The 66,781-nt window shown below is 42.0% G+C and overlaps 11 protein-coding genes, 1 long non-coding RNA gene and 2 other non-coding genes across 17 annotated transcripts in view; 9 read left to right on the forward strand and 5 right to left on the reverse strand.

Moving 5' to 3' along the window:
- Window positions 1-2,482: 2,482 nt before the first annotated feature.
- LOC102716137 (transcription factor LATE FLOWERING-like) lies at window positions 2,483-4,180 on the forward strand. Its single transcript, XM_040524563.1, has 2 exons — window positions 2,483-2,530; window positions 2,739-4,180. The coding sequence occupies exon 2, from the start codon at window positions 2,820-2,822 to the stop codon at window positions 3,987-3,989; it is 1,170 nt and encodes a 389-aa protein (XP_040380497.1). The 5' UTR covers window positions 2,483-2,530; window positions 2,739-2,819; the 3' UTR covers window positions 3,990-4,180.
- Window positions 4,181-10,160: 5,980 nt separating this feature from the next.
- On the forward strand, window positions 10,161-15,764 carry LOC102703492. The gene is made up of 5 exons (XM_006654660.3): window positions 10,161-10,377; window positions 11,739-12,025; window positions 13,789-14,098; window positions 14,948-15,025; window positions 15,133-15,764. The coding sequence occupies exons 2-5, from the start codon at window positions 11,757-11,759 to the stop codon at window positions 15,181-15,183; spliced, it is 708 nt and encodes a 235-aa protein (XP_006654723.2). The 5' UTR covers window positions 10,161-10,377; window positions 11,739-11,756; the 3' UTR covers window positions 15,184-15,764.
- Window positions 15,765-20,007: 4,243 nt separating this feature from the next.
- On the forward strand, window positions 20,008-20,976 carry LOC102703778 (jacalin-related lectin 19-like). 2 transcript variants are annotated; one of them, XM_015837527.2, is made up of 3 exons: window positions 20,008-20,074; window positions 20,233-20,463; window positions 20,530-20,976. In XM_015837527.2, exons 1-3 carry the CDS (start codon window positions 20,072-20,074, stop codon window positions 20,923-20,925), a joined length of 630 nt encoding a protein of 209 aa, XP_015693013.1. In that variant the 5' UTR covers window positions 20,008-20,071; the 3' UTR covers window positions 20,926-20,976. The 2 variants fall into 2 exon arrangements, with proteins under 2 accessions (XP_015693013.1, XP_006654724.2); XM_006654661.3 differs by having other exon boundaries at window positions 20,011-20,074; window positions 20,236-20,463.
- A 123-nt stretch (window positions 20,977-21,099) lies between these two features.
- On the reverse strand, window positions 21,100-28,162 carry LOC102704059 (60S ribosomal protein L28-1-like). The gene is made up of 6 exons (XM_006654662.3): window positions 27,971-28,162; window positions 27,338-27,340; window positions 23,243-23,297; window positions 22,603-22,760; window positions 22,121-22,287; window positions 21,100-21,457 (listed from the first exon to the last, which is right to left on the reverse strand). Exons 1-6 carry the CDS (start codon window positions 28,047-28,049, stop codon window positions 21,329-21,331), a joined length of 591 nt encoding a protein of 196 aa, XP_006654725.2. The 5' UTR covers window positions 28,050-28,162; the 3' UTR covers window positions 21,100-21,328.
- LOC121054601 lies at window positions 21,568-21,659 on the reverse strand. Its single transcript, XR_005811989.1, has one exon. It is a non-coding gene; the product is annotated as a small nucleolar RNA R24 (small nucleolar RNA).
- LOC121054574 lies at window positions 21,908-21,995 on the reverse strand. Its single transcript, XR_005811962.1, has one exon. It is a non-coding gene; the product is annotated as a small nucleolar RNA R24 (small nucleolar RNA).
- Window positions 28,163-28,565: 403 nt separating the features above from the next.
- LOC107304275 lies at window positions 28,566-35,339 on the forward strand. Its single transcript, XR_001550300.1, has 4 exons — window positions 28,566-28,684; window positions 28,790-29,392; window positions 34,486-34,632; window positions 34,926-35,339. It is a non-coding gene; the product is annotated as an uncharacterized LOC107304275 (long non-coding RNA).
- Window positions 30,150-34,023, reverse strand: LOC102704337 (putative aminoacrylate hydrolase RutD). 2 transcript variants are annotated; one of them, XM_006654663.3, is made up of 10 exons: window positions 33,595-34,023; window positions 33,189-33,414; window positions 32,721-32,803; window positions 32,520-32,620; window positions 32,323-32,418; window positions 32,169-32,222; window positions 31,617-31,765; window positions 31,405-31,522; window positions 30,444-30,531; window positions 30,150-30,359 (listed from the first exon to the last, which is right to left on the reverse strand). In XM_006654663.3, exons 1-10 carry the CDS (start codon window positions 33,701-33,703, stop codon window positions 30,151-30,153), a joined length of 1,233 nt encoding a protein of 410 aa, XP_006654726.2. In that variant the 5' UTR covers window positions 33,704-34,023; the 3' UTR covers window position 30,150. The 2 variants fall into 2 exon arrangements, with proteins under 2 accessions (XP_006654726.2, XP_006654727.2); XM_006654664.3 differs by having other exon boundaries at window positions 30,150-30,233; window positions 33,595-33,896.
- Window positions 35,340-40,702: 5,363 nt separating the features above from the next.
- Window positions 40,703-42,023, reverse strand: LOC107304243. Its single transcript, XM_015837465.2, has 3 exons — window positions 41,846-42,023; window positions 41,637-41,689; window positions 40,703-41,127 (listed from the first exon to the last, which is right to left on the reverse strand). The coding sequence occupies exons 1-3, from the start codon at window positions 41,910-41,912 to the stop codon at window positions 41,014-41,016; spliced, it is 234 nt and encodes a 77-aa protein (XP_015692951.1). The 5' UTR covers window positions 41,913-42,023; the 3' UTR covers window positions 40,703-41,013.
- A 3,802-nt stretch (window positions 42,024-45,825) lies between these two features.
- Window positions 45,826-46,997, forward strand: LOC102704807 (late embryogenesis abundant protein 19). The gene is made up of 3 exons (XM_006654665.2): window positions 45,826-45,973; window positions 46,073-46,459; window positions 46,543-46,997. Exons 1-3 carry the CDS (start codon window positions 45,914-45,916, stop codon window positions 46,696-46,698), a joined length of 603 nt encoding a protein of 200 aa, XP_006654728.1. The 5' UTR covers window positions 45,826-45,913; the 3' UTR covers window positions 46,699-46,997.
- Window positions 46,998-48,217: 1,220 nt separating this feature from the next.
- LOC102705076 (lys-63-specific deubiquitinase BRCC36-like) lies at window positions 48,218-55,327 on the forward strand. The gene is made up of 10 exons (XM_040524498.1): window positions 48,218-48,488; window positions 48,611-48,736; window positions 48,870-48,957; window positions 49,464-49,549; window positions 49,660-49,845; window positions 52,003-52,196; window positions 53,897-54,055; window positions 54,144-54,224; window positions 54,320-54,374; window positions 54,457-55,327. Exons 1-10 carry the CDS (start codon window positions 48,378-48,380, stop codon window positions 54,646-54,648), a joined length of 1,278 nt encoding a protein of 425 aa, XP_040380432.1. The 5' UTR covers window positions 48,218-48,377; the 3' UTR covers window positions 54,649-55,327.
- Window positions 55,328-57,251: 1,924 nt separating this feature from the next.
- Window positions 57,252-58,253, forward strand: LOC121054501 (MAPK kinase substrate protein At1g80180-like). The gene has a single exon (XM_040524426.1). The coding sequence runs from the start codon at window positions 57,609-57,611 to the stop codon at window positions 57,912-57,914; it is 306 nt and encodes a 101-aa protein (XP_040380360.1). The 5' UTR covers window positions 57,252-57,608; the 3' UTR covers window positions 57,915-58,253.
- Window positions 58,254-60,367: 2,114 nt separating this feature from the next.
- Window positions 60,368-63,653, forward strand: LOC102716418 (probable polygalacturonase At1g80170). Of its 2 annotated transcripts, XM_006655480.3 has the most exons (9): window positions 60,368-60,923; window positions 61,014-61,145; window positions 61,280-61,450; window positions 61,521-61,547; window positions 61,670-61,877; window positions 62,240-62,321; window positions 62,469-62,577; window positions 62,798-62,914; window positions 63,040-63,653. In XM_006655480.3, the coding sequence occupies exons 1-9, from the start codon at window positions 60,801-60,803 to the stop codon at window positions 63,313-63,315; spliced, it is 1,245 nt and encodes a 414-aa protein (XP_006655543.1). In that variant the 5' UTR covers window positions 60,368-60,800; the 3' UTR covers window positions 63,316-63,653. The 2 variants fall into 2 exon arrangements, with proteins under 2 accessions (XP_006655543.1, XP_015693248.1); XM_015837762.2 differs by lacking the exon at window positions 61,521-61,547 and having other exon boundaries at window positions 60,369-60,923.
- Window positions 63,654-66,372: 2,719 nt separating this feature from the next.
- LOC102705347 (probable polygalacturonase At1g80170) overlaps window positions 66,373-66,781 on the forward strand; it is a 2,667-nt gene continuing 2,258 nt past the window's right edge. The window contains exons 1-2 of the mRNA XM_006654667.3: window positions 66,373-66,636; window positions 66,720-66,781. The exon at window positions 66,720-66,781 is cut by the window's right edge and continues 70 nt beyond it. Of these exons, the coding sequence (XP_006654730.1) occupies window positions 66,469-66,636; window positions 66,720-66,781 (230 nt within the window). The 5' untranslated portion in view covers window positions 66,373-66,468. The remainder of the gene's footprint in view (window positions 66,637-66,719) is intronic.

A 66,781-nucleotide genomic window follows, 5' to 3' on the forward strand; every position in this document is an offset into this window, starting at 1 on the left:
ATTTTTCACCTTTGAGTTAACACAGGTACGGAATATGGCAAACCGGAGCTTTGGTTAAAAAAAAAGGCCTAGGCAGAAAATCACAAGCCCTAAAAAGGACAAAATCATAATTGCAATCCAGAAAAGTAAAAACAATTGCCGGCTAATTATCTACATCTCAACCAATTACAATAATCTCTTATTTATTTTCTTTGCCTTTTTTTCATCGCAACTACCCACAATTGAACTCGGTCTTAATTTCTCCAGTAAACTCTAAACGTCCTTGTATTTTTGGACGGAGGAAGTGCTTAATAATGGGCTATATATGCAAGTGTGATGCTGCTAATTAAGCTCGTGTGATTCGTGTGAATGCACGCCAAACATATGCATCTCAAGCAAAAGAGATAATAACAATTACTAGTAGTGGTATACTTCACATAAGGACACCCAATAGATATTCAATTGACAACAGCGTCATGCCGTCATTGGACTATCTCTGTCTGATCCAGATATAGAGAGACTTTTATCACCTCCAAAGACAATCAAGTCATCTTGCAAAAAAAAAATTCTGAATAATAATAATTCTTTGTCAGTTTTCTTCTTTGGATCCAATATGTGGCAGATTGGTGGTGGATGTATGCAGTAGTTTTATACAGAAGTAGTTTTATACAGAACTCCCTTATAGGATGCAAGATCCATGCAATTTGTCTGCTCCTTTTGTACTGGGTTTTTTTTCCTATGGACAATTACAAATTTGCCGCTGGTTTAAAATATTATTACAAAACTATCACTAAAAAATTACAAAAATGTCACTATAACTATCATTCGAGTGGCATCATGTAATTTAGAAAAAAAAAAACGAGTTGCAAATGCCCCCTTTTTCATAACTGAATACATAAGAGCACATTACAATGAAAAAAGCAGAGCTCTTCGAGAAAAAAAATTAATATAAGATGGCCACTTGCCTTTTACAGTTTACCATTCAAATTTGTAGTACAATATTACTATGCAAGTGCACTAATCTGAAGCTTGACTGCTTCAGTTGTACTGGCCAACCTTTTCTTTTTTCTGAAAGATGCACGCATGCATGACGAAAAAACCGACATCTTGTTTACAAACAAATGCTCCATAGTAGCAAACTACTGTATCATCTATCATGGATTGGATTTAAAAAATAGGTGTAAGTAGACTTTGTGCTCTTATCTTGTCCTTTGTTTATTATTTCTTTCTGAAGAAATAGCAGGGATTCTTATCTTGCAATCGATCGTTGTATATCCTCATCAGTATGTGGTCCTCTCATCTTGTCATGGATGCATGAACATATGTATCCTTGTATTATGCATTGGTTCCTTCCCTTTTGAATCAAGAAAATAATATAAAATTATTAAGTATCAAATAAGGGACCTTGGTCTGCATTACCGTTGCTTGTGTCACGGATTTGTCTTGTTTCATCCGTTTCAGAGATATGCCTGTCCTGCATTTCTTGCCATCTTGTTCTTTTCAGAAAACGGACAGGAAAGCTTGATGTCTTACTGGACCAGCTGCTAGCTAGATTCAGCTTGTTGTAGTTAAAAAAAAACTAATTACTGCAACTACTTGATGCTAAGAAATCCTTCAGAAACTATGAAAGTAATCATACTTAATTATTTGCCCTGTCACATGAAGAAACTCCAAAGTCTCATGTGATTTAGTACGTCCCAACAAAAACCACCAGATACGTACAACGCAACCCAGAGAGAAGTTACCTCAGCCCCTCAAGCAGACAAACACAAGAGGGCACTGGCAATGGCATTCATTAAAGCAATTAACTGCAACCATTTGTACAGAAAGTTATATTTCAAAAGACTTAGTGGATTGACTTCACCAAGGACCAAAGGCAGAGGTACAATCTCTTGGTTTAATCTTGCATAAGCATATAACTAATCAAGAAAAGAAAGGTTACTTATATACTTCCTCCGTATTTTAATAAATAATGCCATTGACTTTTTATCGTACGTTTGATTATTTATCTTATTTAAAAATTTATACGAATATATAAAAAATTAGGGTATAATTAAATAAATTTGATAATAATTTAAATAAATAATTTACATAAGTTTTCTAAATAAGATAAATGGTTAAACATGTGCCAACAAGTTAACGACGTCATCTATTAAAATATAGATGTAGTACTTCACAAGTTGACAGTAATTAGGAGCAGTCAAATGTAAATGTCAATTAGTATGTGTGTGTGCTAGTACTCTGCTGCTGCCCCCAACTGATTGCGCCCCACATAATGCAAGAAAGAGACTTATCTTGCTTTTTTCTAAGGAAAAAGAACCAAATTTGGCCAGCTATGGATTAGATTTAGCCCACTGCTAGTGCTAGCCCAGAGCCGCCTATAAAAGACGCCCATATGCCCGGCCATCCCACAGGCAGAGGACCATCCTAGCTACGCTGCACTTGCGCTCAATTCGTCCCCAAGCAGCTGCACAAATCTTCTCCAGAATCCATCACAGATCGGCTCATACTTGCAGCCTGAATGATCAGATATATATCCTCTCAAATTCAGGTACTCCAAGATGCAGATGAAAAACTCTGTCTCACCTGTTGTTCTTGTGTTCATGTTAATCTTGGTGATAGATTCTCTAGAGCTACGTTGCACATCTATGTTGATCAGCATTTTTTTTTGGTTGGAAGTTAGATGCTGAATTTATTGCTAATCATGCAGTTGCGAACTTGCATGTGTTTCTGCTGACAAGAGCTCATTTAATTTGCAGTAAGTGCAGTGGTAGCACCAGATAGCTACTGGCAAGTTTAGCTACCAGTTGGAGGCCTCGCCGGCGGCGGGCAACCGCGTCATGTACATGGACGCCTTCGGGTGGAGCGGCGCGCAGTCTCCGGCCGCCGCGCCGTGCCAGCCGAGTTGCCCCGGCGACGTCGTTGACGACGTCCTCCTCGCCGCCGTCCTGGGCGCGAGCTTCGAGCTCCACGCCGTCGTCGACGGCGGCGCCGCCGCTGTGGGCTCGGATGATGCCTACGGCTTCGACGACGTCCTGCCGTGCCAGCAGATGAGCCTCCTGCGCTGCCAAGATGGGCTGGGTAGTCTTCCCGGTGGCGCTTCCCCGACGACGGCGACGTTTCTTGACTCGGTTGATGCGCTACCGGCCATCGCCGGTGCGCACGACGGCGGGCTCCTCGATAGGTTCTCGTTCCCGAACGTCCCAGAGACGACCGTGCAAGCCGCCGCGTCGAACACCGCCTTCTCCGGATACAGCAGCACCACCGGCGGCGGGAACATCTCCTCCGGCGAGTCGAACACCTACAACGGCCACGACACGGAGGTGGCGTCGACGCAGGTGACGACGACTCTGCCCCCCTCCAAGAGGAAGCTACCAGAGAAGTACCCCGTAGTCGTAGCCGGGGCATCAACGACGACAACGACGTCGGAGACCGCCGCCGCAGAACGCCGGAGCATCAAGAGAGCAGCGGCGAGCAGCATCACGTTCGGGCGCCACCGCCACGGCGCCGGGTGGCCGTCGTCTCTCGGCCGCGGGTACGAGCCGGACACGGAGGCGATAGCGCAGGTGAAGGAGATGATCTACCGCGCGGCGGCGATGCGGCCGGTGACCCTCGGCGGCGGCGGCGCCGCCGCCGCCGAGCCCCGGAAGCCGCGGCGCAAGAACGTGCGCATCTCCAGCGACCCGCAGACGGTGGCGGCGCGGCTGCGGCGGGAGAGGGTGAGCGAGCGCCTGCGCGTGCTGCAGCGTCTCGTCCCCGGCGGCAGCAAGATGGACACGGCGACCATGCTCGACGAGGCGGCCAGCTACCTCAAGTTCCTCAAGTCGCAGCTCGAGGCGCTGGAAACCCTAGGCAATGGCGGCCACCGCAACAACCCGTTGCACCACCATTACTACACCGGATCAAGAAATGCTTCTTCTGCTGGTTCCAGCAACAGCACTGTACTTGCATTTGGGCGAGATGGAATTTCTGCTGGATATGTGAAATCCAATAGGAACTTGCAATTGTAGCAAGCACTGTGGCAGTAATATTAGTACCATGCATGATGCATGCATGCAGGTATATTCGTGTGAGTGGCATGTAGTATATATATTTTTACACATGCATGAGACAAATCATATCTCTCTTGCTGTTCAAGCTGGGAAAAATGTGTTTTTATTAACCTTGTGATTGTGATGGAGAGGAATATATATACATACTTAATTAGCAGTGTGTGATTAATCTGCTCACTGAAAAATTGTTGTGAGGTACTCCCTCTGTTTTTTACCACAAATGTTTGACCATTTATTCTATTCAATTTTTTGTGTGTAAATATGTAAATAATGAAGTTCTCTTAATGCAAAATAAATTATAACAAATAAATGATAGTTATATATATTTCAAGTAGGTCCAAAATCAACAATGGAGTTAAACTTTTTTTAAAAAACGGTGGGAGTGATTATTAACTAGCTGATTTGGTAACACATCGTGCTCCATGCGTAAATCACAATGTACATGATAATTTGATACGAGTAATTAATCACTGATCTCTTTTGTCCTTGTGAACGATGTTGTCCTACTATAGTTCATTCAAGGGTACGTAAAAATGAGAGAGAAAAAAAGGTTCATGCACTTTCTGTCTGCCTGACATGGCTGAGCTTTTTCCATGTTGACGACGAAAGCATCGATCAATCGATTAAACCATCAGAAAGACCTGCTCCTTTTGTTGCCCAAAATTTAACAGCCTTTTGCAATGCACATGGATGCATGCAATGCAAGCAGATAGGGATAGAACACACACTATAAATTCTACTAGTAGTATTATTCTACCACCACATCATGATAGGTCTGATGATAAACATTTCTGAATTGGAATGATGCCACGTATGATCTGAAAAACTGGACAGGAATTCAGAATTCAGACACATGCATGCATCCATTGCTTTGTGTCCCTTTTGAACATGATCTCTTCAGAGAGTTGTTGCTGTCGACCATCCGGGCTTGAAATGTGCCATTGGAACGGAATCAAAATCTTTGATCTTTTGCCTGCCTGCTGCAGGGCACTGTAGCATCTTGCAATGAACGCCCTTTTTTCTCTTCTTTCTTTTGTGTGGGGTAGTAGTTGTGATCATCTACTAGCTAATTGAGCTACTATAGCAAGGGGAATAACAATTAGTGATGCATTGTTGTTGGTGTGTATCGGTACCACCACGCTTTGGGTTGCCCAATGCCAAAAGACATTCCCTTTGGGCCTGACCCCCCATGTGTGGCAGTGTACCCCTGTCCCCCCCTCCATTCTCCACCTCGTTTGCCGCCAAAGCTTGTCACCTTGAGAAGACCACCACTCTGGCTGACTGACCAAAGCTGCTGCATTCTCCAATTCAGTTCTTATACTACATTGGTTTCAAATTACAAGTATTTTTTAGTTTATTTAGCATAGATTAAGAATATGTTAAAAGACTCTTTTAGTTACTTAAGTGTATAAGTTTTGAATTTTGAATTAAATAAATTCTCTTTCTAAACATCTGATTGGCTCCGTAATCATTAGAACGATTGAAATCATAAGAGTCAGCGTAGAAATGTTTATATTATGATACAAAATTTGAATCCTATATATACTTATATTTTTCGAACAAAGAAAGTACGTGCTAATTGCACTTAAGGTGTCTATGATAAGTTGACATGACAAGGAACCTTGTACTTCATATTGGATCTGAGCTACCAACTTAGAGCATCCCGACTCAAGCAACATTAACTAGTGGTCTCAGCCCAATAAAACCACTAAAGACCACATATCTTTTAAGCCAGTATGGTCTCAGCCGGAAGAAATAAGTTCACATTATCATTTCATCTAATGGAAACCATAGGCACATTTGATCTACTGGAACTATTCGCAAAACTCTACAGAGCCTCACAAGATAACAAACTTCCACAACCATGTCATGTTTGACAAGCTATGATCACTAGCCATGTCATTGGGTTAGGCATGACCTTAGCCACAAGAGTAGTCTCATACAGTGCGCGTGTCATGACAAATGCACCAAAGTCTTAAGTAAAAGAGTAGCACAGTATATGAAGCCACCGTCTGGTAAGTCGTACTGTATGAACAGTGCACGTGCGGCGTGTCGTAATTTATTTTTTCCCATATTCATGCAACTATGTATTGATAAGGAGATAGGGGCGGATCTACCACCGGGGCTAGGAGGGCTTCAGCCCCTCCTACTCGATCTGCGCTATTAAACCCCCCTTAGCCCCCGCAACAAAATTTCTGGTATTTCTAAAGAGAAGGAAGGGCTGGAAGCGGTTATCTTTTATTCGGTCCCTTCTAATATTTTTTCTGGATCCGTCGCTGTAAGGAGATGTTATCGATGATAGTTTTAGTCTACCGGGTGCAATCGCTGATCACACCATGAAACATTTAACTTAAATTAGCATTCTAAATGCCATGAACCCATGAGCCTCTCTATCTCTCTATGCCTGAAATAAGCCTGAACTTAATTTCACCTAGAATATTGCACATGCAAGTTTCCATGGCTTTAATAAGCCTCTCTATCTCTCTGTGTTAGTCTCTGAAGAAGTCTGAACTCTCACCTCACCTGCAATATTGCACATGCAAGTTTCCATGGCGAGATGAGAATCATGAGACCAAAGTTTGATACATACAAGTTTCCATGGCTTTAATTCGCATGTGCATGCATGGTCGGCACCGCGTTTGTTTTTCCGTGCGTAACAAACCCGTGGCGTCAGGCGAAAGGCCGGCGAAGAAATTGAAGGAAAAGAGGGCGTTTTTGACTGAATAACCGATCAAATCACAGCTGAATTCAGGGTGTGCGTGTGTGTATGTCGTCGTGTGACGGGAGGATGCCGCTGTGTGTGTGTGTGGCTGGCTGGGCAGTTTGATGATGCGTGCAAACGGCTTGGCTATAAATTTCAGAAACAGACCGGCTTACGTTGGTGGGTTACTTATTTATTTCTGTCCGTTGGAGACAACGCACACTGCTGATCCACACCAGTATCAGAGGGATAAAATCATAGAGCAACTGTTAATTAATCCATTTGTATAGATTTGACTTTTAGCTATGGTTGATAAGACGTGAAAAATTAAGTAGAATAACAGTGGGTAAATAGTAAGTATAACTTCTATGGCAGCGTTTGGATGTGTCCCTTTTTAATCCAGATTCCCTCATTTTTTGCATATGTTTTCCTAACTATTAGACTATGTGTTTTTTACAAAAAAATATATAAAATTTGCTTTAAAAAATCATTAATCTATTTTTCAGTTTTTTAATAATTAGTATGTTTTTCGCGCGGGTTAATAAGCCAAGTGCCGAACATGGCCTATATCTATGTTACTGGCAGTTTACAAATAACCCAATCTTGAAGATAAAATAACTCCAAACTCAACTTTGAAATTAATCTTAAAATTAAATAAAGACTAAATTACACTTTAGATCATAATTTATTACTTGAGTTTCACTTTGGACCAATCTTAAACCCATCTTTTCATTTTGGATTGGTTAATTGTTGCTCTTTAAACTACCATGAGCATTTTTTTAAAACATTTCAGATTTAGTACACCAACGGACTCATTTATGTGCAATCCATATATTTGCTAAAAGAGAGGTTAGACATAGCTTGAAAAGATATTTAGGATAGTTCGAACCGTAACAATTGTAATGTTTATAGGTGGTCCAAAATAAAACTTATGTAATAAAAGATGGTTAAAAGTGCAATTTAATCAAAATAAAATTTTGGTCGTCGCAGATTAATATAAATGTGTACTCTGAATGCTCTATTATATTGTTCTGTGGAGTGTTTGTTATGCTACATTTGAAAATAGAATATCTTAGAGTATCAGTAGGACTGTGTTCTTGTCAAACATGCTAACCAATCTGAAAACTTCGTCTAAGTTATACCTGATGGCCTGATGTATACAAATATTCTTTTTGAACGAAAATCTTCCATTTCTTATTCAGCAATCATATATATTCAACAAGTTGTTCACGTTTCCTACTGTTGAACACAACTATTTTAGACTGTTGACTAAGACTTTAATTCGGGTAGACTGTTCAAAGGTCACAGTACGTTTAATAATTATAATGTTTGCATAAATTTATATACGTTTTCTATGAGTAGAGCTACTTGGGAGGACTAGATGCTGCTTAATTTTCTGGGTACATATTTTGTTTCATGAAGAATATGTAATCTACACAAAGAAAGAAAAACCTTGGCAGCTGGGAGAATTAATGAATGTATATGGAGATAAATTTATGTAGTAGCAATTTAAGTATTTTAACTAAGAAATAAATTAAACTCCAAGTCTATTCACTCTCCCCCATCCATTCATTCCAGTGCAGGGCAATTCACAGTACGAACGAAGAATAGAACATTTTACACGAACAATTTATAAGCGCACACTAGTCACAATAAAACAGTGAGCATATGTATGCAATTTCTCATTTGTTTATTATATCAAAGTTCTTAACCATTTAATATAATTCATTTAATCGTTTAAAAGTTATCGAAAATCAAAATTTAATCACAAAGTGACACACCAGCGTTTGCAATAATTTCTTGTCCACTTGTATCTTTGCCCTTCAATCTCTCTAGATGATGACATAGTTTGGGCTCCTTGGAGCGAGCGACGAGTTGTGGGTAGCCCACAATATCCGGCCCATCCACGGATATGGCCCACAATATTCGGCCCAACTACTGAGATGGCCCACAATATCCGGCCCATATACTGAGATGGCCCACAATATTCGGCCCATCTATTGAAATGGCCCATAATATCAATGGGCCGCATAATGTGGGCTATCGGATCGTAGTGTTGGGCTAAATCCGAGTTTGGTAGGCCCTGGGCTGGGCCGAACACAAATGGTGTAAATGGATCGCGTAACCTTTTATGGGCCAAATTTTAACGGGCTAATTGGATCTCATGATCCGACCCAACTTCGAAAAGCTCTCGTGTCTGAAACTAGTGATTCGAAAAGCTCTTGACATGAACCTGACGTTTCCCAGTTGGTCAGTGCGAGATTTCTGTGGTCAGTAGCCTGCTGCTACAGTGTTTGTTCTGAATAATTTTCCTCACTAATTGAATTGGATCTCATGATGAGTGTGAGCACTCAAGAACTAATTGAATTGGAGTTTTTGAGAGAGAAAATGCTCTCACCTCATGCTCATGCTGATGCCCATAGCGTAAGTTCAGGTTCAAGGGTGTGACGGCGTGGAGCCACGATGAAACCCGCTTTGGAAGAGCGTGCAGGTCGATCAGGCTGCAGCGATCCATGACAAGGGGGTTATTGTTGTCTTTTTAAAGAAAAAAAGGCAAACAACGTGTTTTTAAATAAAAATTAATTTGTAAATAAAACTTTTATATACATGTTCTTAGCATTTTAAAATTAAAGACCAAAGACTAGAGTAACGAGAGTCAAGCTTGTCAGGGTGTGAGTTGTGGGGATCATTGCGGATGCCATGCCGCCATGGCAAGAGAGAATATATTTATGTTTAAAAAGATCATAACTAGACCGCTGTTGGTCGATATATATATAAAACACCCACCGGATGGGTGATATATCCGACATAATAAACATCGTAGCCCGTTAATGCCTACTCATCGGACGATTTAACCGGAGTATACGGCCATCTGCAAAATGTCCCCTTCAAGTGGATAAAATGTCTAAGAGGAGCGTTGAGAGGGTTGTCCTCCTCAAGTAAGTGTTAATGACTTGTCATCAATCATTACCGTTAACATGTGCTTTTCACGTCGGATATATTGCTCAGCTAGTGGGCAATATAAAACACCCATTCACTGGGTATTTTAGGGTATTCAAAATTTTCAGACAAAAATATTTTTTTGTTATTTTTTATTTTAAAATATAAATAAGAAAGTTCGGCCAGGTAAGGTAAGAAAGTGCGCGGCAGTGGCCCACGTCATGACGGCCCATCTAGCGGCCCAGCCCATCATCGGTGCGAGTCGCTCGCGGGGGAGGCAATGGCAGCAACCAGCACGTTCGTTTTACCGCGGCGGGGGAGGGGAGCGGGGCAGGGACGATCTGGGTGGTCGATCCGACGATCGGACGGCCGAGAGCGCGCCAGCGCGGCACCGGTAGGATCCGGTTTTGGTGTGCCCTGCCCGAGACGGGTCCAGAAGTGGGGGGGAGAGAGAGGAGGAGATGGGCATATAAAATGGCCATCATCTTCTTCTTCCTCCAGCTCTGCCTCTTCTAGAGAGGGGAACAGGGAAGAACACGGCCACAAAGGCGCCCCGATTTTCTCTCGGGGTTCCCGTTCCCTGCTCACCCCCAGCCTCAGGAATCCATTGCTGCTGTTCTTCTCTTGATCTCTCGGTGTTTGGAGGAGGAGAGGAGTGAGGAATCTTTGGCTTGTGGAGTGAATTTGGAGCGAGGTGCTCGCAAGGTGCGTACGGTTCTGTTTGTCTGTTTTGCTGTTTTTTTGAAGGGGGTAAAATTTTGGTGTGGATTTGAGTTGAAAGGCTCTAGCTTTTTGGGGTGGGTGGAGATTTTCTCTCTGAATTTTGTTGCGAGTTGTAGCGCGTGGTTTGTTTGAATTCTGGATTCTGCAGTTCTTGGGGATTGGTATTGGTTGTTTGATCTGGAAGATTCAGTTCCCTCTTTATTCCCTTGGGATTGAATTCCTTTTGCGCTGCTTTTGCTGTGCTGAATTTCTTTTTTTTTTTCCTGCCGTTCTGCGGTTGCGTGCGTCTTCGATTGCGAATGGAGTGAGAGATGATCCCGAATGGCTGATTTGAATCCAATTTCGCGGAGACGCATTAGTTGGACAAGTGTGTTTCAATCTGAGCTTCTTCAACTTTGGATTTGCGCGGTTTGGAGTTCTGATTGGGATCGACTGATTCCGCCACAAATTTTTTTGCTGAAACTTTCTGTTTAATTTGGAAAGAGCGAGCTGTAATCTATGTGTGTTTAGGTGGGATGCTGGTACTGATTTGGATCATCTCCCCCGTTTTGCTTTTTCCTCCTCCTGTTCATCACCAAGTTAGCACATTTTAATCTTGTTTTTCTGCTCCCAATTGGTCTGTTCCTCTACTTATTTTTGCTGTTTTCTTGTTCTCATCTCAACTTTGTCCGATTTGTTGTCCCTATCTTTCTCTCTGAGTTTCACTGTTTGTTTCTGTATTGAATTTGCAATTTTGGCCCTGTACTGTACTGTAGGATTACCCAAACTTTACAATAGTGTCGATCTGTTTTTTTTTTCCTCTTTATCCAGTTTGATTTATTCCGAATGGATGAGTTAAATTGTGCTGAATTTCTACAATTTCTCTTAAAGTTGATCTGTTAACTCTGTCAGATTTTTGCTGGACTTAATTTGCCCGATTTTAGGTTGGTTGTCTGAATTCTGAGAGTTCGTTTTTTTTCCTGTACAAAACTCCCAAAGTTTGCAACTTTATCTGCCTGTTGCATTTCAGTGGTCGTCTCATCTTGTTCTGTGATTTGATCGGTCAGTTGAGAGTATTTATTTTCGTCGGATGGGTGAAATTGATGTTCTCCCAGTTTGTAACGGAGAATTGAAGCGGAAGATTTGTAATAACTAATAAAATCTTGAGATTTTTGAATCTAATTGATCTCAGCTGATCCTTTCCTCGAGCAACTTTGTTTGAACTTCTTTACTGTTCCAATCTGATTGAAATCCCAGCTCCGCCTTTTAATCCGTCACGCTGATGTTTCAACCATGAATCTTTCTTCCTTCCCCTTCTGCTGCTGAATTTTTTGGGGTTTTTTTTTTGGCTGTGACACGTGCAGCGCTGCGCTCGTCCGGCGATGGAGAAGGATGCGAGGAACCACTACCACACGCGTGGCTCCACCCGCGGCGGCGGCGGCGGCACGGCGGCGGAGCGCGACCTGCTTCTGCAGTGGGGCAACCGGAAGCGCCTGCGCTGCGTCAAGGTGCACCGCCGCGACGTCGACGCCGCGGCCACCGTGGCCGCCGAGAAGGCCGCGGCCAACCAGCGCCGCGCCGCAGCCGCAGCCGCAGCCGCCGCACAGCGCCACCACCCCGCCGCCGGCCTTGCGCACCACCGCGCTGTCAGGTAGCCATTCTCTCTCCAAAAAAAAAAAAATTGTGTTTGCGATGTCTCCGCGCCCGTTGCGTGTGCTCTCTGACTGCTTTGTTGTTAAGCCTCGGTTAAACTATTGCGATTAAGATTTGGAATAACTATCGCGTTGAAAGAACAACTGGCCATCACGTGATGGCTGTCCGTGGCACGTGACATCGAGCAGCATTGCTGTTCTTGATCTGATTTGGTTTCACTTTGGGTGTCATTGCCATTGTGACTGTATGATGCAAGGGATTACTAAGTACACGTCCATCTTTTTCTATGAATAATCCAGATTAGCATAATTAGTGGTTCATATAATGACGGAGGCGCCCATTGTAAGCATGGTTTGATGGTTTAGGTCTGTAACGCTACATGATTAAGGTGTTTGATGATTCGATCGTTTAGCCACCCTTGATCTCTTCCTCTGGAAATGGTACTATAAGTTTTGTCCAACAGCGCTGGATTTGTCTATGGGATATGAAGATTATGATGTTCTTGTGGTCTTGGACTCTTGGCACTGATTTTTTTTCGTTTAATTCTGGTGTTAGATACTGGTTTCACTTTTTAAAGGGTCGTACTTTTACTGTTTGATGCTCAAATTGGATCCTTGGAAGGGTAAAATATTGGACAATTTGAGGGCCGTGTTATTTCAATAACAATCAACATGGTACTTGCTGAGCTCAAGGTTCCAACTTAGCTGACTTGATTTAGCTGTCGACCTCTAGGTCAGGGCCAGTTCTGAATTATCAAGAGTTCTTTTCCGAAACGGAACTACCAACTGCCAAGGCTCTGCTTCCGTTTTGTCTGTCTCATCCAGTGTATGCGGATTTGCTGCAAGGATGTTACCTGAACATTGTTTGTGATACAACTGTTTATGAGGTTGACGCTAATAGCTTTGCCTGAATTACGTTCGGTGTGCTTGGATGGGAGTCTCAGCTAATTCTCTGTTGACTAATTTTGGCTTGAGGGGGAACACCGTATTTATCTCAAATCAGTCACAACCACCCGTAAAGTGGATGGTGACAACCTCTTCATTCTTTGTCGTTCCCTTTCATCCAGTAATGCTGGTTTCTTATCTAGAGAGGATGAAGCATGGCATAGGTAATTGCTAGAATTTGTCACCTGTTTACTTGTCTCTTTTTCCCTGAATGTGATGAAATCATGCATTTTTGGGTATTCCGTTTACCCCTATTCGATGATTTAAGAATCAGGCTGTAAGAAGCTTCAGAGATAATAATCTGTTTGTCCAAATTTCAGTGAAATCAGTGAGTCATCGGATGTTCATTTTGTTTCTATCAGTAGATAGGTATATATTATCTGTCACCTTATTTGTGCTTGACTGATAAGATAAGCAGGACTGCTTACTGAAGATTGAACATTCAGTTACTATGCTCAATTAATACCGGTGGTTAGATGTACACAATATTTTTATGAATGAAATTTAATGAACAATATTTTTTTGTACTTCAAAAGAAAATGAACAAATTTGTCCAAAGTTTTCGTTTTCTTTATTCTCCCCTTCCCCTCTCCTTGGATGAATAGGCAGAGCTCCAGCAAGTTTTTTTTCCTCTCAAAAAGATATTCCTATCAAAAGATATCTTTTTTTGGCTTTATGTTCTCCTTTTCAGCTAGGCTAGCTTCGGAATCATACATTGCTTGCTTGCAACCACAACCAAACCAAAATCAAAAGATAGCACTACCACGTTGTCAATTTTTCTGGACCACTTATAATAGTTTGTATTCTGAATTGGTAGGAATTCAGAGGAGTCTGGAGCAATGAGATCTTCAGCACAACAGCATCAGATGAACGCGATCCGCGCAATCGCATCCCCTGAAAGGGAACGCCCTGCAAGGGGCAGCAACATCGTCAATAACAATGGAGGTCCGCCAACCTCTCCAGATGACAAGAAGGGTTCATCGTCAGGGAGCGAGGGGTCAATCTGGCCTAAATTTGCAGTCGCCCTGACGAACAAAGAGAAGGAAGAGGACTTCTTGGTGTTCAAAGGATCCAAGCTTCCTCAGAGGCCAAAGAAGAGAGCCAAAGTCATCCAGAGGACAGTGAATGTAAGCACCTTTCGTCTTAGCTTTATATCTCATCAAATTCAATGCATTCATTCAGTTCACATCAATGCACATAGGATTCTTATCACGGTGCATATAATATGGTAAATAGTTGTGTATGTTCCTTGCTTGTTGCACAGAGATTCTAAACTCATTATTGCAACATTGCTATTAGCCTGCAGTTGTTAGCTCCTAACTTACAGTGCAATAGTTCAGCAACACAAGAAATTACCAGGACATACAGGCTATGCAGTTTTTTTTAATATAACTTGAATAGATGACATGAGATGAGATCACATGGACTATAGGTCCACCACTCCACCTCTGCGCACGCTGCCTGCGTTGCTTCTTCACCAAACGAGACGTGCAAATATAATAGTGATATCCAGTGGATGCTTGCTTTATTTAATTTCCTTGCCTAGAGGTGTCCATAATTCTGTATGCTTCTGTCTGAAGCAAATATAAGACAGATTACAAGCTGATGCTTTCCATTTGATTGCCACCTCAATGCTTGATGTGTACAGTCGTAACAGTCCCTACCATTGAGTGTGAACCTTACCTTCCCTCATTGAAGCAGCCAAAGTAATTGCCACTCTGTGTTGATGCGTGATTACATTACAATTTCTGTATCAGTGAGCTAATCTGGTATAGGTAATTTTGCCAGGAAATGCTGTGCTGTTTCAGTTATTTCTAATATATGGTGGATCAATGATTAGTTGTGTCCAACTCAGGCTTAAGTTGTGATTCAGACATCCATCATGATCTATTGGTTTATTGATATTTATCTTGAGATTACATATAACCCCATCACCATTTTGCAATTCTGACCTAAGTTTTGTTCATCTCTGGCAGCTTGTATGCCCTGGAACTTGGCTCTGCGACTTGACACTGGAAAGATACGAAGTCAGAGAGAAGAAGGTTTCTAAAAAGGTGAGTTGGACTAGTAACATTTCGATATCAATTTCAATCCTGCAAATCACTAGAAGACGCCCTCGATTAATTCTCTCTCCTTAATTAACTCTTATATGGTTTCACAGCGCCCTAGGGGGTTGAAAGCAATGCACAACATGGACAGCGACTCTGAATAATAGGATCATTTAACAGAAAGCAGCTAAACATTAGAAAGAAGATAATTGCGCATATCCATTAGCTGAAGATTTCAGCTATCTGATGGAACAACCATGGGCTCGCAGCTTCTTGCACTTGCTTCAGGAGATCAAGATGACTGGACTGTCAGAACTCGCAAGCTGCACAGAAGAACACGGAGGCGATGCAGGCATGCAGCCTGCAGATTAAATTCCAAGCCAGCTTTTGTTCTGAACACTGGCTGCAGGCTGCCTCCCAGGCAAGGCAGCTCTGAATATTTCCAAGCCTCTCGTGTATACTTGTTGAGACCACAAATGTAGATCACTGCACACTCCAGTTCAATTCGAAGTGTAGCTTGCCCTGTGCATGACAGTAGCACTTGACACTGATCTGAATTGAAAGCGTCTTCAATAATTTTCTCCTGGTGCTGTAAATCTTTGGGTGTAAATCAAACTCAGGGCGTCAGATAATGTCAGGCGTTAGCCAACCAGGCAACACGAATGGACGTGAAATTTGTGGTTGTAATTTAGAGCGGACAGATCTGTCAACATTTGAATTTGAATGAGAAGTATTGTATGAATCCTGTCTCGTGATTCCTTGAAGGTTTGAACTGCATTGTACCCTGAAACTGACTGACAGCTCTAGATCAGCAAATTCATCCGGATTGCTGTTCTTATGAAAACTCGCCGGCACATTTTTCCGCTGGAGATGGATTTGCTTTCACGTCACATACGTCCAGTTACAATTTCATCGCCCGCTTCCACAGTACATGATAGTAATAAATGTACTTCTGAATTGTTAACTACTCCTTTTGTTTCGTATTATAAAACTTTTCGTGTTTGCCTACATTTATCAATATATTATGTATATATTTTATATTTGTCTAGATTCATTAGCATGTATATGAATCTAGATAAAGTCAGAAAGTCTTATAATATGAAACGGAGAAAATATTTGGTTATTTGCAAGACGAGGGACTGAAGAATGGAGATTATCCGATGAAAAATCTGGCATCCAACTCATGTCAGAATCAAAGGAATAACCTATTTTGCCCTTTAACCTTATCCTAAAAGTAGCAAAATACTCATGTTTTTGCTACGAAACATATTACAAAATATTATATTATTTTTCTCAACTATACTAATATCACTTGTCTAAACCAAATATAAATTATTCCATAATATTAGAAAATACTATGGGCTAATTTGCAAAAAAAATTATAGAAAACAGTGAGGTGGCAAAACCATTAGAGACATTTAAAGTAATATAGATATAAGGGATTTTGTGATCCTGAGACAACATTTTATTTCTCATTCATTAACTTTTGTATTATTTTATTAAACTTTTATACTAAGTTGTTTTCCACTTACCAACTTGTGTATTATTTTACTTCCCTAACTATCACCTTTTTTTGGCGTTACTCGCACTTTTTGATAGTTTTTACCAAAAAGAGCATTGTCACTTATATTATACGACGTAGAGAGTATTTCTTTATGCCAGAATTCGAAAGTAATTCCAACATGAAGGTGTACCTCTGCTGCTTTACAGCCATGAGATGCATGGCTGCTTTATTAATCTGCCTTTTAAGCTTTATCCCATTTGTTAACATGGCCCTGCAGCCAACCCCTTTTTATCCCAACTAAAGCTTCACTTTTTCTCTGTGAATGAGATGTAAACTGCAAGAGAAAATACTCACTAAAATAAAAAGGTGTTACTCCTATGTGCTTTGTCCAAGTAGAAAAAAGCAAAGCAGACTACGACGCTACAGTATTTTCTCTTCTTGTTTCTTCGAAACAACACGCCACTGCTAGTTATTTTCTCCAATTTCACAATATTTAACACGACTGGTGTTAAAATTTTAAAACTTGAAGTATATATAACTTTTAAAATATTTTCTTTAAGAACACGGCGATCATACTATTAATATTATAAAGTAATTCTTGTCTAAAACATAAGTTAATTTTTCTACATCTATACTATTTAAACGTGGAGTTGTCCGTCCGTTTTCTCACCTTACCTCACACAAAAACACCACTTAAAAAAACATGACAAAAAATCAAGTCGGTTGGTAACAAATGATTCTTTTTTTCTATGGATCATCAGTTGTATAGATCTGTTATAATGCATGGATATTACTAACATAATTAAAAACATTTGTAATACAGGGATATATTAATAATAATATAAGTTAAAAAAAAGGTCCAAGTTTTCTTCAACCATTTCTTGTCCAAAACAATAATCATTTTTTAAACTGGAGGCAGTAAGTAGCTAGGAAAGAAATATGACCATCAAATCAAATAATCGATCAAGCTCTGCATGATGAAACGATGAAACATTAACAGAGATCGAATGAATGAACGCTGCTGCATGAAATGTCTCAACTGAATCGATAAAAAATCATGGGGTAGTAGTACAAGGCTACACAAGCCACAGGTCAGAGAAGAACAAGCAAACAAACAGAAGAAGATATCATGCGATGCGCGCGCAGGTGTAGCCATGGCGGCACGCACGTCGGCAGCAGCACTGCACTCATCATCGATCTGTGGCACATGCGCCGGCCGGCCGGCTTCAGCTCATTGGCGGAGGCCGCCGCCGAGGAGGAGCGCGACGGCCGGGCAGAGGACGGCGGCGACGAGCGACGACGCCGACACGGCGGCGGCGCCGGAGGTCGGGCTCGGCGCCGGGGCCTCGGCGCCGTAGGCGACGCCCGCGAGGGATGACACGGCGACGGCCGCGACGGCGGCGGCGTAGAAGATCCTGGAGGCCATGGCAATACTTCAAGAAATTTGTGTGCTTTGAAGAAAAAAATGTGTGCTTTGAAAGTTTGAAGAGAAGATTGAGAGGGGTGAGAGGTTAGAGGAGAGTGTGCCTTTTATAGGGGAAAAAGAGACTGCTTTTGGGCCCCACATTAACAGCTCATTGTAAATCTGCTAATAATAAGTGGCTTCCAACCATGGGTTAAAGATAGGTAGCTGCTAATTGTTAGTTGCTTAATTATGCACACCAAAGCTATAATTAGCACTTCATGATTGGTGTGTTAGCTCAGAAAATAAGCAAAAGTTATTAGGGTTAAGTGTGCCTTTTTAACACATGACAGCAATGCAAGAAAAGAGGAGGCATGGTCCAAGCTGAGTTCAGACAGCAAGCGCACCTGTCAAGTTGTTATTGTGGGTCTCACTGTCATTTGGGTTGCTTGAACTTGATTAGCTCAGGACAGATAAGAAAAAAGCTTTAGGTGGCGGTACAATACACCTGTACCAATACAGTGTATTGCCAATGGAATGTGGTTGGCACTGCTGTTGTACTTGCTTCTCTGCAAATTGTCATTTTATTGGATCAGAAGATGAAGGCATTTGTTTGTGGTGTGATTCTGGAGAATATCGATTGCACAGTCGAACCACCTCAAGAATCTTGTAGTACAGTAGATGCCTTATCACAAACACTTCAATTATCAGTCTTTAGACAAGTGTTTGATCACTCGTATCTTTTCGTTTCTGATTTTGTTTATAAGTCAAAATCTAATTTTTAAGCTTAAATTTAAAGTTAGTTTTAGAGCTACTTTATCATAATTTATTTTTTAGCCTTAACGGCTAGATCCTAAGAACACGTATATAAAAATTATCTATAAAATCTTTTTATTTGTAAATATGTCGTTTGTCTACTCACCCCCAACCCACCCATGTATAGAAGGGCCAAACAGCTGTCTATGCAGATACTTTCTTTAAGTCACAGAGATGATCATTGCTGCATATGCTGTGAAGCCCATATCTGAAGTTAGAAAACGACAATAACAAGAGGGAAAACGAATAAGAAATGCCAGAAGAAAGAAAAATGAACAAGAAGAGAAATGAAAATTTAGGAACAGAATTAGGGACGATCCAATGCTTGATTAATCTACGCCGGGTTTCTGAATATTGACAGAACTAGGGATTAGAACTTTCTGAAAAATGTTGTCCATTAGGATTGTCCTGAACATTGTTTCATAAGTGTTCAATTGCAATTGACCATGGATGGTATTTCTGACAATAAATTCTTATCTATGAGATAAAATGTCATGCGAATTTCATGCGTCCAAATTGGACTGAGTTCCTTCCCCCCAAAAAAAAAGAAAAATCAAATGATTGAGTTACAGTTAAGGGGGAAGGCGAATTTGATATGAATAAAGTTGGAGTAGTAACCCAGTTATGTTGCTATTACCTATGACTATGAGTCGTACATCTTCATTTTTTTTCTTTTCAAGCACTATCATAACATGAGGTAGAACATATGTTTCAGGTCACTATCCGATGTTAACGAGCAAATGCTTATGAACTTGGAGTTCAAGGGACTAATTCATGATTCAACATAAAGACTTTATTTTCCCATCTATCAAACATCTCAAAAAGGGGATCACTTCTCTTTTCCTAGAAGAACTTGCACTGCATAAAATATGAGCAATAAATTAAAAAGGTTTTTTTTATCATTTTTAAAAGTACCCTAAGATGCTACATTATCTATTGTAAAAGAGTGGTACCTACAGGTGCTATATCTCGAAATATCAAAATTTTACGCTAAAACTATGAAACCTCACTTTCTTTTAAAATTGCTCAATTAAAAAATATCACTGGGAATGGTAACGTTGAACTGAAAACTACGTATTGGCAAAAATCATTTCACCAAAAGCATAGGTGGAGAACAAAACTTCATGTACAATATGCTTACCTTTCTAGAAAGAAGTGCACTGCCATTACAGCATCTAATTCTGATTCCCACTTATCACCCAGTTGACAGTATGTGATCTGTAGTATATAGTGTTCTGTTCTGCCAATTTTTTTCAATTCCCTGATCCATTTTTATCTATAACCCAACCTGTTCTGAAGAAGCTTAGCTCTCACCATATCTGAACCAAACATGGTACCTGGCTAGTATGCATTTCCTTTTCAGTCTTGCTGTTCTGAATGCAGAAATCATCTGATTTTTCTAACCCAAAGTTCACTGAACAACTCATGCGCATTTGATGTATTGGATAGATATGAAAACTCACCATTTTCTTTTAATCTTTTCTTCTTCAGCAGCAGCAGCAACCACAGAAGAAGATGGTCGTGTCAAAGAAGCTCATGAAGGTCGGCCCATGGGGCGGCGCCGGAGGGAGCCCGTGGGACGACGGCGGCCACACCGGCATCAGAAGCATCACCCTGTCATACGACCGGTGCGTCGACTCCATCGCCGTCGAGTACGACAGGAACGGGGTCGCCGTCCCCGGCGAGCGGCACGGCGGCGCCGGCGGCAACCAGACTACCCAGGTGCACAACACCGTACCATCTGAACCACCTTGTTCTTGGCAGTGACAACAAAAAAGCATGGCGCAGATCAAGCTGAGCTTCCCGGAGGAGTATGTGACGACGGTGAGCGGGCACTACGCACCGGTGGCGGCGCACGGCGGCGAGCCGGCGATCAGGTCGCTGGCGTTCACGACCAACCGGAGGGAGTACGGGCCGTTCGGCGCGGCCGCGGAGGGCACGCCGTTCACATTCCCGGTGGACGGCGGCGCCGTCGTCGGGTTCTGGGGGAGGAGCGGCCGGCAGCTCGACGCCGTCGGCGTGCACGTCGCGCCGCTTAGGCCGGAGACCATGTACGAGAAGGCGCACAAGATGGGGCTCATGGCCTACCGCTCAGTCCGCCAACGGATCGGGTCTCAGCAACAGCAGCAGCAGCAGCAGGTGCAAGTGCAACACCAGAGCAACCTTTTCACATACAAAATTTAAGACATTGTCGAGCTTGAACAAAATAATCTTGTCTCAAGAGGAATATTTAAGGATCTGTCACCCTTAGAAGAGGTGTTTAAGGGTGACATGTGGACAGCCAACATGTGGCATAGACAGGTAGGGTGGTAAATTGTTAAGCATCAGTATTGTGGCAGTGGCAAACACTTAAACCCCTCAGGTAACAGATGCTACACATTGCATCAGCAATTTGATGACATTAGCTGCAATTATCAAGCGCAGTTGTGCAAACCAAATAATTGGAAGGGCACGAAGCAGAACAAAACTGTAACGAGTACAATTCTAGCAATAGATATCAATTCAAGTCTCAACACTGATGTAACAGGTAGCTGGAAACATGAGCAACAAGATGCCCCTTGACAAAAAAAAACAAGCTTTAAGCGATTTACAGCTTAGTCGGCTGCCTGTTCTTCTTCTTAACACCAGACTTGGCAACCTGGAGGCTGCGGTACACTGAGCTAAGCCTTGCAAGAGCCGGCTTGGTCAGATCAGGCCTGTAGTAGTTGTCACTCACCTGACAAACATAAGAAACAACCAATTAAAGCAAAAACTAATTATGATTTTTTTCAGAAAGGTACACACAAGAAAGCTGCTGTGTACAAAGCAAAAACACTAGCGGCAGATTCAGCTCAGAAGCCAAGCGTAACAAAGTATATTTCATCGAAGAACCAATTGATCGGTTGGCCTTCTTATGTGTTACGGCTCATCACAGCAGCATCTTGCATTAGAAATGTATCCCAAACAGGAAAAAGTTGGTTATCAAAATTTCAAACAGGAATTATTACAAACTAACTAGCAATTCATTGGAAAATAGCTGAATTTTCAGAACAAGTCGTATCAACTACTGTAAAAAGCACGAATTTGAGTTTCAAGTATTCCACATGAGAATCTCATAGCTTAATGCTAATGTCTGAACCTTGGAGGAGAGGCATTTCAACATCTCATTAAAATAAGAAGCAAATATGATGCTCAGAAGCCAAACGTAAATTATTTCACAGAAGACCCAATGCAATTGTGAGGCCTTCTTACATGTTAAGGCTCATCACAACAGTAAATAGAAAATAGTAATGAAGCCAACATAAAGACATTTTAGGTTCATAGCAGCACGTATAAAGCTTCTAGCAATGCAAAGCATAACAAGTACAGTAAGCTAGGATTATTTTTCTCGTGCTAATACCTGGTTCTTAACGGCCTTAGCCATTTTGCGGAACTCCTTGCGCATCACAGACTTGTGGTAGAGCTTCGCTGGGGCATTCTGCTTCTTGGTCTTGGTCGTAGAGAGGACCACAGCTGCATCCTTTGCACCTGATGGCTGGATCATCACGGTCTTCTTGTTTGCCAAGCCTTCACAGGACACATCATTCAACAAGTCAGAACCTCCAAGAGACTGAACGAAACGCTTACTCCCACCGTCCCAAAATAAACCAATTTTTTACTTTTTACCTATAATTTTTGACTCTTCGTCTTATCCAAAAAAATTTTGCGATTGATATTTTTGTTTTTATTAGATGATAAATCATGAATAGTACTTTACGTGTGACTAATTTTTTTCTAATTTTCTGAAAATTTTTCAAATAAACCGGAGAATTGGTTTTTTTGGGGACAGAGGGAGTAACTTGCATCAGAACCCTGCACATGTTGCAAGAAGCAACTACTGACCGGAGTGCTTGTAGGAGTGGACATTGTACAGGTTGTTGGGCTCCTTGGTGAACTGCACCTTGGCATTGCCATTTCCGAACTGCTTCACCAGGAAGCAGTTGTTCTTCTTGACGATCTCCCAGATCAGAGGCTCCGGTACTGTCGCCATTTCGCTTAGCCTACACAACCAAAACCAACGACCTACTATAAGATCATCTAGCTAAAGAGCAGCAATAAAAAGTGACCCGTGATAAGATTATGACGCAACATTCACCAAGGATTTGGCGTCAATCGCAAACCAAATCTGGGCTGCTACAACCTTTTCTCACTGACGAACAGTTCGTGCTCCTCATCAAAATTGAAAACATAGCCAGTCCTACCCTACCAGATCTAACTCGCCAGTCAAAATCTGAGCATGAGACAAGGGTTTGATCGCGGGAAACCTCGAACTAAGTTTACATTTCTCGTGGCAATACTACCATGATACTAGCCGGCTAGCCCGATAGGATCGCAGAGAGATTAAACGCAAGCAGAAGGAACGAAAGCCAACCGAATGGACCGAAGCCACGAACTACCAACCAACCGAACCAACCGTACTCATAGAGGACATCGAAGATTAGGGTTCCGGCAGAGAAAGCGAGGGCGAGGGGCGTCGACTCACCGGAGATGGTGGAGCTGCGGCGGCGCCTCGCTGAGCTCCGGTGTTGGGGTGGTGGCTGCGGGGGAGGGACGGCTGCGTGGAGGCTCGCTTTTTATACCGTTCCGAGAGCTCATAAACCCTAGCTTCGGTCGTCTCCTTGTGGGCTTTTATTGGGCCTTGCTCTGACATGTCATGGCACATACGCTGCTATATGGGCCGAAGCCTGTGAGATTTTCTCGACTTCATTATTATGCACCAAGTTTTCGTTAGCTCTCCTTCTCATCGAGTGAACAGCGAAGTGACACAAACATAACAATCGTTTGATAGTGTCACTTTGATGCAAGTGATTTCTGGAAGTCATCGATCAATATAAGCATGCACCCGCATCGTATTTGAAATTATAAGCTTAAATATGGAATTGATTTTGGGGTTAACCGAAATTTATTTGGTTTTAGATAGCTAAGAATATATATATATATATAAATTTTATTCATAGATTATTTTTTATTTATAAATATACCACGAAAAAACCAACCATATGTATAAACTCGCAAGTGTATCGTCTAACACACACGCGTTAAAGAGACATAGACCAATAATATATTTTCTGGACTTATTTATGTACATGAACTCATGGAGTTCGCAGCGCGGTTTGGGAAATTGGTAAATTGCCTGAGAAGGGTGATTGCTGCAGCGACTCTCTCCGGGGCTACCGGTGATGAACCGATGATGGAGGCAGGCGGGATCAGTTGAGCTATTTGTCACCGAGCTGCGGCGATTCTCCGGCGGCGGCGGCGCGCGTGAAGCTCAGCTGCCGCACCAGCGACACCACGGACTTGGCCCACCGCCGGATCTCCTCCTTCATCCTCTCCGGCTCGGCGTCCCTGAGCACGCCGGCGTCCAGCCCGGAGAAGAGGCGGCTGAAGCTGCCAATGCGCGGAGTCCTGCGCACGGCGCCGGCGGCGACGCGCGGCGGCTCCGAGCCCATTTTGTCGCCGGAAAGTTGGCCGGACGTCCGATCAGTTACCATGTGCCGTCGTTTCGCTTGCTTTTATACCTCGTGAGAACGACGGTGCTCCGCACGTCATAGAGGAGTCCGGCGCCGCGGTTTCTTCCCTGACGCTCCAACGTTTTGCTTCCAAGCCAGTACTGACTGACTTCACAGCTTGCTTAAGCAAGCGTGACCGCTGATGCCAGTGCTACACACGAGAATGTTTATGCAAATCATGTAGGAAACCGATCGGTAACAACAATTTTACGGCAAAGGCCCTGTTTAGTTACCAATTTTTTTTCAAAACATCACGTCAAATCGTTGGACACCAAAATAAAACATTAAATATATATAAACATTAAAATTATGGAAGAAATCGTGAGACGAATCTTTTAAGCCTAATTAGAACATGATTAGTCATAATTGCTACAGTAACCAAACGGATTAATTATACTCAAAAGATTCGTCTCGCGGTTTCCAGGCGGAATCTAAACTTTGTTTTGTAATTATACTACGTTTCATACTTCAAATGTACGTCAAAAACTTGATGTGATGTTTTTGAAAAAAAAATTCCAAACTAAACAAGGCCAAAGGCTCCAATCAATCCACACGTTTTGCTTACAAGCTCAAAGCTGAAAATTGCAGCATTTCGTTATGTTGAAAGTAAGTTCAGGTACAACGATTATTTTGCCGATCCTACAACCAAGGATACATGTAGTACTGTTTTTTAAATTGTGCTTGCTTGCTGGACAGATGAATGGATGATCCTAATCATCTGGACTAGGAGATGCTTCCCATCCAGAGTCAAAAACATGAAAGTGAAATTGTCGCAACAACATTAGCGACTGGAAAAGATGCCAAGTCACTCTTTTTTCTTGCCGGTGACACCTGCAACCACCTGCAGACGTAAAAGTAAACGAGGAATTAAATGATGCTCTGACAAATACGGTTGTTTTCAATGGATGGAGCACAAATGCAGTGTGGGTGATATTTCCGTACATAATAGTATAAAATCTGGAAATGGTCAGGTGAAGCATGGAAAAATCCACAACAAAGGAATCTGTAACATGGCGCAAACTTTCAAGTTGGGGAAAATTTTTGGGAAAGATGTCACATTGACGTGTACGGTTACATATTTAAAGAATTAATCGTAGTTTAATTACAAAACAAATTTCAGATTCCGTCTAAAAACCGCGAGACGAATCTTTTGAGTCTAATTAATCCATCATTAGGACATATTGGTTACTGTAGCACTTATGGCTAATCATGTACTAATTAGGCTCAAAATATTCGTCTCACGATTTCCCCATAACTATATAATTAGTTTTAATGTTCATGTATATTTAATGCTTTATTTATATGTCCGAATATTCGATGTGATGTTTTTGGAAACTAAGAGGGTATTTGGATCCGATGTGATGTTTTTGGAAACTAAGGGGGTATTTGGATCCCTTCTGCTTTTTTAAGTCCGTGTCACATCAAATGTTTGGACACTGATTAGAATTATTAAATATAGACTATTAATAAAACTTAACCCATACTCTGGACTATTTCGCGAGATGAATCTATTGAGTCTAATTAGTCCATGATTAGCGAATGTGATGCTACAGTAAACATTTGTTAATCATGGATTAATTAGGCTTAAAAAATTATCTAATGAAATAGCATTTATTTATACAATTAGTTTTGTTATCAGTCTATATTTAATACTTCTAATTAACGTCCAAATGTTCGATGTAACAAAGGACTACAAAAAAGTCACTGGATCCAAACACCCCTAAACAAGGCCTAAGTTGAAGCCTAGTATTGACATGACCACAGTACCAAAATAAGAACTTTAATTCAGAGATTATCTACAGCAGTACAATGTGCCAGCATCTTGGGTGGCACATTATGAGTGACAAAATAATAACATGATAACTGACATGGTTAGAAACTACTACATCCGTTTAAAAATATAAGCATCTCTACATAGTGCAGCATAAACTAAGAATATGTTAAATGATTCCTTTTTAGTCGGTTCAGTTGTCCAGTTTTGAATTGATTAGATTTCCTTTCTAAGTATCTAATTGGCTTTGAAATCATTGAAATCATGAGAATCAGCGCACAAATGTTTATATTGTGGTACAAAATTTAAATCCTAGATATGCTTATATTTTGGAACGGAGGGAGTAAGATATGATTGCAGCTCATTTTGATGTACTTACAAACAGAGAAAATCACATACATCATTTAGCGCAGGTGGAGGAACTTGTTTTGCAGTCTCCCAAGAATCCAACATTGGTCTGACAACAGCTGGAAGAAAAAGACCTGAAATCGCAAATTATAATATCAGCTAAACCTATTTGGCAGAAGGATGCAGAGCGTTACTAGTTCTTTTCGCGAGCAACAATTCTGTAGGCCATCCAACCAAGCCAGAAAGTCTCGTTAGTCAAATTTGCTCTATTTTCTTGCTGATTTGTCAAACTAACATTAAAACAGTTCAGTTCATTCAACAAAATGGATGTTCTACACACCCATTTCGAGCATACATACTGAAGGCTGAACAAAGACTCAGGGAAAGAAGATTGCAGTCTTGCTAAAGGAATCAAAATCAGTGCACACCTAATACTATGCACTACTCCAGAACTTCAATAAAAGTGCAGTAAAACCCATCTACCAAATTCAGATATTATAGTCAACGTAAGCAGAAAGATACTAATAAGTAATAGTATCAATTTCTAAAGTTTGACCACCAAATATATGTAGAATTATCTAAACTTGGTACGTGAAAATCATGTTGTTAGATTTGTCAGTACTAAGAATACTTTCATAACCCATATTAAAATTTTATTATTATATGTAAGACTTCAATCTCTGTAAATGTGAGATTGTGGGTTTCTAATGAAAATTAACATGAGTCTACATTGGGTAAAATGTTAAATCACATAGTTTGGCTTGTTCACTTTCCCAAGCCACAAAGTAACTCATCTTTCATGTGGCATTAATGTATTCATATGCATCAGCCATTTTTGGCAATTCTGTGGTTAAAAGAACACATCTAGTGTTGGTATTTAGGAAAATCCTTAGTTAGCCCCCCAAAAGTAAGACCCTAAACCTTTTCAACACTGTTTGAAGTTCACCACTGGCTGCATGATGAAAACTATAAGTAAGCATCTCAATACAATTCAGGGTGAAAAGGGAACCCACTACATTTTGGCAAGGAATTCAAAACCCCAAATACCTCTATCAGTTAGTATTACCCATTTATGAACGAAGAAATGCAGCAGATTGAGCATTCTTTTTACATCAATAAACAAGGGATATCTTACACGGGCCAATTCCCATTATCTGAGATAAAAAAAAAAATGGAAGTGTTTGAGAGCAAAACACTTGCGCCATTCATTAGACCAGACTGTTGAATTCCATCTTTACAGGAAAAGAATAGCTTATGGACTATGAGGCTTCTGGAAACACGCAGCATTCAGCACGGGGCTGAGATTATGCTCGGGAAGCAGCAATCCCATGAAGTGTAGCGATTTAGAATCCTAGATCCAACAAACCATTAGCAAGAGAAACGCATATGGGAGAGTTCTGAACCCATCCAACTCAGTCCAGACTCCACAGAGACCGAGAACTAATCCTACGTTCGCCGATTTCGAACTAAACGGAGGCGTCCGGGAGCAAGTTAGCACCCAGAGCAGCGTCCCCGATGGGGGGGGGGGCGACCACTAGGGTTTCGGCCATGGCAGGAGCGAGAGAAAAGGAAGGGAGCGAACCGAATCCGGCGATGAGGCAGGAGGCGGCGACGACCGGCTCCTTCACCACGAAGATCTTGAGCTTCTCCATCACGCCCATGGCTGCACCGCCTCTGCGATCCCTCCGCCTAGCTTCCCCTTCCTCGCCGTCGCCGCCGCCGCCGTCGCTGGAGACGAGCGTCTGGTAGAGAGAGAGAGAGGGTCTCGTCGATCTGTCAACACGTGGGCCCGTTCCCGAAAATTCCACTCTCGAAACGCAAGCAACGAGGCCCACTCAAGGCCCACGTAAATTTGGGCCTCTTTTGATCGAATAAAGCTAAGGCCCATTTAAGTTTGGGCCTTTCGTGGAGATAAAACTGGGGCCGATTCCAATTTGGGCTTTTCTTAGGCGAGAGAATGTGGCCCATTTAAAAATTTGGGCCCATCGAGTCGAGTGGATCGGGTTCAGGTGGCGGGACGATTCGATTTGACGCCTTCGTGCGAGGGAGACGTACGCAGCATATTCCGCGTTGGCCGAAGGAATATCCGCTCGCGGGTAAGGAATATTTTCGCTTTTGCCTCGCTCTGCACGGCCACGTCTCGTCCTCTTCCTTCTTCTCTCCTTCCTCCATTGCTGCGCACTTGCTTCCGCCTCAGCAGCTTGGTTTTCGTATGCATGTCTCCTCGCCGTCGAGGCGGCCGGCTCCGGCGCCGGCGCCGTGGAGGAACCGTGTATGCCATGGTCGATTTGTTCAGGTTAGTTCCCCGTGCTTACGCCTGAAACATTACTTCTTTGTTCTGCAAATGTGCGTATTCGTAGATCCTGTGAATAGGGCTGTGTCAGTAAAGATTTTTTTTCAGACGTGTCAGGAACTCAGGATGAGAAGTTTATTTGTGGAGCAGTGAGCCACCATCGAATTGGATGAGAGTTTTAGACGATTACTGATGAGCCCATTAGTATTTAATTACTGTGATGATGGTGGATTGGGAGAGTTAATGATGTCTGTCTCCTTCATTAGCAATCCCTTTGAGCTTGTGCAGTTTTGCACCCAGGACATCATCTGGAATTCAGATTTGAGAAATCTTGCTACTATCATTGAGATTTGAGCCTTCAGAACATGACAGAATATGTAGAACAAGAGATCAGTTTTTCGAGGTGCGAATTTGACCAAGAATCTCCCGGATAGGTCACGCCACCTCTTATGCAACACAGAGGCGACAGGCCGGCAGTGAAGCTCGCCGGAGCCAGGAAGGAACAGACTATTTTTAACGTGTCTGCACGGAGACGCTGAAGCAGACAGGGTGAACGGTGTGATGCGTGCTGACGAAAAATCTATGGATGTAGCAACTAGAACAACGATACAGCAACGAACGGGAGGTGGAGGAACCCCGGCCACCGGCGTCGGCGAGCCGGCAAGTGCTATGCCTCTGTTCGGATCCGCACAAACGAGGCTAGCTATAGAGGTACGTTTTGTACATACTCTCTGCATCTCAAAATAATAAAAATATAATATAAAAAACTTATATTCGTCTCAAAATAATGAAAATTGTTTTTAGCCAGATGAAATATTTTGAGATAGATGAAGTATCGTTACTAATGCGTACAGTCTTAGAGATCGTTGTCCAATTTCTCACTCATCATAACAGATTGGTCTTGGTTGAGTACGAATTTACGCAGGCTAGTTATAATATGGTATTTACGCACTGTTTTTATTATTGTCTTGTTCACATTTTATGTATATCACTATTGTTCGCACAGTTATATGCCATACATGAAACCAGGTTTATTATTTCTGGGAATAATTACATTCACAGTATGATGATACAAAAGAATGGTGACAGCAACGGCGCAGAGCGTATGGCCGTGATACTGTGACAACTTTACACTCACACAGGTACATCAGTTTGTGCATTTGTGCCCTGGGACGCTTCCGTCCAGGTGCACACCAAATACTCCCATCAATGTTCTTCCGTATTACTGTTCTGCTAAGAGCAGAAGTTTTCTCAGGGTCTCTTCGGAGATGCTACTCTAAAACCATCATCTCCACAGCACAGAGGAGACATGAAATATGCCAGTCTCCTCGACGGCTCCGAGAGTAATTTACATGAATTTGTTTCTGCAGATTCAAAACAAGCATAGCTCAGTTAAGTGTTTGCTAGAATTTCAGAAATACTGCTACTGAGGTGGATGGTGTCCCAGTGCTAGTTCTTGAATCCTTACCTCATGACTCGATTGCTGCGACCCTCACTGGCTTCATTACTTTTACAATGTTCCTCATATGCTCAAACCCCATCAGTATCACTCCTATGACATAAAGAAAGCTTAGTTGCAGCTTGCCAAGTAAGTTATAGACTGCTACAGCGGCGTTTCCCCCGTCATCTGTTCGTATTGTGACGGAAACAGGTCTTGCAGAAATAAGTGCCCCGGTTTCTGATAAAGACGTAGCGTAAGAAGTGTGCCTTGGAACATAGCCTTGGAAAGATATTTCGGGTTGTTGGGCCTTTTTAAGCTCACCTGATGAGTTCTCTGGCTGGGATGACCATTCCTCAGGTTTTATCATAGATTTAGTGGCCTTTACTAATTCCATTAGTGCATTATTGACCTGCAATAGAGAAGTAATATGAGTTAATTTACAGTTTCTTGTAAATCAGTAAGTGTGATGAAATAATGAGAAAATAGCGGCGATCTTGAAGAGATGGCCAAGTGGTTGGTCTAGTGGTCTTGTTACTTTATAACTGTATTAGAGAAAAATATGCTTCTCTTATCTCAAAAGAAATCTGATATTCCAGTTGTGTTGCTCTAAATTGTCACAATTTGTAACATGTACAATCCTGTCCAAGTATCCTGCACAGCTTGCTATATGCTACTTTTCCAAGCCTGGACTTCCAGTTATTCAGTTGTATAGTATAGTTTTCATTCAAATTGTCCTAGTTACCCTACATCCACATCCAAAGATGGCCTAGCATTCCAGGATAAATGTCAATTGTTCTTTCTTGAACAGATTGATGCCTGACCGGTGTAGATGCTTCATTGCATACATGGGCATAGCTTATCTTTTAAGTTAACATGTTAGTGATTCCCTCTCAGCGTCAAGTTTGGGATAACCATTTCACTGGTGGTTAAAAAGCTGTTTCAGGGTTGGGCAGGGCATACAATTTTCTTCAAAAGTAACATTTTCCCTAGTACGGTTTAGGTAGTGAATGATGCTTTCGGAGAACGACCTGCCCTAGTTCAGTTCTGCAACTTTGGAAGTATCTGTGCAAGTGTCTTAACCGGCACAAGCACAAGCATTCTTCCAAGTTCAGGCTCAAAAGTTGCATGCCCATTAGTGCATATATGTCAGTGAGCATGATGCTTGCAGAGAACCACAATGTCTAATGTTGCCTCGCTTGGTCAGCTATTTAGGAATATTTCCAGCATGTCTGCATATTTCAGCTGCCTAACAATAAACCATTTTGGCAAAGTGCATGCTTACCTCCTCTGGTCTTTCATGGCTTACTAGATGTGCACCATGAAGTTCGACCATTCTAGCAACAGGAATAAGCCTTTCTGCAAGTCGTCTTGCATGACATAATTGCGCAATAATGTCAGACCTGCGTCATTTTTAAACCAAGTAATGAGAAACGAACACACAGCGTGCTTGTGAACTGTGAGGAAGGGATGTGTTCTCTCAAAGGTGCAACTAACCTCCCATGAATAACCGAAACTAGAAAACCAGCAGACCGAATTGTATCTAGTTCTTTAGTTGTCATTTTGTGAGTCCAGCATGCATTAACTTGCCCTTCAAACCCACAGTTAGACTGCATGCCTGTCGATGATATGCCCTTCACATATTGCTGAAAATACAAAGTACAGAACGATTGAAATTTGGTACTTAAACAAATAAATAATGCTTTGATTGACCCAGACAACAGATCTACGGATCTATTACATGAGCAGTGTATCCCAAATTACTAATTAGCATGCTGATACACTGACCAGGGCATGCAAAAAAACAAATGCCATTTTTTATAGTGAAAGAAGGCCTAGTCATAGTGCCATGATCAAATGGTGTAAGGCACTCCACAGTTTACACAACTGACGGATGGCTTACTCAAAATAACAAACAAATAATAACATGGTATTACAAAATATGACTGTTTCACACAATTTTATGATGAAGATTTTAGTCTAGCTGAGACACCATCAACACACATTGTTTTCACAAACCATCACACAAAAAGTACAAATATCACTCACTTGGTAGAGGATTGTTCTCCTTGTGCATGATTCAACTTTCTCATCAAGATATTCCTGCATTGCCGCATGTACATTAGACATCAAACCACAAATACAAAGGAAAAATATATATTTTTTACATCAATTAGGATATGACAAATGGATGTATTATCACCTTTGTATAGTGGGTTTCCAAATCTACAAGAGCTCTTTCTTCTGGAGTTTTTGCCCTTAAGAAACGGAATGCAAGAGAGAGCATCTGCCCATCTAACTGCAAACGCAAACAGGCTTCATTGATGAGAACTACAGAGGAAATTAGAATTGACAACAAAACAATTCCTGCAAGTTCTGCAAATTTCTCCATTCCTGTACCTTTGGGAAGCACTGGAAGCCCCCTCCTGTGACATTAAGCAACGCCAGCGAGCACAGCCTGTGAGGCGCCATGGCCGCCAGCTTGCAAGATATCATCGCACCTGTGTGCAGAGAACACCAACATCAGTGCCTCCAGACTACAAAATTCCACCAAAATTCTGGTCATCATTTAGCATTAGAAAGATGGAGATGGAGACTCACCCATGGAGTGGCCAAAGACATGGGCTTTCTTCCATCCCAGATGGTCCATCAGGGCCAGAGCGTCCCTCGCCATGATCGCCGTCCTGTCACGACAATGGAACGTTCACATGGTCAGTGCGCCATTGGCGCCACTCGTGTTAAGACTTTTTTCCGCATCGTGCGTTGGAGGAAAGTTTATCTCCGTCCTTTTCCTCTCCATCACATATTTTCTCGTGGAAAGCAATCGCGGTTGGGATCGAGTAGAACCTGAATTTATTCTCGTCGAAAGCTACATAAATCAATCAGACGCCAATCTTACCCTCTCTCCAGATCTCTATCTGGATTCTGGCATCAATCATCAAGATCGGGCTCGACGATTCTACACCTCAAGACAACGATTTTTCATCATCTCCCTCTCTCCGATCATCATCGGAGCAGGCGGAGATTTGGATCTAGATGGTGGGAGGAAGGGAGGGGGAGAGAACTCACGAGTAGTAAGATTTATGCGGCGGAATGGAGCTCCGGCCGACGCCGCGGTTGTCGAAGCAGCAGACCTCGATGCCATCGCCGTCGCCGCCCTCCTCCGCCGCCGCGGCGGAGGCGTCGCCGGACTCCTCGTCCGACCGCTGGGCCTCGGGCTCGTCGTCGGCCGGCTCCAGCGAGCCGGTCAGCCCCTTGATCTGCGGGCCCCAAGAGTCGTGCGTCCCCGCCAATCCTTCACGCCCCCAACCACACCATTCCTCATCAGAACCACCAAAGCGAGAATCCAAAAAAGAGGCGGAAATTTTTCGATCGATCGCCGGAGAAGACGACGAATTCAGACAGAGAGAGAGAGAGAGAGAGAGAGAGAGAGAGGCAGCTCCGCCGCTCGCCGGGGGCGTGCATGCGTACGTACCGATGACGAGGAGCACCTTGGTGACGCCGCGGCCGTACCGGCGGTAGAAGAGGCGGACGCCCTCCCACTTGTCGCCGTTCTGGTACCGGTCCACCTCGCAGTAAGGCATTGCTGCGGTCAACCACCACCTCCTGTTCCTCCCAACGATTTCTTCAGCTCCGCTCTGGATTCCGGCGAGAATGGAGGACGATGACTACTACTGCCGCTGCTACGGTTACGACGAATTAAGGCAGGTGAAAAATGGGAAGAACACGAGAGGCGGAGCGGCGGCCGGGACGACGGGGCGGGTTATTTATAGCCTCTCGCCGCCGAGGCGCGAGGAAGGTGGAGGAGGAGGAGGAGGAACACGTGGATGGATGGGCACGAGCTCGACGACGACACGCGGCCGGTCGCCGTCGGCTGAGTCAAACGTGGTTGCGCTCGCGGTCGCGGCGGGCGGGAGGAGGGAGAAGGATAGAATCATTCCTGACCTTTGAGGCCCAGGATTTTCGGCGAGTTTTTGGAGTTTCTGGAACGAGCTGTAAATCTGTTTATTTAGGCTTGTTTAGTTCCTAAATTTTTTTTCTAAAAACATCACATCGAATTTTTGAACACCTAAATAAAGCATTAAATATAGATGAACCAAAAAACTAATTTTACAATTATGGAAGAAATCTTGAGACGAATCTTTTGAGCCTAATTAGCCCATGATTAGCCATAAGTGCTACAGTAACTAACATATGCTAATGACGGATTAATTAGGCTCAAAAGATTTGTATCGCGGTTTCTAGGCTAGCCGTGAAATTCGTTTTTTCATTCGTGTCCGAAAACCCCTTCCGATATCCAGTCAAATATTTGACGTGACACTTCTTCCAAAAATTTTCTCAATCTAAACTAAACACCACCTTGTAGTGTGGAGGATTGCTCTGGAGAACTGGAGATTGATCGGATGAAGCGGATTACGTGATGATCTGGAGAAAGTTTGCATTTTTATGGGGTTTGCCTGATCTTGTTAATTGGAATCTGGAATGCTTCAATCTTTTGATCAGGAGAAAGAAGGTGAGCTTGTTATAACATACCGTGGTCACCCCTGGTAAAATTTAATTTTTAATTTTTAATTTAGAGTTATTTTTAGGATTTGTTTATCGTAGTTTATTTTCTAGCCTTGATTTATAAATCACTAAGAATATATATATTATTCATAAATTATTTTTCGATTGTAAATATGGCATTCTTGAAAAAGTGAAAAGATGAACCTCGTATCAAGAAGTTAAGGAGCTGGAGTACAATAAACTACTAGGAACTAGGAAGTTACTCAGCTAAATGCTAAATATCATTTCCTGATCACCCAGGTTCAGTTTGCTGATCACCAGATCAAGGCTTACGTAATGACATGGAGAAAGTTTGCATTTTTACGAGGTTTTGTTGGTTGGAAACTTGGAATGCTTCAATCTTGATCAAGAGAATAAAGAGAAAGAAAGGGCATTTGGACCACGTCAGGTAGACAGGGAGTTGGCTAACAGATTGCGAGTCAGTATCAAGAAGTTAAAGCTGGAGTGATAAACTGGCAGGAACTAGTTAGGGAGTTATTACTCAGCCTAAATACCATTTCCTGATTGCCCAGTTTCAATTTCCTGTTTACTTGAAAATAAAAGGTTCAGTTTTATTTTCTGTAGATCAGTTTCAATATCATTCCAAGTGGAGAGTGGAACTGTTCTTCAGTTTTTTAGCATCACTTTTGTCACAAATTGAGAAAGAAAGCTCACTTCCTTCTAGCTCTCAAAAGCAGTCCAAATGGATACAACTTTTATCCAACACGGCTGACAAAGCAATGACAGAGACAGACCCAACACCATCTTAGCCCACAGTAAGAACCGATAATTATTCCAGTGACAATCAGAGGGGTAATTTATTGGCCATCATACACGTATTTTTAAAAAATAATTTATAAATAAACTTTTATATATATGTGTTTTAGGATAAGTACAGAATAAACAACAATAATAAATATTTAAATTTTAACTCATAAATATATTCCAAAACGAAAAGATGGTACTGGGACATTTTCACGGACGGCAGCAGTAAAAAAAATTACATATTATTTAGATATTAGAAAGAGACCTACTATCAATCAATTAAATAATTATCAATTAAATAGGTAGAAGTGAGTTTTAAATCTAAGCTAACTAGCTTACCACCTCGAGCTAGCCAGAAGATTCTGTTTCTAAAAAGAAATTTACATATTATCGAAAGAAAGATTGAATTCTATCACTGGTTGCTACCTGTGGCAGCGGCGGCATCTCCGGCGCAGCGATGCGGCGGGGCGGGGCGGAGCGGTGGTGGCTGGGCCATAAAATATTCACGCGAAGCGCGTGAGCGCTGACGAGGCGAGCCGATCGGGTTGGGGCGTCGCCGTCCACCACCACCACCACTCGCCGCCACCGCCCCGCCCCGCCCCCGCGCGCACCACCGGCCCCTGTCGTCCGCTGCGGCCTCAGCTGGGACCCCGCTGCCTGCCGTCCGCTCGCTCGGTGGTGGTGGCCGGTGCTCGTCGGGCGTGCCCATGCTGATGTCTCGCTGATGCAGCCGGACCCGGAATCCTCCGTTTTCTTCTTAACGGGCTCGTTCGCGGCAAATGAGTCTAATCAATACACACAAAAATAAGAAAAGTCGTTATATATAATTAACTAATTATAGTTATTGTAAACTTAAAAATAAATTAATATGATTTTAAATAATTTTTTAAAAAATAAAAAATTACACCGCTTAACCATTAAAAAGCATCGGATAAAAAAAAGAGAGAATTTAGGCCCTATATTCTCATGCCAACGCGCCAACATGCACTTGCATTCGATCGATCGAGCAGCGTATCGACTATTCGATCAACGTGTGTTCCTCCGGAGAATCTGGGCTTCGTCTTCGTGGGAAGAACTATAGGCGGCAAGGAAGGAATCTGAACCGTCGTGTCTACGCGAGTAGGGAGAGGTAGGTGGTGTTTCGTTTTTTATTTCTAGCGGCGTTTCTAAGGGAATGTTAATATTTACTCTTAAATTTTTGTATTGGATGTGCCTACAAAGATATTAGGAATAAAAATCACAACCTCCTCCCAAACTGAACAAGGCCATGTTCCTTACTATGTTTTGTAACCTGCGCGAAAAAGATTAGTATTTTATTAATTAATTATTAAGTACAAAATGCTTAAAAAATATATTGATAAGATTTTTCAAGCAACTTTCTCATATGAATATTTCAAAAAGTGTCTCATTTAGTAATTTGGTAAGACTGCACATGAAAAATAAGGAAATCTGAGTTATTAACCCGACTTGTATTAGTAACTCATATGTTTGTATCAAATCTAGGATATAAGAAAGCTAAGTTTAACCATGTGTAAATGTTGGAAATACACTTCGAAATCTACTAGAGATATGTTTTCTAGCCTAGTCCTACAAAGGTTCTGGATTCCTGTATTTTTTGATTTTTGGTAGCTATTTAGAGGTACAAATAACTAAATTAACTACTTTAAAAAAATTAAAAATTAATTTTAGAGAGATCGTATAAAAATACGTTTATAATTTTTTTTCTTGTACAAAACACGCCATTGAACCTCTTAAAAAGCGTATCACCAAAATCAAAAATCTATCGGACAGACGAAGTGGGACGAATGTATTTGCCATGGTGGCAACAGAAAAAAAAAGCGTCAAAATCATCTAAACCAGTATATCTGTGGATGAAGCTAGGCAGTTACGCTGCATGAGGAAAAGGATGAGCTGACCTGCCGCCACCAGAAAATGGAGTTGTTGGAGAAATAGACCAATGCAGCAACCATCCCAAATTCCCAAATAGAAAGCGTATGCTTATCTAACGAATCAAGACATGCATACTTACTTCTTTATCAGAAAAGAAGTTTTATCTATTTTTTAAACAATAGAAAATAAGTTTATCCTCTGTCAGAGAATTGTGATCCACCAGTTTTTTTGTCTCATGAGGTGTCAAAAGCTAGTACATCTACATGCAGATTTTCCTGTCTTTCATCCAGCACAGCGAGATCCAATCCAGAAACGTCTTGCATAGCGGAAAAAATTGACAAAAATTAGACGGTAGATCAATTCAATAATTTTCTGGGACGTGGACGGTGCAATGCCTCTTGTTTCGTAGCAATCTGGCAATATCTCAATTAAGAGCCTTGTCCATGAATCACAAGGAGCTCGAAGCTTGATGGGGTCTAAAGCGATGTGTACTTAATTTATTCCTATTTCCTAACAAAACGAGTTATACTCTCGTTTTTTTAAGTTTCTTGTTTATAAACCAAAATTTAAATTTTTAATCTTAAATATTTATAGTTATATGTATATAAAAAACAATTTTACTAAAGATAAGTACCAGTACCACTGTTTAAGGATGATAAATTTACTCGTATATATAAGACTTTATTTACAAGTATGTTGTTGCTTTTTCCCAAAACCCAAACAATCACCCCTCGGTGACCAAAATAGTACTGGTAAACGGTAGCTAATACTATACTTAATGCAGCGCTAATCATAACGAGCAGGCGTGCTTTAGGGGCATAGTTCTGGCCCAGATAATTAGCTCACCATCATGTGCACAATTAACGACCAAGTATTGCAAGCCATCTCCTTTGACCATGACTTCGTATCTCAGCTGAACAAAATTAGAAGTCCCAATTTGGGGGCATTATTGTCTGTTGCAAACTTGTAATTTTGTTCTAGCCTATAAACACCAGAAATCGTGAATAAATAAAGTAGAGGTTGGCAGCTGAAGTTTCTGACTGAGATGGTGTTTGGAACGAGGGGCTAAATGTCCCATCGGATGTTTGGACACGTATTATAAATAGTAAACGTAGATTATTAATAAAACTCATCTATAATCTTGGACTAATTCACGAAACGAATCTAATGAGCCTAATTAATCTATGATTAGCCTATATAATGCTACAGTAAATATTTGCTAATTATGGATTAATTAAGCTTAAAAAATTCGATTAGCTCTCAATTATAAAATTAGTTTTTTTATTAGTCTGTGTTTAATACTTTAAATTAGTGTCAAAATATCCGATATAACGTGGTACTAAAAAGTTTAGCAATAACCAATCTTCTAGAGATTGATTAGAAATCTCAGGAAAAGATGCTACAGCATTTTTGCAGGTCAAGGTAAAGTTCACATCCTATCTTCATGTGCTTCTCTGCAGGTCAAGGTAAGTTGAAAGATGCAGTTGTCATCTCCTATCTGCAGTGGTAAAGAAGCTCAAAGATGCAGCACTGTTTCATTCTGGAGAGTTCAGGTCTCTGAGCTTCTGAAAGCAGACAGGCAGCTGCAGCACGCCTGTTTCAGGCTCAGATAAGAACGAGAACGGATGGAACTTGGTATTGTTTGGCGATTGCAGTGTATGCATTGACAGATTTGCACAAAATTGACAAACCAGAGGCAGGCAAAATCTAGCACGACACCACGCTAACGATCTTCAGATTTTTGTCGTTGGTAAGATGTTTCCTTGAAATATAGTGTATTATATATTGGAGCGTTGTCGTTTGGATGTACGATGAACTGGTCTGAGCAAGTTAGGATTGCATGGCTTCCTAATGAGGAGGTGGGTGAGGAAAAAATGGACAGTGTAAAGTGGAGTAACGAGATTTTAATCGTAGGAAAGATTGCATGTTTTGTTTTTTCACACGAGGATGAGAGCATCTGATGCTGCTGAACTACCACAGATGTCGATGGCTACTATTCAGTATGACTACTCGGTTCTGAGCTCAGCAATTAAGGATGCCTGTTACACGTGAAAGATTAAGATTATCGTCTTCTTTTTTTCCATCAGGTTAATAGTCGAATCTACGATCACCAATGGATACAATCAATTCTTGGTAAACCGACATATGAGTTCGAACCTTCTTTCGTACCATCTGAAATTTCTTCCCAGTGGTTTCAAGGTTTATACATATATCGTTTTTTTTTAAAAAAAAACTTCGTACCTTCAAAATGTTAGGCAGTAGAACTTTACACTAAAAATTTAAATTTAAGTACCTTTAGACATTTTATCAAGGACCACAATTTTTATTTTAGAGAGGAGGTAAGTTTCAGAATATTTTTTAGCTTGTATAGAGATGTTTACGATGCTCTATGTTTTCTAGTCGTACGATCTTTTTATCATAGTTGACATGGAAAATTGAGTTATCATATTTTCTAGTATAAAAAAAACTTAGTATCTTTATATACGAGGTATTTCGATGTAACAAAATTTTGCGCTAAAAAAATTAATACATGTAGGTACTTTCTCAAGTTTCATAAAGTTTCTCCATTTGTACTATCGAATTAACTACTAGCATACTAATAGACTCATGGATCAACCTTTAAAATCATTTCTACTGACGATAATACTCGTAATACCACAATAAAGAGCTTTTTTATAAGGACTGGATCATTGCACTGATCTGACTTTGTAAGAAGGCCGTGAACATAACAGATCTTACTATAATTCCTGCCATCCTTATAACATGAGATATCACATTTTTATCATCCTTGAGAAGATAAATTGAGACATTATATTTTCTAATATAAAAATTGATACTTCCAGATAAAATTTATCGATTCTTACATTTTCACTGGATGTGGGACGGTGTAACATAGTATATGCAGCTCAACGTTGTGTTCTTTTGAATAGATTATTCTCAGTTTTTTTCTTGGTATTTTGTGTGCACGTTTTGTAAACTGATATGTTTTTTACAAAAAAAATCATATAGATTTTTATCGTCTCATATTTCTAAAATAATTTACAACTTTGTAATAATTAATTCTATCATTTATATCATTAAATAACCATCAAAAAACCAAATAATCTTTCATCCTCCGTTAACCAAAGAGCACCGCCGATGATATTTTATCATCTACGTGCATGACCTGATGGTAGAAATCATCTGTACCATTCATCTTTATTAATCAAATAAATCATATCTATTATTATACTAGTAACTATTAGTATTTTTTTTCTGATGATAGTAGAACTCATAAATCATCAGTTGAAACCATTTCTACTGATGATAACACCGATGGTATAATAGCACCCAAAAAGATCACCCATGAAGTTTACTCTGGGCATTTATAATTGCGAACATTCAGCCAGAATGCTCATTTTATTCAGAACAACAGAAGTTTTGCAAAGAAGATACTTTCACATCTCTGTAAGTCTGAACTTACAAAATGTCCTCAGTGGTGGTATTTTACCAGTTGCTAGTTATATAAGCACACACCTGAATGCATAGAGGCACTGTCTAAAATGACCTGAACCTCATGCACCTGACGAGTTACAACTTACAGGGTAATAGTGACACAAACAGTAGCTAACAGTTCTGCTTAATTCTAGTGCGTTACAGCAAGATACTCTAGTCGTTTGGTGCTTTAGCATTTTGGATCATCTGAGTATCTGACTTATCTTGCGTGTCCATTGCCAGGCTTCTTGCGTGGCTCATGTTTAGAGTTGGGTCCTCCATAGTCGTAATCCAGGACATCTGTCAGAACCCTCCGGCTGTGTTTCTGAATTCTCTGAGGAGTAATGGCATATGAAACCGAATTAGTGCATGCTACACACTGTGACTGAATATAGTTTCAATAAATTATACATAACTAATCCTAGCACAGGCTATGATGATTATTGTGTCTTATAAATGGACCAGAACATGTGTTTTAGCATGTGTCTCAGGTCTATGAAAAAAAAACAGAGTGGTTAGCAACCAACAGTTGATGGTTTCAGAGTCAACTTTTTATCAGCTAACGCGCCTATGCACATTAAGCAGGGCAAGTTGTAACATTTTTGTTCTAGATAATATTAAGTTTGCTCTCATGAATCATGTTGGGTCCTTGAAAAATTAAAGTCAGCTCTGGATTTCCCAAAAAAAAAGACATTTTATAGCATATGCAATTATTGATTAAGACCGGAACACATAAAAACACCAAGATATATAGCTCTGATATATCCATTACCCTAACACTAACTCCAACTCATATGATCTCTCTGAAGGTTACACTACAAAGATTGAGAATTAAGTACACACCACTTTCACTTTAGAAGTCACTTCATTATTGATACATGCTGTCGCAGCTTGCCCTGCATTCAGACGACAGAGAGATTAAAATGGCCCATCAATCAGTGATAGACCAAACAAAAAACAAATCAGGGAGTATTACTCTACACAAGCAGACAGACAGTCAGACCAACAACAACAAAAAAAGAAAAAGCAATAAGAACATGAGAACAGCATGCCTGAAGATGCATCGAACAGTAGCACGATCACAAGGACGACAGAGATGAAGAACCTGAGCTTGCTCATGGTCAGTCAGTTTATCAGTTAGCAAGTATCCCCTTCTTAAGCAGCTAGTAAGTGTGAGTGTGTGACTAACACTGTTGGCTGGAGGAGCTGCAGTGCCATTGGGCCTGGTTATATAACCCGATGGCCATCCGATGAACTTGCATCTACAGCTGGAAAGGAAGAGTGAATAGCAGCAGGCTTTTTGGCAATGGTGCATACCGTCCACCAATGATTTGCTCTACGAGCTAGCGATGATAGTGAAGTCCACAACTCCACATGTATGCAGGGTCAACTGTCATACACGCAATGCATGATTTGCCTGCAGAATTAATGTTCAGAGAAAGCTAGATGTGAGGCTATACCAGCTGACCTGATATTTAGAAAACCACCAGAGGAGGTCATTTAGACAGGCCGCTTACTGCATCTGTTAGTGCTTTGCTTTTTCACTAACCTAGGACGAAGTTAGAGTTAACTGTCTGCAGAATCTTGTGCTAGCTGACTTCTTCAGAGAACCGGTGACAGATCGGCTGAAATTAATGGGAAGCGATCGAATTAAGTTCAGTTCGTGCTTCCTGCGTTTGCTGCGAGGGTGTTGTTGGATGCACTGTCACTTGCACATGCACATCGTAGTGCGCGCGCTATATATATGGGGGAATCTGATAGTGCCAATTTGCAACACTAGCATTGGCAGCAAGCAGTATATCAGAAATTCTAGGGTTCTTGGATCATGGCAAGTCCAAGTACGATCGAGTGCAACCCGGTCTTGGTCAGTGGTTGGCGCTGGTGGCGGGCGAGTGTCCACTGTACTCCGGTAGGTCGTCGCTGATCAGTGTTTGCTCTGAAAAATCAGCTGCATGCTAACGCCAGTAACTAGCTAGTTAGGCAGTTTCCACTAACCTAGAAGTCAAGAGTATATGTTTCGATGGTATCTGGGATTTACTCCCTTTTTCGTATAGCTAATTGGGCGACCGTCGTCCAGGCTCTGCCGCCGTCATTTTCACGATATATCGCCGCCAACATTTGTAAAAACTAGTTGATCACCGGAGAGTGTTATTAGCCGTCCGGGCTCAATTACATCGCTGGCTCCGTAATCGGATAGTTTCACAGGAACTATTATGCACTAGTTATAGATCAATTGCCGCGTCCGGCGGCTGAAAGAGGTGGACGCAATGCACGCCCGGTGGCGTCGTCGCCGTGGTAATTCTATAGTGGAGCCTGTTGCATTGCTTCTTGTTGGTTTGCAGCTAAGCTGCACATGGCCGGCCGGCCGCCACTCGAGCTAGCAGCTGCTAGTACGTACGTAGTATTCCCTCATAAACTTTTTAATATTATCTATATTTATATATATATATATATGATAAATATAGACATACATATAAAATATGTACATTAATTTATGCATAAATTAAAACAATCTCGGAAAGACAGAGTACGTGTTAGCTAGTCGTGACTCGTACGTGTGTGCGCTCCCGCCCAGGCGCCACGTAGCACGCGACATATGATGGTGTCTCGAATGGTGGGGGACTACAAGTGCAACGCTGCCCGTGATCGAGCCACTGCAAGCGCACCGACCGATCGATGGTACGTGTTGGGACGCGATGTGCGACCGACCTAGCGCTGGGCTGCTGGCCACTCCTACAGGTGGTTTGTTGGGTTTATTTTAAAAAAAGTCTAAATGATATATTTATGAATAAAAATTGTTTTATGAATAAAAATGTTGTAGTGCTGTTCTCAGTGATCTATAAGTTAGTTAAGTCTATAAAATAAATTTATTTTACAGTTAAAAACTCCATAATTAACTTTTAATTTAAAATTGAAAATTTAAAGTTTAATTTATAAACCTAAGAAAAACAAAAGGATATGATTGTAATTAATGTATTCTTCAATTCAAAATAAGCAAGGACGGATCTAACAACATAGCAGTCAGGGAAATTTAAGCCGATTAGATCCTCATAGAAAATAAGAAAAGGTAGGTAAAAAAAAGAGAAGACTGGGATGAGTAGCAAGGGCTAAAGAGAACGAAGACAATAAGCTTATTCTTCATCCGACTAAATCCACCTTGATGATACTGAGTATAATAATACTAGGAACGTAGATAGAGTCATATAACTCTATAAAGATTCGTATTTCTACAGTATATCGTACGAAATATCACATTTTGACGACGAATACAGTACATGTCTAGGTGTAAGGCTGCCTAAGCCTAGCACGAACGCGATCGAGCACGAGCAATGGCAGCACAGTGCGCGCGCGTCATGCGTGCATGTAAGGTTTAGTGCGCGCAATATACGCTGTACCTGTACGTGACTGCGACGTAGCGAGCGTGCATTCGGCAACCGTTGCATATATACGTGCAGGTGCAGTGCAAGGATGGGTAGCCACTATGACCGTGGTGTGTGCGATCAATGATGGGAGGCACAACTCATGCTGTCACACACACGCTCACACACCGGACGCATTTGTTGGTCAGTTTCGGATTGCATTAGCTTGGCAGGGCCCGGACCAGGAGGAGCCCATGGTGGCACGTACTAGTGGGCTACGATCAGTTTGATTTGACCCAGTAGTTTTTGGTTTGAGAATGTTATTGCACAAAGCAGATAAGATACTTTATCTTATTCTCTATTGAAAAATAGATATATGGATTAAAAATGTTAGTCCAGCAAATACTTTACTATATTCTTGTTCGATATTTTAGAAATAGAAATTACAAACACTGCATAGCCACACGTCAATGCGCGTGGGACAAAGGATTGTATGTAGCCTAACTTAGATGATTAACTCGTTTCCTTATACGATGATAAATTTAAGATGTTTTCTTTCTCTTATATGGTTATCAATTTAAAATCCAAAGAATAAACCGGTAATGAATACTAGTTCCGTATCAAAATATTAAAATTAGTAGGGAGTAAACCACCGTCATCTTCTCACCTCTCACTACAGTGTTACCTTTACCACGCAATACAAAATATTCAAAAAATAAATACAATTTTTCTCCCGAAGCTTCCGTTTGAGTGCGAAACCTTCCTAACATGTGTCATCGTTACATTGTTTACTCCGTGTGCCGCCAAAGTGGTTACTACCCTCCTACCTTTTGTGGAAGAACACATCAGGCATCCCAATTAAAAACAGCAGCGTTTGCATCGAGGACTGAACACGTCGATCGGCGAGAGGCGCCCGCACATGGCCCGCTCATCTGCGTTCTTTTCAACAAGATTATTTCTATGCTTTACAAACATATACTTATCAAATAATATATTTTTATAAAACATTTTTATACAAAATTTCATAATCTTAACTTTATTTAATATATTTATTTTATACTAGGTAAATTTAATCATTTATACTATTAATATTTATTAAAAAAACAGATACACTTTTATCAATATATTTTATTTTATAGTAGTTAATTTCTTTAAATCTATATTATTAATATTTATTAAAAATTAAACACTCTCTCGTCGATCTTTGATTAATCAAAAGAAGACATGCATCCAGTTCCTACCAAGTGTAAAAACCATAGGTCGCCAGCGTTTCGGGCTTACACTTACACGGGACACAGCACAGCCGCGTCCAACTTGTACTCGCCAAACAGCGAACACATCGATCGACGTTTCGATCGCCTGATCGATCGTGATCCGTTCGTCACCCAGCTCGCCGTGGCACGTGTTCATGATCGGCAGGCACACACTTGTTTACTAGTACACTGTTTGGCTTTTAGCCTCTGCATGGGGCTCGAGTCGTCGTCGTCATCGATTCCTGCATCGATCGCCATGGGAAGGGCTTCGCGAAGTACGGACCTGAGACAACGCGTGTCCTTTCTACGTGGCCATCATGGAGGCGACTCGCCGTGCTACGTGTCCCGCGGGGTGTCTCGACGCCGAGGCTTATAAATACTGTGACGCTCCGATCTCATCGCCTCACCCAGTACTGCAACCAGCTGATCAACTCGATCGAGCAGCAATCGGATCTTCGTTTTCGCGAGTGTTTGATTCGTGGGTGATCGGTTTCTGAAGCTCGGATCAATGGCTTCCCACCAGGACCAGGCTAGCTACCGCGCCGGCGAGACCAAGGCCCACACTGAGGTCAGTGCGCGCCGGCCATCTTCTTCAGCTCCGGTGAACTTCAGTTTCGTTGTGGATCGATTCTTGGCATGGTTCATTAATTTCTCGGTTGGTGTGCAGGAGAAGGCCGGGCAGGCGATGGGCGCGAGCAAGGACAAGGCGTGCGAGGCGAAGGACAGGGCGTCGGACGCGGCGGGGCACGCCGCCGGCAAGGGGCGCGACACGAAGGAGGCGACCAAGGAGAAGGCGTGCGAGGCGAAGGACAAGGCGTCGGAGACGGCGCAGGCGGCCAAGGACAAGACGTCCGGCACGGCGCAGGCGGCGAAGGACAGGGCCGCCGAGAGCAAGGACCAGACGGGGAGCTTCCTCGGCGAGAAGACCGAGCAGGCCAAGCAGAAGGCCGCCGAGACCGCCGACGCCGCCAAGCAGAAGACCGCCGAGACGGCGCAGTACACCAAGGACTCCGCCGTCGCCGGCAAGGACAAGACCGGCAGCGTCCTCCAACAGGTTAATCACCTCTCTCTCTCCTTGCGATCGAACACCATTTCCGTTCCATGGAGATGCTGAAAAACCGTGTGTGTGCTTCTCAGGCGAGTGAGCAGGTGAAGAGCACGGTGGTCGGTGCGAAGGACGCGGTGATGAACACGCTGGGGATGACCGGAGACAAGGCCGGCGACGACGGCGGCAGCAAGGACACCAGCGCCGCCACCGCCACCGCCACCGGGACGACGGCCAGGGATCACTAGACGCGCGATGAACAGCACCCACCTGAAAGGATTTCCCTTTTGGCTCTATTTTATTTGTATCATGTATGTTTAATGGTTTTTTCGCTTCAAATTTGGTGTAAGTTTGGTTTATATTTTGTGTCGGAGTCTGTATCGATGCTGTATGAAGAAGTCGTCGTCGCCGACGAGGATGTGATCTGACGTGTGTTCGATCAGTTTCGTCGGAGTTCTCGTTTGCGTTCTGTTTATTTATGGTGTAACAATAATAAAGTTTGGGCCTAAAGCCTGCATTTGTGGTTTAAATGATTTCAATATTTCCCCTTCCCTGCATTTTCTGCCTGTCGTAAACCTACGCTGGCAGAGGATATTAACTACCACCCTATGTTTTCGCCCCGTCTTTTCGTTGTTTTTCTAATCATTTCTAACATTCACTTGCTTATTTAAATATTTTATATTAGTATATATGTGGCTTCTTTATTAATATGAATATTTTTATTACCTTTTCTTTATTCATCTTATATAATAATTCTTTTAAAATAAATGCTAATGCTTAAGAGTATACTGCGAGCTATTGTCACTTGTCAGGCATAAAAACGTCTTTTTTTTTTCAATCCTCTCTTACCTTCATTAATTATAGTTTCCTTCATTAATTATATTTGCTTACGTAAAGTAATAATCGTCTGATAAAAATAATAGTAGTCTTTGCGCACGTGTCATAAAGTATCTAAAAGAAAAATATATACTTTAACATAGCATGTTAGAAAATTGTATATAAAAATATATATAAAAAAATCTATATATAGTTTTATGTAAACTCCATGTATAGAAAATTTATACATTTTTTTATATAAAGTGTTCACGCAGACGGGTGCACGAGCATTCTCATGTTAAACTTTTCAATTTATATCCTTAGCTCGTGGTAACCAGCAACAGGTAGCCTAGACGTTCATCAAGTAGGAACATCAATGGTCAGTGCGCATATTACTTGAAACCGTCTCAAAAACGAAAGAAAAGAGTCATGTTGTACTAGTGTCAGATCTAAATAGATTTAGATAAACTCAAAAAATCTAATAATATAAAATTGTAAGACATAAATAAATTTATAAATTTAGACATACATGTATCATTCGCACAGCCAAATTTGGGAGGGACGGAACGCACACTTTTCCCCTCAAAACCATCGAGCAAACTGCACAACCACGTGACTGTTTAATATGGGCCAAACGAGATGTATGTTGGGCCGAACAAGATTTACGTCTTTGCGGCCTATATTTATAATGGGCCGGAAAGGTTTTTCGGTTTACATGAGGCCTTTATATATTGGGCCGGAAAGTACATGAGGCTTACGTGAGGCCCATCCATATTGGGCCCGGACGGGTTTGCCCCTGACGTGGCAAGCTCCAGCGTCGTACTGGGCCTGTAACGAGATCTACTTCGAGGCCCCACTTGCAGGATCTGCCGGCCACGTCATATCGTGGGCCCCACTTTCCAGCGAAGGACGTGACGAGGCCCTCGAGCGAGACCCATTTCATCACACGAGGAGAAGAAGAAAGGAAAGGAAAACAAAAAAAGGAAACTCGAGCTTCGAAGAGGGAGGCGGAGCGCTACAAGCCAAATCGAAGAGGCAACCCCTCCCCTCCTCCTGCTCCGCCACGGCCCGAAACCCCACCGGATCGGCGGCGGCGGCGGCGGCGGCGGAGATGTCGCTGACGGAGGTCAGGATCGGGGAGGAGGTGTGGCTCACGTGCCTCTCCCACGCCCTCACCACCGAGACGGAGGAGGTCATGGGCCTCCTCTTCGGCGACATCAAGGTCGCGCCCTACTCAAACCCCACACCTACCCTCCTCGCTCTCTCTCTCTCTCCGCTCCCGCTCCTCCTCGAGGGGAGGGTAAATGGCTCGTGCTGAGATCGTGGTGGTTTTGCCTGTTGCAGCATTCGAGCAGGGGCGGGGTGACTGCTGTGATATGGGGGGCGTCGCCGCAGATGAGGTGCGACCGGAAGAAGGACAGGGTCGAGGTCAACCCCGAGCTGCTCGCGGCGGCCACGGCGCAGGCCGAGATATCCTTTCAAATTTTCGCCCCCCCCCCTTCCATTTCTGCGATTTTGTTGTGTTTTTGGTGCTGTGTCGAGAGGCCTAATGCTTTTGGGTTTCGCGAGCTGGAGTTGAGTTGGACTTGACCTCTCTTCGCACAGCTTGTCGGCCACCATCGGGGAAAAAACGAGGGTGATTGGGTGGTACCACTCGCACCCGCATATCACCGTGCTGCCATCCCATGTAGGTAGGCGATTCAAGTTACCTCCAATTCCAGTGCCCAGTACTGTGGTTCAGTAAGCTGGACTGCCTTTTGGTGTTGCATTCGGTATCTGCGCTGTTGTGAAATGATATGGAACATATGCAGTTTTGGAGATTTACTTGCAATTGTTATATTGTAGCCGTGCCATTTTGAATTTATACCATCTGATGTATACTTGCTATTTTGGAAAGCGGATGTTAATTATGCTAGGGCTTATTTCCTGTTAGTTGCTAGCTATCTATGTTTTTTTGTGTATTTGGGAATGCTATATTTAGGCGTGTAGTTTTGCTCTTTTTTTGTTATGGCACCAACCTATATTTCCCTGAGTACAAAGGCACTAGACCAATTGACGGTGACTATGTAGATTTAGGGAATTTGCTAGTGCATCTGCTTTTATGCTTTATTTGTCTCGTGGGATATTCTCCATTTGCGGTTAGGGTTGGACTTTGCTTTGCTAGTTGTATATGACTGGCATGAGCCATGTATTGCAGATGTTCGGACCCAGGCAATGTTTCAGTTGATGGAACCAGGCTTTGTGGGTTTGATATTCTCTTGTTTTAGTGAAGATGCTCAAAAGGTATCGTTCTTGCACTTCATATGGACAGCATGTTTACTACCAGTTTGGGCATCCATGAGACCATGACATTGAATTAGTCTGGCTGAATTGATACCTTTTTGTTCCCACAGGTTGGAAAAATCCAAGTAATTGCCTTTCAGTCACTTGGTGGAAATCATCAATCTATTGTCCCTGTTAATGATCCAGTCATTAACCTTGAATCATCTTGGAGTTCATTGGATACTTCTTCACATCCTGCATTGATCGAGGGCATTGAACAAGACACGGGGGATTCTAAAACTTCAAGAAATAGCAAGGTTTATTCTCATATCATATGTTGTACTCCCATGTTCTATTCGATTTTATTAAGAAAATGTATGACTGGTCTCTAAGACAGGATTCCATAAATGCAATTTTTTTACTAAAAAGGAAAGCAATAAGACCGAAAAGTGGATTTAGACCTGTTTCCTTCCATTGTTATAGAAGTTATGTGTGTGGAACATAACAAGCAGTGATATGTGTCATTCAAGAAGCTTCCCATGCCTTCCTTTTTAATGGAGAGTGTTTAAACTGCACTAGGAATATCCAACAAGTACCTGATCAGTGGCAATGTTAGTCGTTGCACAACCATAGCATATTATGCAAGAAAAAAGATCCAAGTGGTACTGCTACATTTTGGACAGATAAAACATGTAATTAATTAATGGATAAACTGTTAGCTAAACAGGTAACGTGCAAAGAACCACATCCATTTGGGCTTTGCCATTCGTTAACAGCAACCTTGTTTATCCTTTTGACAAATTCTATGTTGTGCAATGGACAAGTGCTCAGATCTATGAATTGCCATCGACGAACATGAGATCTATGAAATGCCATTTCACAAGCTTTTTTCTTCACTTTTTGCCATCACCGTTAGTTGACCTCCGTTAACGCCATGCAAAATGCCCATTTTACACTTAGATGTCCAATGTCAGCCTAGTGAGTATTTCATATTTTCTAGGGTTAAGATGGACTTCTTGCACAACTGACACTTATGGCAAAGAGGGATGAAAACCGCTTGTGCAATGGTATTTTGTTTGTAGAGTTTATGCTCTTCAATGGCAATTCGTAGAACTGATCACCCGTCGCTACATGATGTAGAATATTTTGAAAACAACCTGAAATAAGCCCATGAGCACTGCGCTTCATTTCATTAAGAAGAAAGAAATATTTACAAAGAGGGATCCTTAAAGGATCTTTCAAGAAGCTCCAACACACCAAGCCCCCTCGCGCATGTTCCAAAAAGACACACAACTAGGATCGGCCCACCCAGTGTCCATCTTGTTTTACATTGGGGTACGAAACTGTCTCTCCTAAGTGATAAACATCATGTTTATGTAGTGAACTTTGTTCCAAGGCAATAAGGATATTTTATATGGGTTTTGTATCTTAAGTATTGACAGTTTGACACCCATAAATCAACCAAACACCATCACAGCTATGATTGTTATGCTCAATAATATCAGACAGATGCCTTCATTCAGTCATTCTACCATACACCAAGGTAGATATATAACATCCACATGATGACTGCTGACAATTGTGACTAGAAAATTTCTCCTGATGGATTACATGTCTGTTCACCCTGATATGATTTTGGATGAACCCATGTCCATCAGATATTAACATATAGCATGCATTACATTGTGTGGGATACCTATGCCGGGGGTATCCGGAGACTATACAAACACGTACGGTCAATGGGGTACCGAATAGAAAGGATAATATATCTGTACGGTGTTGGTTAGGAGTCCGGTACGTACCGGATTGCATGCCGTGTACTTCGGACCCTAGCCATAACCGAATTAGAATAGATCTTAGTCTTACTAGATTAGAACTATATTATATCTGTAACCATTCCCCCACTATATAAGGGGTACGGGGTGCCCCTTGAGGGCAACGGAGATCCATCTGCGCAATACAATCGCCAAGCAGGAGTAAGGTATTATCTTACCACGTCGAGAGCCTGAACCTGGGTAAATCGTCCCTCTCTTCATCATTAACCATCGAATTCCGAGCTCGATAGCCACCCTATAAGTTTATTGTCGACCCCAATCGTCGAATCATTAACCATCGAATTCCGAGCTCGATAGCCACCCTATAAGTTTATTGTCGACCCTAATCGTCGACACATTGTTTGGGAAACCCTGTCCACTGGTTCATATTAATTGGAGGCACATTTTACCTCTACTGTATTTGTCTGAAAATTACGCAGCTTTGTTGTATCTACGCATCTTTTCATTTTCATTTAATGAGAAGTCCTTAATATGCAAGTTGCCTCTGGTGTGATGGATGGAAATTTCTGTACTACGTATGTTAAATGGGATATGATAGTCTTGTTTAGAAGTTTATTTAAGCAACACAATGTTGTTTGTGTTCCTTCTTACAAGTATATTAATACTGGCAAACTTACTGTGCTTCTACTTATTCTCTAGGTGTGGGAAAAATCTTCCGATGTGGATTTCTATTCTCATTCTGGCACCAATCATTCAGCAAAACATCAATCCAGAGAAAATGCTATCGTTGCATGTGATCCCAATAACGCACCTGAGACCCCTGTCGATCTAGATGAATCAGATATGACCCCAAGCATCCAGGAGGCGTTGCACCGGTCAAACATGGACATTAGGTATTGTTTGTTGAAAACTTGTTATTCCTGTCCAGAATACGTTTGCTTTTTATGCTGTACAAATGTCATTTGAATGATTAGTCTCTGGCTTGCTTTCTGTGCCACCTGTTTCTATAGGATCTCTAAGTCCCTACTAGCTAGTAACCATGGTTATTAAGGTGCCGCTATAGCGTCGCTATGGTGCTTCCAGAAGGCCAAGGCATCCTTTGCCTTTGGCTGCCTCTGCCTTACGGGCATGCAGCGGCGGAGCTGGCGTGTGGGCAGGGGGGTCTTCAGCAGCCCCTACCGGTGCCGGAACCATGGAGACCCCCCTACAAATTTCTACCATGGATATGTTAGCAAGTGTATCTAGAAAAATTGAAACATATGAGACAACATGTTTTAATTTATGTTAGACTACTTTGGTCATCCGGTCAGACCCCTCTACTATTTTTTGCTGGATCCGTCCCTGTGGGCATGAACCAAAAGAGAGAGGATAGGAGCAGAGTGGTAAGTTTAAGATGGAAGAGGAGGCGACACTTGCTGCAGTATGCACTTTGCCCTCCATGAGTCTGCCTCTCTGACGTCACCCTCTCCCCTTCACCCTTTCCCTCTTGTGCCAATGAGTAGAGGGAGATCGGTAGGACCACCTATTGCTGCTGAGGGAGAAAAGGATGCTTCTGGCTGCAAGAGGGGGGAGAGAAAGGAGAGGAGTCTGGGAAGATGGCTCTGCTTGATGATCCTGCATGAAGAGAGAGAGAGAGAGAGAGAGAGAGAGAGAGAGAGAGAGAGAGAGATGTGGAAGGGAGACTGCTGCATGATGGGGGTTGGGGGAGAGAGGTATGGAGGTGGCGGCGCCTGAAGTGGAAGTAGGGTTACTGTTGCCTGCTAGGTCAAGAGAGGAAAGTAGTGGGCCTAGTCTAGCTAAGTGTTTGAAATTGCTATTGGGCTGGGCTGTGTCGAACAGATGCTCTAGATTAGTGTATATACAACCCATATCTCTTATGCTCTCTCTTTTTTTTTACTGCATGTAAGGCGTCACCATGCCTTACGCCTTGTCGCTAAGGTGGTATGGCAGTGGTGAGTCGCCTTAACTCGCCATACTGCCTCAATAATCTTGATAGTAACACACATTTAATAAATGCAATTCCAGTGTGATACTTCTTTCCCATGGTGCTATACTGCTATGTCCATGTCCCGTATATTCTCTTTTTAGGCAAAAAGTGTGTGGTTGGTCTATGGTCTCTCAAGTTTGCCAAATGGTCAATTTAGCCTTGCAGTTTCCCTTTTTTCCAGAGCAAAGTATGATGATCCCTAAGATGTTAGTTCTTCCTTCGTTTCAGATCATAAGATATTTTTGTTTTCCCTAAAGTATCTATAATCCAATGTATATGTTTTATACATATGTTCAGATTCATTAGTATTTATATGAATCTAGGGAAAACCAAAACATCTTAATAACCTGAAATGGAGGTAATATCTAAGCGATTGTGCTGTAATTTCAGTTCTTTTCTAACGCCCAAAGCATGCTCTTCTATTACAAAAACTGTTGTAGTTTTCTGCGTTTCCTAAATAGTTTATGCTATATCGTACGAGAAGGCATGTTGTGACTACTGTCCTTTTTTTTAATTACAATTGTATATATATCTGAACAATTTAGCTTCTTCAGGATCTGTAATATAATCATCTATTAATTTCTAACTACAATATGTTGCCAATAGTGGTGCAGAATATGTAAGAAAGGAGGTCCCACTTTATGTATTTCCGACAGGGCATCTGCTAAAGCTGGACACTACATTAACTTCTTACTGTGATATGCAACATGTCATTTTTGAAGAGGAAAAATCGGCATATAATCAAGCCATGCATCAAAATATTCGGTAACTCAAGTTACTTTGCCTTAAATAGTACCATACATCTGTTATGTGGTGAACGGTGAAGCCCATATCTTATATGGTTCATTTGCAGTGATGGGAAGATCCACCCACTTACATCTATTCACCATGCATCTACGTACAATTCATCTCTCTGCAAATTAATGGAATATTGGTTAGAAACACAATATCTCTGTTATTTGGCCGATACGTTTATCTATATGCACTTGTGCAGCCTTGTGCTAACTTATCTTGCATTCTGCTAACTAGTTTGAGCCCTGCTATAACTGTACTTCAGGATCGTCTGAAGGAAAATGAAATTCGGGTGAGTGGAGCTTGCATCTTATTACACTGCTCTTAAAGGTAGTTGTTAGTTGTCACTAATGGCTACTTGGTTATGTGAACAGTTATCTATGTTAATGGAGGAGGCTAAACAACTTGAGGCAGAGAACCAAAGCATGAGAAATGATTCTCCTCGTCGCTTGATGTATCATGGGACTAGTGGTAGCAGTTCTCTGATGGCTCAGGACAAGCATGCTGCTGCCAACCAAATGAGCCCTAGAAGTCCTAGTGGCAGCAGCCGGAGAAAGGCTTCCTGATTTCAACCTTGTTCACTTGTTATGGTCAATATCATGAGCTGCGTTTCCACCCAATGCTATCTGAAGTCCCCATTTTTCTGGTGTATGAAGGTGTGTGCAGTGGCTTTGTACATACTCTACTCCTTTCAGCACCAGTGCTGTTGTGAAAGTTATTTCGGCCTCCCTTCGCTTTGTACTGATATTCCTTGCTCTGCCGCTGAATTCGCTCCTAATTTCTCCGGTGTTCTTCCCTGTTATCGCAAAAATGCGATTGAGATCTTCATCACTGATGGCTTCTTCCATGATCTTGTAGTTTGTGCTGGGGTGGTTGCTTGATTGCTTTCCTTGAGCTATTGCTAATTCAGTTGCAATGCATTTCCCGTGCAGGCAAAGACGAAGTTTGTCTTTGCTTCGCAGTTGGAACAAAATCATGTACCAACACAAATGTTGAAATTCTCAGGCACACTTGCTGCCAAGGTGTCATAGTGGAAGACATCGACTGGGTAGAAACTTTTTGTGTACAATGCACGGATGACTAGTCTTATGGTCACTTGGTCAGTTTGTCTGCAATTATCCACTGTACTTGAACCATGGGAATTCAATGAGACCTCTTGTGCGGTGGCGACAACATGCTGTCGAGCTGCATGTTCGACAGGTGACAGATTTTGTTTCAGTGCTGGCGCCATGGCATGGAAACATATATTTGGAGTTTTTCTGTGAACGAAATTGAGTGTTCACCGTGGAATGGAAGACGGCAGAAGCTACCGGTTAAGAGTTCACACCTCAAGCATCATATGGGCCATTAGGGCATCTGTTCTTTGACGTTGCCACCCTGTACGTGTGTATGATCCACTTGGGGAATACACAGCAAAACTGATCGAGACAATGCATTTTGCGTCCAAGTTACGAAGGATGATGCCACATCGCCGCCGTGCCGTACGCCACATGAAAGCCTATACGCCACCTAGGTGATAGATCCTGTCCAATGATGGTTCAGGCCGGACGAATCCATCATGAAAGCTACAAAATACTAGGTTTATATTTTGGCTTTGGGTTTAGGTTATAATCCAAAATTTAAATTTCTAACCTAAAATTTGTACTTGATTTTGAGGTTTTCGCTAAAGTTTATTTTTCAGCTTTGACTTTTATGCCATCATGAAATATATAAAAATTTTTATTTATAAATTATTTTTCCATTTACAAATATACCGTTTGGTCTTTTTCTTCTAGATACCCTAAAGATAACCCTGTACAGTTCCATGTTCATAAAGGATGCAGGTGTGCAATTGCAGCATTGAGGCAGCATTCTTCAAGCTAACTTATTCTCGTTTTTTTGTTGGCTTTTGCATGCATGTTTTTTAAACATTAAATAGCATAATTTTTTCTCAAAAAGTTTCTATATAGGACTTTGCCGTCTCACACTTCTTTTTTTTCCCAATTTTGTAGTATTAACTATATCTTTTATACTATATTAAATAGCTATCCCAGAAATCAAAAATTCTTTCTTCTTCAAGAAATAACACAACCTGAATGGTGCTCTAATCACGTCACTTATCGCAAAAATTAAAAACAAAATCTTTTTACAAGAAATAACACAGCCTGAATGGTGCTCTAATCACGTCACTGATCCCACTTTCATCAAGGATGCAAGTTTGCAGCACGTGGTGCTCTAATCACACCTAGTGATGCCATTGGTTTCTTGATTCCTCAGCGGTAGAATGCACTGCAGTGCACACGTACCACAGTGCAGCATCTACAAAAAAACACAAGGTCAGAACAAAGCTTAGTGCATTTCAAGAGAATGCTATTCCATCCATTACATTAATATAAAATGTTTGACTTTTTACTTGCAATGTTTGACTATTTATTTTATTTAAAAAATTATGAAAATATCATTTATTTTGCTTGTGACTTACTTTATTATTAAAAGAACTTTAAGTATAACTTGTCATTTTTTATATTTGTACTAAATTTTTGAATAAGATGAATATTCAAACGTTACAAAAAAAAGAGTCAAACATCTTATATTATAAAACGGAGGTAGTAATATTTTACTTTCTAAAAATTTGTAATGGGTTCATCTAAAAAATTTTGGGCATAAAAATTACCCAGTCAATAAAACTCTAAAAATAAATAACTTATATTAGAAACACATATTTCTTGCCTCAGATTTAGAACATAAGTGAGCTAATTTTAGGCGTGCGTAAATATTAGGAATGTTCTACCTCTGTTATATATTGCAAGACATTCTAGCCTTGACTAAATTCATTAATTGATAAATGTATATAATTTATATATATGTCTATATTTATTAGCATCCATATGAGAAAGTCTTACATCATAAAATAAAGGGAATATTTGGTAACCTTTTGAAGATATATTTTCTAACTCAATTCCCTAAATCTAGTTTTAGACATCAATTTGAGATATCTCTGGGAAATGATCTAAAAGAAAATAGCCTGTGGTTAACCTAACCCAAATGGATTAGAGCTTGATCAAATCATCCATGCTGTTGGATTAGGGCTTGATCAAATCATCCCTTGCTTGTTCCACGGTCAAATATCAATGAGCTACCTGCGTTGGAGTAGGTCCACGTTCTTTGACCAAGCCAGCCGCCAACCAGCGCTGCCGATGAGAAAAAGAAAATCCTCTTTTTTTTTTTATCTGATCGCGACGGAGCGGAACAGTTGAGCTGATCGATCGCCGGCGATCAAAGTATATTATCTCCGGAGCCAGTGACCGGTGGCGGCCATTTTTCCTCTCTTTTTTTTTTGGTACAATTTTGATTTTTTTTCTTCTTAATTTACTCTCGGCGTCATCACACGTCGCCGTCCCTTTCGGTTTCGTCTACTCGTATCTCCCCATAAAAATTCGATCTTTCGGTTCTCGGCGAACCACCCCGCCCCGGACGGAGACGACGCCGACGCCTTCGTATAAAGCGGATCGCTGCTCCGTGTCGTCTCCTGCCGTGTGATCGATCGATGGCGGGGCTGCAGCGGTCGAGAGAGACGTTCCGGCGGTCGGGGTCGTCGGGGCTGGTGTGGGACGACAGGCACCTGTCCGGGGAGATCAAGCCGGCGGGCGGCGACGGCACGGCGGCGGCGGCGGCGAGGGTGGAGCGGAGCAGGTCGAGCGGGCACGGCGGCGGGTACAGGGCTGCCGGGCGCGTCCAGCCGGCGCTCGACCCGCCGTCGCCGCGCGTCGCCGTGTGCGGCTTCTGCAGGTTCTTCGGCGGCAAGGGCGGGAGCGCCGGCGCCGCCGGCAAGGCGAAGGCCAGGCGCCACTGATCGCCGTCGATCGAGTCATCCAGAGCTAGCGAGTAGTGACTACTCATCGTCTCATCATCTGTACATACATGCAACCTCCATCGGATTGGATTCATACTCTCTTTTTTATATATATAGTTTCTTGCTTTCTTGCAAACTGTTTCATGTGATCATGTCATAGGTGCTTAGCACAAGAAAAGTATGAGGTGTAAGCAATCATGTCTCCGTGGATTATCCTGTGCAAATCTTGATAATATTGTTTATAGTAGTTAATCTATTCGGGCAAGGTCCGGTCTGATTTTATTCTTCACAGTGCAAACAAACTGCTAAAAAAATAATTTGTTATTTGGGAAAAATAACTATGGAATATGATTCTTTCTCTCTCCTTTTGGGAGGTTTACGAAGAGTTTGGCCTCTTCGAAACGAAAGGAATTTTGAAGAAGTTTTATGAAAACTGAACTAACTCCTGTGAAAATCCTGTAAAATACCTGCGCTTATTAGTTGTATGTACAAAATTTGGGAGGCTGTGTGTTTCTAGAAAAATGTATTTTTTTTCTGAATGCTTACTAGGTGAAATCCTGAAACCTGAAGTTACCAAGTAGCTCTGCAGCTGGTTCGTTATTGACATTTTTTTTTCTGAATTTTCTGAATCTTGTTTGCCCTTTTCTGGAATTTGGATTAATCATGTATGAAATTTCCTCGTCTTTTTCTTTCTTTCCCTCATTCTTTCTTTCCTGTTACGCGTGGCATTAATCATCTCCAACACCCTTCTGCAACACGGCACCTGCGATGATGGTGAGCTGCTTTCTTTGACGATTCACAAGTCAGAAGTCCGAACATTTGTTCATGATTTGCCATTTGCACAAAGACAGATCGTGTTCAAACTTGCCGGCCAAATAATTGTCAAAACTAAAATAAAATCCATTTGAGCAATTCTGGATGTATGCCGCTCCTTATCAGCCAATGTTTTCAATGCAGAAATGATTCTGTTCCCGGTTGCTACAGAGCTAGTTTCTGTCCTGACAGCATGAAGATGGATGCAGTATTACATGTACAATCCTATCTTCTTAGCCTTGTAAGCCAAAATTTGAATTTTTAATCTTGAATTTAAAGTTGATTTGATTTTTTATCGTAGTTTATTTTTTAGTCTTTGCTTCTAGGTCGCTAAGAACACGTACATGAAAAATTTATTTATAAATTATTTTTTATTTGTAAATATGTCTTAAAAAGCTAAACGATGACCATGTAGTAATTTTCAGTGTCTTTGCTCACATAAATTATTGGCACATAAGAACAGTACCAAGTATCTAGTTGGTTGAAGGTGGACTTTTGAGGGTGTTCTTGGTTCATGGTTGTAAATGTTTGACCGTACAGCAGCAAGTACGTAGAACGGAATTTCGCTGTACCTGATGCTTCTGCTTCACATCTTGTAAACGGAGGCTTCAGTTCTTTAACATTATTAACTAAATTCAGTAGGATCAAAGCCAGAATCAGACAAATATATCTCAACTGTTTCACCTTTTTTCTTTCTGAATTTGAACAGAAATTATGAATGGCACTACCTAGAATATCTGAATTTGAGCCACTCATGTAAGGTGCCAGCAGCAGGATAAAATGGCCATAATTTTCTCTTATGGATGTGTCGACCATTTGATACTTTTCAAGAGCTAGAAAAGTGTCCCTGAAAAAAGAGCTAGAAAAGTGGCTACTTGATTCAGATGAGGGAAAGGGCAGAGTGCGTCTAATCGGTGCATTACTAATGGAATAATGCTTAGCAAGGACAAAACAAAATGGGATGCCGGAGAGGGCAGAATTCGGTAGGAGTTAAAGCAACTGCCAACAGACAGATTGATAGGTAACAGAACAAGAAGTGTACTACTCCACATCAATAGACAGTAGGAGTATAGTTAATCTTAATCCCTGAATTCACCCTGCAATTACCTATGAGCTTTTTTACCATTCTTAAAAAAACACTTTAAATTATCATCCTTTTTAGTGTAAAAAGTATGGTAACTCAAAGTACATTGTATCTTAAGGTATTAAAAATTTGTACTAAAATTCTTGATAACTTGAGTTACCTTTCCAGAATGGTAAATAAACCCTTTTGGTATTGTCAGGTCATAACACATGTAAATGCCTTGATCATTCTATTATGAACTTCAGGGAAAAGAAAAACAAGAAGGTGAAATTAAGAGGTGAAACTGAAGAAATGCAGACCAGTCTTTCAGCTTCCAGTTCCTTGACGCAATAGCTCTAAACAGCATGGCAGGCATGCAATGCAACTCCTGCTCCGCTACACTCTGAAACGTACAGATTTAATCTTAACCTCTTAAATTAATGCAAAATTGATACGTGCCTCTATATCATGCATGCAACCTTGCCATCAAATGCCCCTGAATCCATTCCCCTTTGGAGAGATCCTTCCTGCATTTGTGGCCTATTTAATTACCATCAACTAAACAGATCAGCACAAAGGAAAGGACCTTTTTTTGCACCTGACATAGATAATTCAGAAACCATGCACTGTTGCTAGTACACAAGTACTGCAGAAAAGTTGGAATCTTTTGATCACCAAACCAATCAGACACAGGTCGCAATCAGGGATTCGTTACCCAAATCCACAGATAGCCATGCAGAAATCTCGCAGTCATCAGTCACCGCCATGGATGGATGATTCAAACAGCAGCTTCCACCAAGAAAAGCAGCAACGAACTGCAGACAACTCTTGCAACAGCACATGCTGGCTATTAGTAGCAGCGAGCTAGGTGTCCCTGCTATTGTTGCACTGCTTCTTCTTCTTCTTCCTCGAGCGTTCGCGTCGCGTCGCTAGCTTCTCCTCCCCTCCAATCAATCAATCGTGCGCGTAGCAGCGGCGCCGAGCTGGCTGTTCGCTTGTGCGGGGAATCAATGGCGATGGTGTGGCTGCTCGCGGTCGTGGCTCTTGTCTTCTCAGGCGCCGGCGAGGCCCGCGTCCTCCTCACGCTCGACGACTTCGGCGCCGTCGGCGACGGCATTGCCAACGACACGCAGGTAAGGTGTTACGGTTGGGTGGGTGGGTGCAGTTTTGGCCGGCAAGAAACTCTGCCACGACGACGGTGCACTCTTTGTTTGTTCGTTTAGGCTTTCTTGGACGCCTGGAACGCCGCGTGCGCCTCCAGCGAGCAGGCCGTGCTCGCCGTGCCGGCCGGGAAGACCTACCAGATCTGGCCGGTGCAGCTCGCCGGGCCATGCAAGAAGCGGCTCAAGCTGATGGTACGCGCGCGTGCCCAGTATCTCGTCTCCTTCCTCTTCTTCCTCCCGTGCGCGCGGCGCGAGCTCTCGCTCGCCGCCGGCGTCTGTTCGGTTCGATCACGCGAGCTGCATTGATGCGTTGGTGGTGGCGACAGATTTCCGGGACGATCGCCGCGCCGGCGAGCCCTGACGAGTGGGCCGGCCGCGACCCCATGAAGTGGCTCTACGTCTTCCGCGTCGACGACCTGTCCGTCACCGGCGGCGGCACCATCGACGGCAAGGGCACCGAGTGGTGGGCGCGCTCCTGCAAGCGCAAGAAGACCAAGGTAACAAACAAACCAATCGCCATTAATTCTGACGAACCATCCAAGCATCTGAATTCTCGCGTTCTTGCAGCCCTGCAACACGGTGTCTGCTCCCAAGGTGAATGCTCCCACATCCTCGTCTCCCACCGGCCAGCCGGCGAGGCGCCGGAGTACGTTCACCGGCGGCGACCAGACCATCGGCCGCCGTGCCTGACTCTCCGCCGCTGTCTGTCTCTGTAGGCGCTGCAGTTCGAGGAGTGCAGGGGCGTGAGCGTGCAGGGGATCACGATGCAGAACGGGCCGCAGTTTCACCTGATGTTCACCCGGTGCACCGGCGTGAAGGCCAGCTTCCTCCGCGTCGTCGCGCCGGAGGACAGCCCGAACACCGACGGGATCCACCTCAACGACACCTCCCATGTCCACATCATGGACAACCTCATCTCCACAGGTCAGTGCCCTACATATGCATGACCATGATGGCAGTGCAGTTCTTGCTTGCGAGCTTGGACCAATCTTCAGTTTCAGTCTGTCAGATGCTGACTCTGAAAGTGTCTCTTCTACTCCTGGTCAAACTAATTCAGCTATCTGATTGCATCTTCGCGTTTTGATATGCAAGATCAGATCAAAGCCGGTATCCAATTTGACCAGAGAAAAATCTGACATTAATTCGGTAGATAAGATAAACTGAACAAAGTCACACATTGCTGCTGTTGGTCAAATTCTTAGGGATTCATTTGCACATGATCTCATACTGCTGGTATTAGCACCCATATCTGGATGATTAATCTGCTCTTTGATCACTTTCTTCAGGAGATGATTGCGTGTCAATGGTCGGCAACTGCTCTGACGTCCGGGTAAAGGACATATCATGTGGACCTGGCCATGGCATCAGGTAGTATAGTATTCAGGTTACTGTACTTTACTCTTCCAGGATTCCTTGCATATCTTCTACTGCTTTGTAGATTTTTCTTTCTGAAGAGGATTCTGCTACTGGAATTGTCAATGCAACTAACATGTGGCACCCTTGTTTGCTCGTCAGTATTGGAAGCTTAGGCAAGAACCGGACCACTGACAGAGTAGAGAACGTGAGAGTGGACACCTGCTTGCTGACAAACACGACCAACGGTGTACGGATCAAGAGCTGGCAGGTGAGAGGTGGTTGCAGGACATGCACTCGTCACACTCCTGAATCCTCACAAGAACAATCTATTCAGAAAGATGCTCTCCTGCTGCTTTCTTGTCTTGCTGAGTTCTGACAAAGAACAATCTGCTGACAAAAATACTTGTTGGTTCTCACAAGAACAATCTACTGAAAATGCAACCCTACTTTCGTGACAAAATACGCAACTTTGTGTGTTGTTTGATCAGGGAGGGATGGGTTATGCTCACGACCTGAGGTTCGAGAGCATCGTGATGAAGAACGTCTCCAACCCAATCATCATCGACCAGTACTACTGCGACCAATCGACGCCCTGTGCAAATCAGGTAAGCCATCCGTTCATCTCTGAACTCTTTCTGAACCATCACCATTTTTCAGAGCATTGTTCAGACATTTGCAGAGAAGCGTCTGTTCGTCTGAAACTCTGAACTTTTTCCGATCGTCTGCGCAGACGGAGGCGGTGGAGGTGCGCAAGATCGAGTTCGTGGACATCCGGGGCACGTCGGCGACGGAGCAGGCGATCAAGCTGGCGTGCAGCGACACCGTGCCGTGCCGGGAGCTGGAGCTGAGGAACGTCAACCTGACCATGGCAGGCGGCGGCGCGGCGTCGGCGTTCTGCTACAGGGCGTCCGGGAAGACGGCCGGCGCCGTCGCGCCGGCGTCCTGCCTTGCCAAGACGCCCCACAGGATGCTCAGGGACACCACGCCGGAGAGAATCGATTCCTGATGTTCGCCGGATTCTTGCAAACGATCACCGGAAGAAGCTCAAGTATTTATACTTGTAATTTTTACGTTTCTTTTTTTAGCTCTTCACCTCTTCTTGTTGCCATGACAGAAGGGTATACCACCGTACACGTAGGTTTAGAAACTGTTGCCATATTGGGGAGCTGTAAGCTGTATACGACATTTGTGTCAAGGTTTTTATTTTTATTTTAACTGTGTGAGATAAATAGCAAAACTCTGAAAAAAAATTAGTGGCATTTCTTTAAGAAAAAGTCCAGATCATCCCATAAGGTTTGGCATCCTGTTAATTCACCCCTGAGTTTTAAAACAGTCTAAGCAACACAATAAACTTTTATACACTGTTTAATTTACCACCCAGAACTTTCAAACACTGTTTAATTTACCTCCTAGGTGGTTTAATTTACCCTTGGGTGGTTTTTGGGGTGATTTTCTTCAGCCGGCTCTCAGGTGAGATAGCGCCCACAAAAATCCTCCCTCTCTCAGCCCTCACAGTGCGACATGAACTACACACAAGTCGTGGCAGCCCTCACTAATGCGACATGAGCTAGACACAAGTCGTGGCACGAAAGTGAAAAGAATAGTTCACACAATGAAAAACTAAAAGCAGACAAGAAAAAAAGCCTGAAAATTATAAAGCAACCTAAAATTAAAAACTATGACCAGACCTCGTTCCCCTCTTTCTTTAATTCTCAACTCTTATAGCATAAAAAATGCATGATCTTGAAATTGACCACTCTTCTCTAACCAAAATACAGAAAAATGATGATCCCAATTTTGAGAGTAAAAGGCAAGGAAAAAAACAAAACGAAATATCCACGCACACGCCATTTCTATAATTTTTTACCGGAGATGAATAAAACACATGGGCTCCCATCGTTTCAATTTTTGGAGGAATAAGCGAAAACACGTTTTTGCAAACAAAAAATAATTTACAGATAAAACTTTTATATACGTGTCCATAGCGACTCAAAAGCGAAATGTGTAAAAGGAACCATGATGAAAAAAACCACAAAATCAAGTTCAAAATTAAGTTCTAAAATTTAAATTTTGACTTATAAGCAGTTGCAACTGCGAAACGATGGAGCCCATGCATGCTACAGATTTATGCATGCTACAGATTTATGGCAGTGGCATGAAACCAAGCACTAAACAAAATTCGTAAAGAACTAAGCCCAATGCAAAAACCATTACCAACGTTATCTTGTATGTCCCACCTAAAAACCACCCAGCAATAAATTAAACCATCTAAGAAGTAAATGAAATGGTATATGAAAGTTTAATGTGTTGTTTAGACTGTTTTAACGCTCGGAGTGGATTTTCTATATCTATCTATCTATCTATCTATTATAATACAAATACAGTCCGAAAAGGAGGCTCCACGTTCGCTCTGGGGGCTAGAAATTCCCACGTTAATCGAAGAAAAATGAAAAATATGAACCGTTAGATTATGGTGGATCCAGATTATAAGGGTGTAGATTAATCGGAGAAAAAGAAAAAATATGTACTGTTAGATCATGGTGGGTCCAGATTATAACGGTCAAGATTAAATAGCAGGTATAGATAGAAAATTTTACGTCAACAGTTGTAGAAGTAATCAAATAAGCATAGTTTCCAATCGGAAGGCAGCAGATAGAAAAAAGTACCAGCCATTCCGGCGACACGCCATCAACAACAAAATAAACATCACGTCCTGACTCATGACTCCTTGGCTAATCACCTGACAAGGGACAACTCTATAGCCTTAATACGGAGTACGTTTTGTTAATGTTTTAGTCGCTCGAAGAAGTTAACAATAGAAATACAACAAAAATCAATAAAAGATATATTAGTGAAAGAACAATATATGTAAAAATAGAATTTCAAATATAAAAGAATTATCTATTTAAATATTAAATAGAATTAAAATGAACAACAAAGTGAAGTAAACAATATTATGTTTTTAGACTTTGAATAACCAAAGTACATAAAACTTAAATATAAACTAAATCTAGATCATACGGTCTAGATTTGTTATATAAAAGAAAAGCAAATAAATCTAATTATTGATCATACAGTCTGTATTAGAGTCCATGTCTGTTTTAGAAAATCTAATTGGGTTGTGACTAATGCCTCCATCTAAAAGCATATTGATCGCCTCCTCAGCCATAGAAAGTACTAGACAGGACGACTGTGGTTGCAACGAGGCCAAGCCAGCGATAGATAAATTCTCGAGGAAAATAATGAAAAATCTAGAATAAAAATATATTGAATCATAGAAAAAGAAATAAAATGTTAATGAAAAAAGATTATAGATGTTAGATCGTACCAAGTCTAAAGTATTGGGGTATATAGAATAATATAAAAAGTCCATGTGTAGATAGAGTTTATAAAAATCCAAATTTCGGATTAAAAAATTTAAACTTCTATAAATACAATTTAGAAACATATAGATCCGATTAAAAATCGAATTTCATAATTAAAAATAAAAAAATAATATAAAATAGTTCATGTGTAAATACAGTTTAGAAAATCCAAATTATGGATTAAAAATATGAAAATAATTGAAATTGAGGGAAGAGTTCATCTATGAATACAAATTGAAAACATCTAAAACTCCGATTAAAAATAAGTAAAATTAAGAGAAAGAGCCAACGTATAAATATAATTTAGAGTATCTAAAATTTAAATTATAAATTAAATATTACATCTAAAAGAGTTTATTTACAAGTATAGTTTAGCATACAGGTAAATAATATATTTTACAGTTTAAAAATCAAAAGATATAAGAGTAAAATATAAAAGTGACTTAAATATAGCCGTGCAAAATGCGCGGGCCAATACTTTATTTTTACGGAAACAATATTGACTCAACTGTAGCACGTAAGAGTGGTGGGCTGATGGCCCACTTATATAGTCCACGTAGACAAGGTGTCAGAGGCCCATGGATCGAGTTGTTCTTGTGTCGCCAATAATGGCGATTTTTTGCTCGACGTCCACGTGGACCAAGATCCTCCCAAGAAAAATGAAATCGTGGATCAGATTTTCCTCAGAATGAATCGTCGTGGACTAAATCCCCATGCATTTCTACACAAAATTGTTGTCAGAAAATTATTTTCGTGTTTACTGATCTTGTGTAGGTCAAAGCTACTGATCTTGGATGCCACTTGGCCCGAGGATGGCGCCGCCGCCGCCGCTCGCCGGCGTGGTGGTGGTCGCCGCCGCGGCCGCTGTCCTGCTCCTCTTGCCGAACGCCGCCGTGTCCCGCACCCTCCTCTCGCTCGACGACTTCGGCGCCGTCGGCGACGGCGTCGCCAACGACACCCAGGTACTCTCTCTCCAGCTCACTCACTAGCTCAGCTCGCACGTGACGTCACCATATCCAATGGCGTCTTCCCCGTCTCCGTCCAGGCCCTGGTGGACGCCTGGAGCGCCGCCTGCGCGACCGGCGACCGCACCTTCCTCCACGTCCC

Source organism: Oryza brachyantha, chromosome 5, assembly GCF_000231095.2.
Source record: "Oryza brachyantha chromosome 5, ObraRS2, whole genome shotgun sequence".
Lineage (NCBI taxonomy): Eukaryota > Viridiplantae > Streptophyta > Magnoliopsida > Poales > Poaceae > Oryza > Oryza brachyantha.

What these genes read in the sequence shown, in the direction of transcription:
- LOC121054501 (XM_040524426.1), top strand. Translation starts at nt 57,609, where the DNA reads ATGGCGGGGCTGCAGCGGTCGAGAGAGACGTTCCGGCGGTCGGGGTCG.
- LOC102704337 (XM_006654663.3), bottom strand. Translation starts at nt 33,703, where the DNA reads ATGCCTTACTGCGAGGTGGACCGGTACCAGAACGGCGACAAGTGGGAG. An exon ending in TGTCTTTGGCCACTCCATGG is followed by an intron (nt 32,621 to 32,720) that starts GTGAGTCTCCAT and finishes CTCTGCACACAG; the next exon opens with GTGCGATGATATCTTGCAAG. An exon ending in GGAGAACAATCCTCTACCAA is followed by an intron (nt 31,766 to 32,168) that starts GTGAGTGATATT and finishes TTGTATTTTCAG; the next exon opens with CAATATGTGAAGGGCATATC.
- LOC102716137 (XM_040524563.1), top strand. Translation starts at nt 2,820, where the DNA reads ATGTACATGGACGCCTTCGGGTGGAGCGGCGCGCAGTCTCCGGCCGCC.
- LOC102716418 (XM_006655480.3), top strand. Translation starts at nt 60,801, where the DNA reads ATGGCGATGGTGTGGCTGCTCGCGGTCGTGGCTCTTGTCTTCTCAGGC. An exon ending in GCAAGCGCAAGAAGACCAAG is followed by an intron (nt 61,451 to 61,520) that starts GTAACAAACAAA and finishes GCGTTCTTGCAG; the next exon opens with CCCTGCAACACGGTGTCTGC. An exon ending in GGACAACCTCATCTCCACAG is followed by an intron (nt 61,878 to 62,239) that starts GTCAGTGCCCTA and finishes CACTTTCTTCAG; the next exon opens with GAGATGATTGCGTGTCAATG.
- LOC107304243 (XM_015837465.2), bottom strand. Translation starts at nt 41,912, where the DNA reads ATGAGCAAGCTCAGGTTCTTCATCTCTGTCGTCCTTGTGATCGTGCTA. An exon ending in ACTGTTCGATGCATCTTCAG is followed by an intron (nt 41,690 to 41,845) that starts GCATGCTGTTCT and finishes GTCTGAATGCAG; the next exon opens with GGCAAGCTGCGACAGCATGT. An exon ending in TGACTTCTAAAGTGAAAGTG is followed by an intron (nt 41,128 to 41,636) that starts GTGTGTACTTAA and finishes ATTACTCCTCAG; the next exon opens with AGAATTCAGAAACACAGCCG.
- LOC102703492 (XM_006654660.3), top strand. Translation starts at nt 11,757, where the DNA reads ATGGAGAAGGATGCGAGGAACCACTACCACACGCGTGGCTCCACCCGC. An exon ending in GCGCACCACCGCGCTGTCAG is followed by an intron (nt 12,026 to 13,788) that starts GTAGCCATTCTC and finishes CTGAATTGGTAG; the next exon opens with GAATTCAGAGGAGTCTGGAG. An exon ending in TCATCCAGAGGACAGTGAAT is followed by an intron (nt 14,099 to 14,947) that starts GTAAGCACCTTT and finishes CATCTCTGGCAG; the next exon opens with CTTGTATGCCCTGGAACTTG.
- LOC102705076 (XM_040524498.1), top strand. Translation starts at nt 48,378, where the DNA reads ATGTCGCTGACGGAGGTCAGGATCGGGGAGGAGGTGTGGCTCACGTGC. An exon ending in CGGCCACGGCGCAGGCCGAG is followed by an intron (nt 48,737 to 48,869) that starts ATATCCTTTCAA and finishes CTCTCTTCGCAC; the next exon opens with AGCTTGTCGGCCACCATCGG. An exon ending in CGTGCTGCCATCCCATGTAG is followed by an intron (nt 48,958 to 49,463) that starts GTAGGCGATTCA and finishes CATGTATTGCAG; the next exon opens with ATGTTCGGACCCAGGCAATG.
- LOC102704807 (XM_006654665.2), top strand. Translation starts at nt 45,914, where the DNA reads ATGGCTTCCCACCAGGACCAGGCTAGCTACCGCGCCGGCGAGACCAAG. An exon ending in AGACCAAGGCCCACACTGAG is followed by an intron (nt 45,974 to 46,072) that starts GTCAGTGCGCGC and finishes GTTGGTGTGCAG; the next exon opens with GAGAAGGCCGGGCAGGCGAT. An exon ending in CCGGCAGCGTCCTCCAACAG is followed by an intron (nt 46,460 to 46,542) that starts GTTAATCACCTC and finishes TGTGCTTCTCAG; the next exon opens with GCGAGTGAGCAGGTGAAGAG.
- LOC102704059 (XM_006654662.3), bottom strand. Translation starts at nt 28,049, where the DNA reads ATGGGCGTGATGGAGAAGCTCAAGATCTTCGTGGTGAAGGAGCCGGTC. An exon ending in CCGCAGCTCCACCATCTCCG is followed by an intron (nt 22,761 to 23,242) that starts GTGAGTCGACGC and finishes TTGGTTGTGTAG; the next exon opens with GCTAAGCGAAATGGCGACAG. An exon ending in CCACTCCTACAAGCACTCCG is followed by an intron (nt 22,288 to 22,602) that starts GTCAGTAGTTGC and finishes TGTCCTGTGAAG; the next exon opens with GCTTGGCAAACAAGAAGACC.
- LOC102703778 (XM_015837527.2), top strand. An exon ending in GCGGCAACCAGACTACCCAG is followed by an intron (nt 20,464 to 20,529) that starts GTGCACAACACC and finishes AGCATGGCGCAG; the next exon opens with ATCAAGCTGAGCTTCCCGGA.